At 56.5% G+C, this 66269-nt stretch overlaps 1 protein-coding gene across 1 annotated transcript; it reads left to right on the forward strand.

Annotated features, from left to right (window-relative positions):
- Window positions 1-18098: 18098 nt before the first annotated feature.
- On the forward strand, window positions 18099-57762 carry Syt13 (synaptotagmin 13). Its single transcript, XM_026399192.2, has 6 exons — window positions 18099-18281; window positions 45200-45425; window positions 47934-48068; window positions 50172-50473; window positions 54582-54711; window positions 57458-57762. Exons 1-6 carry the CDS (start codon window positions 18099-18101, stop codon window positions 57760-57762), a joined length of 1281 nt encoding a protein of 426 aa, XP_026254977.1.
- The last annotated feature ends 8507 nt before the right edge of the window (window positions 57763-66269 follow it).

Raw genomic sequence — 66269 nt, forward strand, 5'->3', positions numbered from 1 at the left:
TATGTTTTTTATTCCATCTAGAATTGGAAGTCCTAGTCACACGGTCATAAGAGAGAAAGAAATAAGTCGGCGTTGAACAGAAAGAAACACAATTATCTACACAGAAAACCCAAGAGAAACTACAAACAAATCATTGGCATCAAGAGAATAAGGCACAGTTGCCAAATGTAAGATCGATAAACCAGGATAAAACGCATTTCTATATCAGAGCATCACAGAGCCAGAAAAAGGCATTTTTAACATTCCACTTAAATACAGCAATAAAAATAAGTCAACAAAGAATTAGTCTCACAAAAGATATGCGGGATCTTTGTGGAGCACACAGTAAAACTTCGACTACGAGGCGTTGAACAGGCCACTATGATAATGGGGACATAAACTCTGTTCACGGGCGGGAAAGGTTGACCTCATAAATATGCCAATTTTCCCCAAATTAATTTCTAAATTCAATTTCGTTCCAATCAAAGTCCCCCAGATGGTTTTCCATGGAACTGGAGGAGTGGTTGTAAAAATATGTACAGAAGAGCAAAAGAGTCGAGATGGTTTTGCAGTCAGTGGAGCTCGTCTTGCAGGAAGTAGAACTTAATACCAGGCCAGCATGGTCCACATCGTGGGCGGTGGGAGTGTGGATGGACGGACAGACTGACGGAACAGAACAGAGTCCAGAAACACAGAGGAAGGCTTCTTACTCTCACTTGAGAAAGGAAACATCATTCTTTCCAAAGGTAGCATCGCAAATCAGCGTTGAGAGGGTGGAGTAGTCGATCAGTCACCAATGGACAATTGATCCTCTTTACATAAATATAGAATGAGATCCTCACCCCCAGCCAAACACAGGGACATGGCATGGATGTCTAAACATGGAAAACAGCAGTTTAAAACTCTCAGAACAAAAGATAGGAGGATTTTATTTGCAGTAAGTAGGGAAGGAGCTCTTAAACACAACGCACAGCCAGGAAACAAGTTCATAGATTTGACTAGAATAACATTAAAAATGTTTGTGTATTCAAACCACATAAATGGCCAGGTGCACACCTGTAATACCAGCAGCTCTGGAGGCTGAGGCAGGAGGATCATGGGTTCAAAGCCAGCCTCAGCAAAAGTGAGGCCCTAAGCAACTCAGTGAGACCCTGTCTCTAAATAAAGTGCAAAATAGGGCTGAGGATGGGGCTCAGTGGTGGAGTGCCCCTGAGTTCAATCCCTGGTACCAAAAAAGAAAACGTACCTTAAGCAAAATGAAGGGCTGAGCCAGTCATGGGGACAGGGAACCTTCCACACAGGTGACAGACTGAGAATCAGGGCCAGGGATAGAGACAAGGACAGAGGAGGAGGGCTGGGGTGAGATCTGCAGCAGGACCCTGGACTGGCCTGCAGGGGGCCCGGGTCCCAGATCCACACACACAAAAGCCAGATGACTCCTAGTAGAAGAGCCAAGTCACTTCTCAGGCAGCCGCAGGCGAGGGCCCTGTGGAAAGATGATCCGACTCGTTGGTCATCAGCTGAGTACAAGTCGCCCTTGTTATGAGCTTCCAGTCCCCCTCATGATTGACAAAATGTAAGTGAGGTGACCTCAGGGACGGCAAAGGGGAGGGGAAGGGTCAGGTCACCTTGCCCAAGTGTCATCTCCCCATAGCAGAAAGTGCACCGTCTCCTCCAGCGTGGCCCACAGGTGCACTCCTTGTTCGCACACCTTGCACACTCCTGTGCAAGAAATGCTCTCAGCTCAATGTCGTTTGTTACAGTAAAAGTTAGATGTGATTTCGCTGCCCAGCGGCAGGAGAGCAGGTAGCGGCTCGTGGTGGTGTGAATAACAGCACGTTAAACACCAGAGAGAAGAAATGGGAAAATCCACCAGCACAGCCCTGGGCGGGAGGCCGAGCCAGTGAAGTTGATTCATTAAACATTCACCCTCCTATAACAGGTGTATAGAAGCTTCAGATGTGAAAACAGAACATAAAAATAGGCATATGCAGTAAAAATAAGAAAATGCTTGAAAATGTGGACCACCAGGTTCTCGACGTTCCAGGGAGGGAGGGACGAGCCGGGGGGCTCTCACCTGGACTGTCCCGGGTTCGTTTCCATCTCGGGCCACGGGAACCCAGATGTTCATTGTATTATCCTCTGAACTGTTTTTTGCTATGTCAAAATATTCCATGATTTACGAATTGAGTAATTAAAATAAGACACACCGCCCAGTAGAGAATGAGCAGGGCTGTTTGAAAAGGCCAGCTGGGGCCACCATGAAGGGACCGGGAGGATGTCCCCAAATGGCCACGCCCACCTTGGACGGACCGAGGCCCCAGGAGGGAAGCCCCGAGCCTGCTCTGCCTCTGGGGCGGGTATCTGCTGGGGGTGACAGTGGCGGGCGAGGTCCCGGGGACTGTGGGAAACTTGTCCGTCACCATAGCTCAGACACTGGCCAGAGGTCCTGGAAGGTCTGCAGCTGCAGGTCACCTGTGGCTCCCGGTCATCCACTCTGTACCGAGACTCACTCTTACTGCCTGCTCCAGGAACTCGGGGAGCAAAGGTGAATGGAACGGTGCCGTTTCTGCTGTCACAGAGATGACGGGCCGCAGGGACAGGAGGGCCTCCCTGTCACCACCACAGAAATAAATGTGTGTTCCCGGTTGAGACTGGAGCCGTCAAGGAAAGTCCCAGGGGCACAGGAGGGAGAGTAGGTCACTGCCCAGGTCAAGCTGGACACCAGGAACGTTTGTCAAGGGTCACCCTCGAGCTGCAGGGGACAGTCAGGACCATGGCAGCCCAGCAAAGAGAAGGTGGGGGGGGGTCCCCGCAGGGGTCTCCTGCAGGACAGCCTGACCTGGAGGCTGGGGCTGGACACATGGGGCAAAGGGGCAGAGGGTGGGGGAGCTGGAGAGGGGCTGAGCAAGACCCTGCACCTTCTAGAACATTCCTGGACCATGAGCCTGGCAGCGTTAAGCCACTCTGAGAGGACGTATTGGCCTCTCTGCTAGGGACAATGCCGAGTGCTGGCCAGGATGCAGAGCAGCAAGAGCCTCCTGCAGCCGGTGGGACTGCAGGGCGGCACCTCGCACGGGAAGTGGCTCAGCTGTTCCCTGTAAACACACGGCTGCCACTGACCGCTGGGGGGGGAAGCTTCTGTTCACCAAACCCTCCCGTGACTGTCGCTTCATGATTGCCAAGAACTGGCTCAAAAATACAGGACAGGAAACGGACCTGTGGTGACAGGGGTTTGAAGGACGGGATGGTTACAAAGGGGCACGGGGTGAGGGGACAGTTTGGAGATGTGCTGTGTTTTGATGGTGGTGGCTACGTGACAGTGTTCATGTATCTAGACGTAGAGACGTAGGTGGATTTTACCAGATGGGAATCACGTCTCTGTTTAGGACAGAAGAACCGCAGGCCCCGGTCTGGCTGCCCCTAGAGAAGTGCTGGGGGAGACGACTGGTTCATCCAGTGACCTGAGCATCCCCGGAGCTCCCCTCCTGCAGCAGGTGCCCAGGGTGCCAAAGATATCCTCCTTGTCACCCCCAGGGAACAGGGGGGACTTGGGAACAGGACAGTGTGAGAATGAGAGGAACTGTCCTGGGTCGGGGGTGGGCAGCAGCTGAGGCCCTGGATCTCAGTCTGGTGGGGACCCCCCAAGTCCTTCTCCCTGTGGCTTCTGGCCCTGCAGGAGCTGTGGGTGCAGTGTGAGCCAGAGGCCAGGGTGCTCCCGGTGCCACCTTGGGAGCAAGCCTGCCTGAGCGGCTCCCTGTCTTGGGGACAAGGGCACTGAGACAAGGCCACGTGGAGACTGTGGAGTCAGCTCTTTGGCTGCTGTGGCTAAAAGATTGACCAGAGAGTGTAAAGGAGAAGCTGACCTGGGGCTCGGGGTGTCAGAGGGTCCGTCCACAGACAGGGGGCCCCACCCTCCAGGTGAGGCAGAACGTCCCGGTGGAGGGAAGCAGAGAGAGACTCCAGTCACCAGATAGAGTATGTGCCCCAAAGCCGCGCCCCGGCCCCACCTCCTCCAGCCACACCCACCACCAGCCCCCGCCAGGACAGTCCCTCAGGGATCATTCACTGAGGGTCAGGACCCTCACAGCCAGGCATTTCCCCTCTGAACCTTCTTGCTGTCTCACACGGGAGCTTTGGGGGACACCTCACATCCAGGCCATAACAGCCACTTGGGTGGGGCGCCAGGAGACAGGCTCAGAGCACATCACCCCCAGGCAGCGGGAGCAGCCACTTACCGTGGCCCTAGGGTCAGCCACACTGAGCTTGACAGAGACCACGGAATGTGCTCTGCACCGCCACCTGCTCGTCCGGGTGTCAAACGTCCATTGACACCTGGCCCCCCTCACCTGACAGCACAGGGTGAGAGGAGGAGATGGCCGAGAATGGGCTCCGTCCCTGCTGTTGGCACAGGGGAGGTCCTGCAGGGCCTCCAATCCGAGGGTGAGGTCCTCGCTGTTGAGGAGGCCGCGGCCTGCACAGAGCAGGCTCCAGGTGGCCGTGCAGCCCCAGCCCCTCTCGAGCTCTGGGATGGGGGGCACTCCGCAGGCCCTCTGCTGCTGGGGTGCTCGGGCTCCCTTGGTCTGGGCAGAGGCCACCGGCAGGCGCTTCCTCGCCCCTGGGGCCTTCTCAGGCCTCACTGCGGGAGAACCTGGGGTCACCGGGCGCCCCCTCATCAGCCCTACAGCTTCCCTCCTCCCTCTGCCCTCCGGTCATCTCTCTCACAGACTCCTGGCCACCCTCCCTGTGCTGCCCTTGGTCACAGGAGGGACAGGACAGAGGCAGGAGGGCGGCCCACCCTCAGCAGAGCCGGCAACACGAAGGCAAGAGGACCTGAGGCCGCCTCCACTGGACACTCTGCTGTCAGCGGGAAGGGGCTTCAGGCGTCCAGAGCCACCTCCCTCCTGGCAGAGAGTCCCTCGCCGCGTCCTCCCTCCGTGCTCACGGCTCTCGGCTGGTGCTTCATCTGCTGCTGTCTCCCGGCCCCTCCACCAGGGAAGGCACTGGCCACCCCAGGTGGGCCCTCCTCGGGCCGCTCCTCCCCTCCGCAGGCCCCGCCACAGGCCCACGGGCCTGTAGGCCACCCACGCCAGGCTGCCATGTGCCCCGGGGAGCACACACACAGGTTGTCAAGGAGAAGAGACTTCCTCCCTTTAAACCTGCCCCTCAGGACGCCGGGAGCTGCCTGGGGTTGGAGGGGCAGGAAGTGAAGACCAGAGAGAAAGGACCCTGGGCCCGCTTCAATCTCTGGACCCACAGGCCTTGGGACCAGCCTGTCCCCGCCCTGTCCCTGGGTGGGTGAGCAGCTCAGTCCTCTTGGTTTCTTAAACCAGGTGATGAGCTGGATCTGAAGATGCTCCAGACACTGCCGTGGGCTCAGAATGGGAATGAGCACCCCAGGGTGCAGCCAGGGGTGCAGCCCGCGCCAGGCCTGGTGGATGGGGGAGGCTTCACCGGGACCCGTGGCTCCTGCTCTCTCCGCGCCCAGTTCTCAGGCCACTCGCTCTCTGCACACAGCTGGGCCTCTCCTGGGCTGCTGCAGACACTGCTCAGTGGGAGAGCCAGGCCCGGGGAGGCCGGGACAGGGGAGTGGGTCAGGAAGGTGAGGGACAGAAAAGCTGCCGGCTTTGATGCTGGTTAACAGCCCCAGGGGCTCTGGGAAGTCAGCCCTGGCGGGGAGGGGGTGTTTATAGGCTGCTGCAGATGCTTGGCTGACAGTTGGGGGGCAGGCAGGAAATTGGGTTTTATGGCCACTAACCCTCAATCACAGTTAGACTCAGCTGGAGACTTCCCAGCCCACCAGAGGCCCCAGGCACTGAGCAAACATTAGGAAAGTAAGACTCCTCCATCCCCAAGCCTCCAGAGAAGGGCCCGCCCCACCCCAGCTGACCCGGTCCCCACAGCAGGAGAGGGAGGCCCGGATTAGTTTAGTTCTCTTTTGTTTTCTGAAAAAGCAAAAGTTCAGAGACTCTTTTGCTCAGGGGAAAAAAAGGAAGGAAGGTAGGAAAGAAGGGAATGGAGGAAGGAAGGAAGAAATCCATCAAAGTGATTAATAAGGTGGACCTTGTAGCCAAGCGTGTGGCACACACCTGTCATCCCAGCCTCTCGGGAGGCTGAGGCAGGAGGATCGAGAGTTCAAAGCCAGCCTCAGCAACAGTGAGGCCCTCAGCAACTCAGTGAGAGTTTTGTATTTTATTTAGAGACAGTGAAACCCTGTCTCTCTAAATAAAAGACAAAATATGGCTGGGGATGGGGCTCGGTAACCGAGTGCCCCTGAGTTCAATCCCTGGTACCAAAAAAAAAAAAAAAAAAAAAAAAATCATTGTACGATTTGTGCCTGGGATTCACTCGCTTACCTGGTCTCTGCCCCAAACCTTGAAGGAAAGAAGCGGATTCATCACCATCATCATACAGGGGAGGAAGCTGAGGTTCAAAGGGTGCAGGGACTCCCTGAGGCCCGCAGGTACCTGGTTAGGTGTGGTGTTGGGGACCGCATCGGCTCCTGAGTGGGGGGCTCAGCAACCTGGCATTTAGGAGGCCCCTGTGCCCCAAGAGGGAGACCAGGCTGGCAGGTCATCAGTAAGTGATGCTTCCAGCTGGATCAGTCAGGGTCTCCAGAGAGACAGAGCCAGTGGGATGGATGAATACAGATATGTAGACAGACAGACAGATGGACAGGCAGATGGACAGGCAGATAGACAGGCAGGAGAGGGGATTGGCAGGGAAACTGGCTCACCTGGTTGCGGAGGACCAGAGGTCCCACAGTGGCCTTCCGTGAGCTGGAAAGCCAGGGAAGCCCACAGCACGGCTCAGTCCAAGTCCAAAGGCATCGGCACCAGGCAAACAGGTGGTGGACCTCAGTCTGAGGCCCAGGTGCAGATCCTGGAGTCCAACGACTGGAGAATAGGAGTTCTGACGTCCAAGGGTAGGAGAAGAGAGAGGAAATTGGCCTTTGCTCTCCTTCCTCAAAGGCCCTAATTCCCAATATCGCCATGACGGGGATCCAGAATAGAGAACATGAATTTTGGGGACAAATTGAGTTCAGACAGACTCAACCATAGACATGCCTGGAAATGACGCTTTGCTGGCTCTCTGGACGTCTCCTGCAGTCAGGCTAACATCTGAAATGGTGAATCTCAGGAAGAAACGTGAAAAAAAATTGCAATTTTTTTTTTTTTTTGGTAAAAGAGAAAGCATAAGATGAATAAGTAGTAAAACTAAATGAAATGGAACAGTTCAGGTAACAGGCAATAGTTTCCAAAACTTCCTCAGAACACTTTGAGGAAATGAAGAGAAAAAAAATAAAAACAAAACAAATAAACAAAAAGCCATTCCCCAGGGTTTTGATCTAAGTGCACAAGTGTTAAATACACAAGTTTTTAGATCAAAAGAGCCACAGACTGACCAGCACGGTGACTGAAAGGCACATCCTGGTGTAGAATTTCCAAACATCAATGATATCAAGAAGATCTTAGAAACTTCCAGAGGGAGACAGACAGACAAAAGCAAACAAGAAAGGACACCATCAAAGGAATGAAATTGAGATGGACCCAGAAACTCTCAGCACTAGGAAAAAACAGGGCAAAGCCTTTAAAATTGAGGTCCTATTTTCCATCTAGAATCGTGAGGCCAAGTGATCAACAGGGTTTCACAGGGTCTGAGGGTAAGGGGAAAAAGTACATATTCAGGTTTTCCAGGACTTAGACTGTTTCTTTCCTACACACCTTTTCTGAGAAAGTTACTTAAGGATGTCCTTCCATAAATAAAGACATTTCATGGACTAAATCAAGAAAGAGAAAAATGTAATATGTAACTATGGGAGAGGGCCTGAGGGAAGTTCTAGGGCTTAGGCTGAAAAAAATAGTCCTGGAGAGCAATGAGTTCAGTTAGAAAGAAAGAGATAGAGGGTTCTAAGTGGGTGGGGGTATATTTGCTCCAGGGATTCACAACTGAGGATAGCTTTGCTCTCTGAGGACATTTGGCAATGCCTGGAGACAGTTGGGTGGTCCCAACTAAGAGTGGGGGTTACTATTCTGCTAACCATTCCCAGAGCATGGACATCCCCCTCTTTCAAACAACTATACACCCCAAATATGAATATGGCTAAGTTAGAATATAAGTCCCATAGAGGCAGGGCCCAGTGTTTCTTGTTCACTGCCGTGTCCCCAGACCATGCCACAGTGCTTCACCCTCCCTGTGGTCTTGCTGAATAGTGAGTGACTGACACAAGCTAATGACCATCTAGGTTCCCTGGGGTAGACATGTCTGTGGGGCTGGGGGAGCACCAGGTTTGACAGCTGACCTATTCCTGTCACCCAATCTCAGAGACAGAGTTCCAAGGCTGGTGGGGCAGGGTGGGCACTGGGTGCCAGGTCACTCTGGGGGCTGGATGGTGGCTCACTGGTTCAGTGTAGGAAGCACCAGCCACACCACCCTGAGAAAGCAACTGGAAAACTCTCGGACTTGAGCCACCCAGGAGGAGAGTCCTCTCCAGGCCTCCTGGAGGCAGGTCCCTGGGAACCCCTGGGGCTCCAGGTAGCTGGGGGACCTCAGCAGGTATTTCCTTGCAGCAATTTGAAGTCCTTCAAATTGGGCTGCAGATGAAGCTTGGGTTACCTTGCAAAGCTCGAAGTCACCCTCCTGGGGGTCCGTTGACTCCAACAATTCCCCTCTGTCCCTGTCTGTAAAATGTGGGTGACGGTCATCATCAGGAGGTCTCGGGTGCTTTGGAGCAGCTTTGGAGCTCCCGAGAGGTGCATGGTAAGGTGGGAAGGAGGGGGCTTGGCAATGCGGGGACCCGTGGTTCTCCTCCTCACTCCCCTCCCATCGCCCATCTCTTGTTTCATTTTTTCCACATACAAACCTGGGGAGGGGGAGGTGGCACAGAACCAAATGGAACATGCTTCTCGTGCAGCAGATCTCTGGTTCTCCCTTCAGCACCCACGTTTTAAAATAATGGTAATAACTCCCGACTTTCCTGCTCTGGCCACCTGTCAGCACTGAGCTAACCCTTTGTGTCCATTAATGCCCTTCATTTTCTTTATTTTGTGATGTCAGAGTGAATTGTCCAAGGCCACCCAGCAGGTTCCCCAGTGGGGCCTGGATTTGCTGGGGGTGTAGACCGTTGACACAGGTGTCTGGTTTGATTAAAACACAGAACTCTAACTACTCTCCAGCCCAACTTACCCCCAGCCCAGGCTGTGTGTGATGTATGCCAGTGCGTCCAGGGCCCTGGCCAGGCCCCTGGCCAGGCCCCTCCCACCCCAGCCCTGGGGGGTTAACAGAGCCAGGTTCCTGGAGCCTCTCTTGAGCAGGGCAGGTGGCAGGGAGCCGTGGCGTGGATTGCAAAGGAGTTATACTCGAAGGTGAGGCCAAGTCTTAAGACTTGGGGAGCGGGACAGGGACAGGGTGGCTGTTTGTCCCTTGGCAGACTTATGGAGGATCTGAAGGCTGCTCTAGGGCTGGGAGTACACTCCAGAGAACACAGACCCCTCTCCTGCCCTTCCGAGGGCCTGCATTCCAAAAGGGGAACTGGCCCTCCAACGTGACAGATAAGAAGCATTATGTGCAATATTAACTATGATTATTAAGAAATAATATTTTAAATATTAATTAGAAATATTAAATATGATAAATACTAATGGGTTGGAAAGGTAAGGCAAGGAAACGGAACAGGAAGTGGCCGGGCCAGGGGGTGAGAAGCTGGTAATTTTTTAGATAAGAGCCCAAGGAGGCCTCAGAAAGAGGCCCGGAGCCCAGGGCTCATTCCCCCCACATCCTCTAGGTGGCAGCATCTCACCACTGGAATGTGGTGGAAGTTTCCTCTTCTGGGCCCCAGATGAGTGTCCATTGTGGGTCCATCTAAAAATACCCTCAAAAGGAGAGCATCCAAACCAATGCAGGAGGAATTCCTGGGGTGTGAGTATCGTTCTGTCTTTTTATCTTGGAGCTGGATAAACAGGTGCCTTCACTGTGTAAAGCAGTGCTTAGGACCAAGTGATGTGTAGGTGAGACTCCAAGAACGAGTTCAAGATGCCACCCACACCTTCCACATTTTATTTTAACCTAAGTCACAGTTTACATGATTTTCCCACCTATGGAGGATGAGAATTCTGTGTCACCTTTCTAAAATTTAAAAAAGTACATCAGTGCAGACAAAACCTCGGGGCTGCGCCTGCCCGTGGGAAGCCCCGATCAGACATCAACACCTTTACCTCCTGCGCCCACGACACCCCGTCTGTGACTCCCTGCTTCCTGTTCCTGGCAGCGGAGGAAGAACTTAGAGACATAAAAACCTGGTTGCAGTGCAGAATCCTAGAATTTGAGGACTTTCCCCAGCCTTTCACAGATAGCTTGCTCAGACCTGTTTGAACTCGGTTCTGAAGGCCACCTGGCTGCGCGGATCTTGGCCAAGCCCTCACCTTGGTGCTCAGGAAGCCAGCTCTCCTTTGCAGTTTCATTTGTGGAATTACCCCTGTATTAAATTATATAATTCAATAATGAGACCGACTGGCATTGAGATTTGGAGACGGCGTGAGGTCTGCGTCACTGGGATGAAGCACCTGAGGTGAATTGAAAGGCAGGAAGAAAGGTTTATTTTGGCTCACGGTTTCGGAGGTTGCGGTCCCTGGTGACTGGCCCCATTGCTTCTGGGGCTGCGGTGAGGCAGCTCATCCTGGCCGAGGCACCTGGAGAAGCAAAGCCGATCACGTTTTGGTGACCAGGAAGCAGAGAGAGGGTCCCCATACACCCTCCAAGGGCACACCCCGCATGACCCGCTTCCTCCAACCAGACCCTGCCTCCTCAGGTCTCCACAATCGCCCAGTAGCTCCATCAGGTAGGGGCCAGCCTTTGTGGAACATTCCAGATGCAAAGTGTAACAGAAACAAATACCGTAAACCCTAAGTGAACATGTGACTCCATTGGAGGGGAAGTCAGTTCAACAGAGGTTGGCTTAAGTGCTGGAATCCACAAGATCAATATTTTTGTTGTTGAGCCACATCCTCAGCCCTTTCTAATCTTTTATTAGAGACCAGGGCCTCACTGAGTTGCTTTGGGCCTCACTAAGTTGCAGAGGCTGGATTTGAACTCACGATCCTCCTGCCTCAGCCTCCTGAGCTGCTGGGATGACAGGCGTGGGCCACCGTGCCTGGCCCAAGCTCACGTCTTCTGTGATGGCCCATGGGCTGGTGTATCTGTCACTGCTGGCAGTGCTTGGCCAAGTTGTCTTTGGGAGGCAGGAATAATAATCAAAGCAATTTATTCTGCAACTTAAATCCCCTCTTCTGGGTGCTTTATACAAGCTGGTGCCCCGTGTCTTCAGGGATGTGAAGATGGCCCCTGTAAACAGGCAGCTCTCGACCTAAGCCAGCCCTCCAAAACCCAGGGGCTTGTGTGACTCGTCACTCAGCACAGCTCGTCCCTCTGTGGATGGTGACCTGATTGGGTCCTGCAGGGTGGCTCTCCTCGCTCCTCCTGGCCTTAGTCTCCTGTCTATGGTGAGCTGCCCGTTGGCTGAGGGCTCGGCTTCCGGGAACTGGCCCGGAAGAGGCCAGGGGTCCCTGTAGGCTGGGGTCATGGATGACCTGCTCGGTGGATCCCTCGTGTCACACGGCACAGATGAGGCTTCTGCACATGGTGGCGCTTCCGGATGTCTGGAGACTCAGGCTTAGAACTGGCCTGCTGTCATTTCTGTCACAATTAACCAAATCAATGCACAGGCCAGCCCAGGGGAAGGGGGAATCAGTCGGCTCCCCGCCGGCAGAGTCACATTGTAGGGGGTCTGGACACAGGAAGGGGGAGAATCGCGAAGGACCCCCTCCTCTTCCCTTCTCACGACTGGGGAAGCTGAGGCTGGGGCCTGTCTAGGGGATCTGCCTGCCCAGGTCTCCCAACCACGGGCGGTAGAGCTGATGGCCGCGGCCGGGGCTCCCATGCTACCTCTCCCCCAGGCTCAGCCGCCTTCTTAAGAAATGAAAGGGTCTGGAGCAAATGGGACCCTTGAAGTTTTCAAATGAATACTACTTGGGGATCTTCACCATCGGTGGGGCGCGCTTCCCATCCTTACAACGTCCCTGAGGAGTGGGGACAGGTGCCCTGTTTTACAGATAAGGAAACCGAGGCTGAGAAACACTCAGGTTATTCCCAATGCGCCGCACAGCCCAGGACACACAGGGCCAAGGACTTAGCCCATGTCTTCTTTTTCTCTCTTCTTGTTGGGGAGGGAGTCCCACGTCGTCGTTCTCGGGCTCTGTTTTTGCAGGTGTGCTGGACCCCTCTAACCTGGGGCCCACAAACCTCTAGAAGACATCACGGGGTCCTCGGACAACTTAGGGTGACACACAAAATCATCTGTATTTTGCATTCAGGCATTTTTCTGAAAAGGAAATTTGCATTTATGAGATTCTCAAAGGAGTGTGTGACACAGTCAAGCACCACGCTTCTGGAAAAGTCCTGACCTTCCTCCCAGCCAGCAGACAAACCCTGGGAACTGCCTGTCATCTCTGTGTTCCCTGAACTTAGAAAAGGGAGCCTTTCGGCTACTTCCAGGAGGCACTGCATGGACCCCGAGGCTGCGCTCCGGAAGCAGAACGCTGTGTCTTCCGTGTGAGACGGAATGTGAAGGACCCTGGGTGGTGGACAAGGCCCACCATGGTGGCCGACGACAGGCAGAGGTCCACCTGAGGTGCTGCAGTTTGCTCTGGTGGCGGAATATTCCCAAAGTCACAGACTTGGAGCTCGGCATCGGGGGCCTCGGGGACCCCTTTCTCCTTCCTGCCTTAAGATGTGGCCCAAGAATTGCTCAGCGTCACCAATAGGTGACTGGAGCAGCTCCCTCCTGGCCCCTGGCTGCGCTGTCCTTCCTGTTGTCCTCGCCGCCAGCGGCCCACTCTCTGAGCTCCGCAAGGCCCTGTCCTGGGACCCGAATCTCCTCTTCCCCCAGGAAACTTCTCCTGCACATGCCATCTCGGGCAGGGACCTGAGCTCGGGGAATTAGCAGGGGGACCACGAAGCCATCGAGTGAGAGCCAACAGCACAGAGGCCAGAGGAGGGCGGGACGCACCCACAGGGTGCGGGTGTCTCCTGAGGCCAGCCGTACCTGCAGCCACCACCGAGCAGCACGGCCCCGGGGACCCTGGCCTTCCTCCCTGAGGCCCGCTGGGGTCTCCTCTTACTCCCCCAGACCCCAGCTGCTCTCAACTCTGCAGCAGAGGGGTCCTCGGAGCACAAATCCCATCAGTCAAGCTCCTCTGCCTAGAAGCATTCAGTGGCTTCTCTTCGAGGCCAGTAAGCCTGCTGCTGACCCTGTCCCCTATGTCCCAGGCTATGTCACACGGAGCCTCTGGGGTGTGCAGGAACCAGCTCCTCCTTGCCTGCGAGAGCCACTGGCAAACTCAGGGATTTTCCACAGCTGGACGTCAACCACGGGGGACACCCTGCACATCTGAGAAACCAACCAATGCCAAACACCAGGCTCCTTTTCTTGGAGAGTGGATGGACCAGGCCACGGCGGCCCCGTGCCCACGGCACCATGTGGTCACAGGGTCCTCGTGCATGCTCCTGCCCTGTCTGGGACGAGCTCTCCTCCTTCCGTGCTGAGCCAGCGCTGCTCTCGAGACCTTGGCACAACTGTCACTTCTCCCGGGAAGCTTCCTCTGATGTCTCTGAGTAGGTTAAATCCCTGTCACAAGTGTTCTCTTCTTCGCTTGTGTCGCACTTAGGATTCTACCTGTGGGAGGGATGATGACTCGCCGTCTTCCCTGAGGGACTGATCTCTGCGTGGCGGGAGGGACCAGCCTGGGCCCGTTCACGACCAGGGCTCTCTCAGGGGCTCAGCTCGCTGGTGGTACCCACTCACCACAGCGGCCCAGTGACTGAGCCACTTGGAGAAATACACACCACACGAAGAACCCTGGGCTCTGGCTTCTGCAACAGACCACTCTGGCTCACGCACGTCCTCCCCCTCACTCCCCAGCCGCCTGCCGTGAGGTTTGTCCTGTTTCCAGATTCTGGCCCACGGAATGGAGCACTCCATCGACTCCACTTCTACCAGGGCCTCGAAAATGTCACCACAGTGGGTTCTCCTCAGTGTGGCTGGAAGCAAAGGAGGCACAGGACTGAACCATCCTAGATTCCGAAGCCACCGATTGGAGGAGAGTGTCCTGTGCGCGACCCTACCCTCCTTGGAGGTAGACAGCAGGGAGATAGACTTTTTAAAAAATTGGTTCTTTTCAGTTATACATGAAGATCGACTTTGACATTTGCAAGTAAATGGGTGGAGACTATCATGCTCAGTGAAATAAACTAGTCCCCCAAAGCCAAAGTCGCATGTTTTTGTGGATACGTGGAAGCTAACCCATAGTAAGCAGGGTGGGGGGTGGAAAATAGATATTCAGTAGATTAGACCAAGGGGAAGGCGGGGAAGGGAAGGGGATAGAAAAAGGAAAGGCAGTGGAATGAATCTGAGATACATTTTTAATGAGGTAATTCCTGAGGGTTTGCAGGCTTATTTATTACTGCAGCAAGGCCCAACTTACTCTGACCTAAAACACCTACCCAGCTTCTTATTCTTCTACTTTTGGGGCAAGCTGCAATCTCTCTGGAGCTCAGTTTCCTTACTGGTAAAATAAAAGGCTTTCAGAAAGTGATCGCCAAACTCCTTCCAATGTTCAAATTCAATCGTTCTGTTTGCACGTCTCCCGCTCTTCTGGCACCATATGCAGACACCATAGATGTTTGCTAAACAAGAGAACCTTCTATATAGCTGGGCACGGCATAACAAGTGTGTGTGAGTCGATGAGAGTCAGCAGGTACAATGATTATCCCTTAAAATCATAACAGAGCTGGAGAATTCCTATCCCTGAGTGGTGTCTCTAGCTAAGAAGACTTCGTGGAGTATATGCCTTCCTCTGTTTGTAGTGATGCTAGTATAAATGAACCTCTTGTGCCACCAGTCACATTAAAGTGCAACACATAGACTGTGTACAGAACATAATACTTGAAGATGAAAATAAACCACGGTCACTGCTTTATGTATTATGTTTTATGATTATTTTAGAGTGCACCCTTACTTAGTAAAAAAGAGTTTGCGGTGGATCAATGTGCTGGACTACGTGGACGGCAGCCTTACCCATTTGCTGTGGCTGTGTTCCTGGATCGCATGGACAGGCCTGAGCCCTCTAGGTCTGTGTGAGAAGACTATCGTGTCCCCACAACAAAGGAGTTGCCTAATGATGAGTCCCATAGTCAAGAGATGCTTAACCGTATTTGAAATCTTTTCTCCCAGATCAAAGAACTTTAATACCTTAGAAATCCAGTGATGGCTTCAGAACATCCAGACATCCAACAAGCCCAATATTGATCAAAATAACAATGGTGACATTTCATCAGGAAGCGCGGGAGGCTCCAGGGATCCACCCCTCAGCCCTGCAGGAGCTCCCCAGCATCTTGCCCTCGTCTGCCCTTGGCAGCCTGGCAGCCCCCACATTCCCAATTATCTGCAGGCCACATCCTCAGTCTCTCACCCCCTCCCCTCAGCTGCCTCTGTCAGTAGATGTGATCTCAGTTTTCAAAGGAACCCACTGACACTTTTTCTTAGAGAGTTGTCATTAAAGGTCCCCTCCCAGAGATAGTAGCAAGAAGCATAAGTCACTCTTTGATGAGACAGAAGTGCAAGGATGCCCGGTCGGATGGCAAAGGCACCTCAGAATCTGCAGGACTCTTTTCGGGGTCCAGCCTTCCGGGCTGCAATCTGCCACAGATTCACTGCCTTCCAGAGAGGCAGGCTCCTCTTCCTGGGCTGGGGTCCTCTTATAAATGAAGGCCACTGCAGCTGCCTGCATCCTGGTAACCATAGTAACCGGGGACCACAGGCAGGTGTCTGATCTCTGCCAGACATTTTCTGATATTAAGTGCTCTTTACCCTCCCCCTTACCCCTATCCCGGATCCTGTTCAGATTTGTGGCATTAAGGGTCTCCCAGGGGGAGCAGCCCAGGCCCTGGAGACCCGGAGCTGAAAGCATTAATTAAACCACTTATTTCCCCAGAACATTTTGCATTTGCCAGGCCTGGCAGCCAAGGAAGACCTCCCAGGGAAGCTCAGATGAGAGGGAATGCTAATTCAGACACCAGGGACTGCGGCACTTCAGGGCTACAATCAGTAGCAAATGGGGCTCAGCAGGACAATATGTCCGGTATACAGCAGGCACACAATCAATACTTGTGGAAGAGCCAATTTAATAAAATGGAGCTCACACAGCAAATGGGGTTCCTTATGAGCCATAAAAGTCCTGTGTGAGATTATCGTGTGAGTCGTTCAACTGTTATTGAGTGCCTACTGCATGCACCCACGGATGGTGACAGGGAGATTCTAAAGATGTCAGCTTGTTGGATGAATCCCAACCCTCTGGGAGTAGTCATGTTGGGAAATGCATTGAGAGGAGACTGGAAGGGTTAGCAGGGACTGTGTCCCTAAGGGCTCTGGATCCCAGTTGTCTCTGGGGTATATCCCTGGAGAACCTTTAAAGCTATAGTGCCTATGACTGACAGGATCAGTGTGACATTTCAGAAACACCCTTTTGGATGTCCCAAAGGAAAAGAATTAGAGGAACCGTATTGCTTTGGCCAAACATTGTAGTGGCTCTTCGACTTTTGAACCCAGGCCTTAAACTGGCAGTTGACCCTCTTCCTTTTGGAACCTGCCCACCATGCTGTGAGACGCTTCAGCTACAGGGACAAGCCACCTGGAGGAGAACAAAAGTGCACCCCTTGAAGAAATGCATAGCCCAGCTGGGACCCCCCTACAGCCGCAGCAACTGCCAGCCACGTGAGGGAGCCAGGGATCATCACAGCCCGCAAACCACCCAGCTGAGCCCAGGCAACCCACAAAATCATGGTAAATAGAAGAATCAGTGTTCTGAACCACTGAGTCATGGGGGGTCTTTTTCTGCAGGTAACTGGCAAATAGGTAGGGCGTGGGCTGGTATGGAACCAGGCTGTGATGGCATCCACAGCTCAGCAGCAAAGGTCTGGAGGGGAGGTCACGGACTCTGGGGTCAGCAGCTTCACGGGAACTTGTGGATGGAATCCTCTCTGCCCCTTCCCATACGCACCTGGCGTCTGCCGAGTGAAACACTCCGCGTGACCAGAGAACAAAAGCCCACTATCTCTAGACAGTCCCCAAGTGCCGAGGAGTCCAATTCCCCTGCCCTCGAAGACCACTTTTATTCTCCCTCTTCCTGAATCAAGGGTGTCCCAGCTGCTGAGGCAGATCCTCTTTGTCCTCCAAGGACAAGTCCTTCTCTTGAGGGTGGCCTTGGAATCTGATTTGTGGCATTTGGGTGCAAAATGACCCTGTTTGTGGAATCTGGGTGCAAAATGACCCTGTTTCTGTCTCCTCTCAGCCTGGCCTCTCCATTGACCCATGAACAGGAGCACCCCTGCAGATGGGAGTAGGTCACAGAGGCCAACTGTGGCCCAGTCCAATGGGACTGCAGATCTCAGAGGGGCTGTGCCCACCTTCAGCAGGACACAGGACAGTCTTGAGCCAGAGCAAGTGCTAGCCCTCTGCCTGCTGCCCCACTCTTCCCTCTGGGGGAGAGGAACCTCAGCCCCTTGTTTACATGTCAGCAAAGCGCCCCCCCCCCTACACACACACCCCACTCTATGTTGTCACCTGCAGGACAGCCCCTGGGGGAGAAAGAGGATGAGCAAAAATTGAGATGTCTCTTAAAGGGAACCTTTAAAGACAAAGTCGCAGGCCTGATTCCTGCGCTCCTGCGGTGCCACCTCAGCGAGGTCCAGTCTCTCCTAGGGGCCCAACGGTCCCCAGAGACAGTCGGAGCTTCCTTCCACCTGGAAGGCCCGGGCTGCTGTTGGGTGGGGGTCCGGTCACATGTTGGCGGGAAGGGGGGGGCGGCTGATTGACGCGGCTCGGTGTCAGCCTCCTCTCTGACGTCCTCGCCGCCGTCCTCCCTCCCTCTCTCCCTCGATCCCCACCCCTCTGGCGGCGGGAGAGCTGCTGGCTCGCGGGGACCGGCAGCTGCTTAGCGGCGGGCGGCGGCAGGGACCCGGGGTGGTGCGAGGCGGCCGGACCGAGCCCCGCGCGGGGAGCAGGCACCATGGTGCTGTCGGTGCCGGTGATCGCGCTGGGCGCCACGCTGGGCACCGCCACCAGCATCCTCGCGCTGTGCGGGGTCACCTGCCTGTGCCGGCACATGCACCCCAAGAAGGGGCTGCTGCCGCGGGACCGAGAGCCGGACCCCGAGAAGGCGAGGCCGGGGGTGCTCCAGCCCGCCCAACAGGTGAGCGGCGCCTGGCCCTCCCGCGAGGCGGGGTCGCCGGGCTGCGGCGGGGACCCGGGGGCGCGGGCGGAGGTGCGGCGGCCGCGAGGCTCCCTTGGCTCCCGCACTGGGCTGGGAGGGGGCCGCGGACGTGCCCCAGGGGTCGGGGAGGCCTGGGGGGATCGGAGGGAGGTGAAGGGTAACTGGGGGTGAGGGTGCAGAGAGGCACGGAGAGGGATGGGGTGCCGCAGCGAGGGCTGAAGGGGAGGGCAGGGGAAGCCACCCGGATAGCCATGGGGACCCAGGGGAGCGCAGGGACTTGGGGGCTGCGGGGACTGCGGGGGCCAGGGCACTCGGAAGAGGACGTGGGAGGGGCCGGGAGCCGGGCTGCAGGACCGTGGGGAAGCGACAGGTCGGGGACTGGAGTGGGGTCTGCGGAGGGAGGAGGGAGCTGGGCGGCCGCGGACCTGGGGGAGAAGAAAACCCAAAGGGAGCTGCGCCCCGCTCCCCGCCCGCGCCTCCTCCTCCAGCGGGGACTGGGGGTGGGACCGGGCGACGCCAGGAGGGGCCTCCTGTCCTCAGCTCTGCCAGCCAGGGCGGTCTCGGAAGGTCCCTGGAGCAGGAGGGTGCCCCCTGGCATCTGCTCGGTGCAGAGCTCCTTGGGGCAGGAAATGGGCTGCAGTCCCAGGGTGCCCTGCTGCAGCGGGCCCGGGAGGGGTCTAGTCCCCAGCTGTGACCTCCAGGGTGTTCTCCAGGGACGGTGCCCGATGTTCCCTGGAGGACCCCAGGAGGTGCCTGGTCAGAGTGCTTGGAGGAAGGCTGGCCCTGTACTAGGGGGGTGACTTAAATGACCTCCCCAGTCCCTCTAGATTCCTTCCGGAGCTCACAGGGCTCTGGGGTGGCACTCAACCTCGGGGCTTCCATCCTTTTTCCAATCAATTATTCCAAAGCCACGGGGTCCAGGTGTGCGGGGCCTGTGCCAGTCACCATACAGTGACCTGGAAAGGAAAGTGGTTTGAGTTCTTACAACTGAAGGAAAGTGGCATTGACTCTGGCTGAACCGGAGCTGCAGGGCAGTGGGACGTCAGGCTGGAATGATCTAGAAGTGGGAGTAGCGATCCCCACTGGCAGGGGTTGGAGGAACCCTTTTCCAGAAGTGATGGAGCCCGGCTGCCTCTCAAGCTCCTCTCCTGCCCAGGGCACCTAGGGACAGCCACTGTGCTGCCTTTCAGGGGTGACTCTCTGGGCACTGTGTCCTCCCTTCCCGGAGAGGACCCCTGGAAAAGCAGTGGGTTTAAGTGACCTCCAGGACCCCTCCCGTGCTTTGTCCTATTGACAACCAGTCGCTGGCTCCAGGGCTGATCATCTGCTAAAGACAAGGCAGGAAGTCTCAGCCCTAATACGATTGTCCACACATCTCATTAGATAAGTCACAGCAAACCATGGCACAGGCTCTGTGCCAGGTACTCTTACGAGTGCTTTACATTATTAATGCATTTAACAACTCGTCAAGAAGCTATGGGATGATTCCATCAAAAGATTAGGAAATAGAGGTTCAGAGAGGGTAAGTAACTTGCCCAAGGTCACACAGAGAAGTTTTAGAGCCTAGCTCTCCAGAACTGGTCTGACTTTGGAGTCCATACCCGCAGCTGCTCCACGGTGCTCCCTCACCTGCCTGATCCAGAGTGGCTCTCTCCACAGCCCGGCTCAGGCCAGTGTCCTCTTCTTTCACAGTCTCTGCCTCCCTGGTTTATGATTATTCTTATAGGACACTGAGCTCTGTCCTCCCCTCTCTTCTGGCTTTTCACACAGATGGCTTCTTCTGACCCTTTAGGTTTCTTTTGTGTTTCAGTGTCACCTAGTCAGGGAGGAGGATGCCTACTGTCATTAAAAAAAGGCGTCTCCACGTCACCCTCTCCCATACCATTGCTTCCAGATTCTTCCACAGCACTTGTGACAGTGCAGTCGGGTCTTTGGTTCTCGCCTCCTTGCATAATACTTATTCCCAGCACAGAGTAGTGTCTGGAAACCACCTGGCATCCAAGAAAAAAACTGTCACACACAACTGTATCCCAGCAGCCAGCTGGGGGTAGCTCTGTTAGCGCCTCCCAGGTGGGTGCATCCGTCTGGTGCTGGCTCTAGAGGGACACAATGAGCCTTTATTGACACATGACACCTGCCCATCCACAGTCCCCTTAGTGGTTCCCTGGGGGACACGGGATGGGGCCACCTGGGGCTCCCTCTATAGAGTGTGGCAGGCTGAGGTCTCACAATGGCTTGGTGGCAGCTTCCTTCAGCCGCTGACCCAGATAAAGTAAATAGAGGAAAGACGCCCGCCCGTTGATTTCAAAGAAAGTCAGGCGCCTGGTGTCTGCAGGGTGGCAGGTGACGTGATCTCAGTGGCAGATGTGGACAAAGAAGACCCGGCCAGTGGTGCTCTCTGAAGATGCGCCTTAGAGAGAAAGGGCTGGGGGAGGGGAAGGCCTGGCAGAGGGGTGTGAGGTTTGGAAAGTCCCCCTCCCCCCTCCCCGAGAACTGGGCCGTCTGGGGGGACAGAGACGCCCCCGTCCTGTTGGGGAACCTCTGGGGTTTGCAGGCCGGACCTGGGAACCGGATTTCAGGCCCTGGAGGGCTACATGAAGGTGAAGGTTCCTGTGATTCTGAAGAGAACTCGGACGTCTCCCAGGGGTCTGAACCTGCTGATGGGCCTGGGGACAGTTTCCAGGGTCATGGGCTTGGATAGGAACAGCACCTTCTGTAAGAAGAAATAAAAGCCAACCTCAGTCGTCCCACCAATCCACGTGACTGTCCCCAGGGAGAGTTGTGGATGGTCCCAGACACAGGTTCTTCACCACGGGGCACACTCATCCCTAACTCGGAGTGTGGGGCCCGCCCAGGCTCCTGCCAGTCCCTGTGGGTCAACTCATTGACCAGGAAGCGCCCGGCGTCCCTTCCACCGCCCGGCGTTCCTGGGCCTGGGTCCTCTCAGAGGAAGTCCTCTGCCCTGCTACCCACTGGAGAGCCAGCGGAGCCGCCCCTGCCCGTCACCCGGGATTCAGGCCTGTCTTCAGGGAGCCTTGTCTCGGGGTCCCCTTAGCCCTTGCCTTGTTGTGACCTTAAGTGTTTTTCTCAAATGCTGGAGAGGCCCCCAGGGGACCCTGATGCTGTCCCCTCAAAGCCAAGGTGCAGTGGAAGGCTCAGTAAGGTCACTCGGCCTCAACAGCGGTCACTCCTTGGGCCTCTTGCGTCCACACCGCCTGTTTCCCACTCTCAAACGGAAAAGTCCATCCTTCCAGGGAGGCAGAGCCCAGAGGGGCTTCCTATGACGCCAGAATATCAATTCCAAGATTTGATGAAATAAGTGACAGATTTATATCAAACAAACAATGTGTGTACGGTGGGTCCCCTCTCCCCAGGCCAGGAGTGTGTCCTTCATTATTTATTTATGTGTTGGTGGGTTGGTGGTTATCCCTGACAACATCTGCTTGAAGTCAGGCATGTGGCAAGGTGTCTTTTGAACTCAGTCACCGTGTTGCTGTAGGAATGAACAGAACAGGGTGGTCCCCACGGGGGTGCCACCAGGGAGGCATTGACCGGAAATCTGGAGCTGGCCCTATTTATTGGTGGGGCTCCCCTGGGGGAGCGGGGCCGTGTCCAGCCTTTGGCTGCTGCCCTGCTTGGTGACATGTGCTGGTCACATAGTGTGGTCACTCTGTGACAACATGCCCAGCCCGGTCCGTATGACATGTGAGCTTCTCGCTACGTCATTAGACATTGATTTTTAAAATGTCATATTAAAAACTGTCATGGAGCCACGTGATGGGTGTTTATATTAATTTAATATTTTTATGGCCAGGAGGACTTTGGGGCTGTACTTGAGAGGACCCTGTCTGCGGTCTGTTATAAGCTGCCTCCCAAGTCCTGTCTGCCGTGGTCCTGTGCCAGAGAGACGGTCCCTTGGCCCTGGGGCCTCGGCACCATCCGTGGGCGGAGGCGCCCCCCCACCCGTCCCTCTCCTGGCCCTAGACCCTGGGCAGCCCCCCACCCTCACCTTCCTCACCCTGGCAGAGCCCGGCGGCGGGCACAGGTGCTGCTCACTCATCAGGGGCGGCTGGGCACTGGTGGGCACTGGTGGGCAAAGGCTGCCGCAGAGCAAAGACAGCCCTGCTCCTCCGGATGAGCAGGGCCGGAGGGGACCATGGTTGGGCCGTGGCCGTGACCCTTCAGGGAGCCCGGGAAAGCCTCCGCCCACGAGGAGCTTCCCGCAGCTTGGGGTGATGGCCTCCCAGGCACACCTGCCCTGCATGACCACAGGTGGCCCCGGAACTGTGACCCCACCCCGGGAACTGACTGGCCCCACACCGCTGTGAGGCCACCTCTGTGGGCCCCCTTCAGCCTTTACTTGTTGGTTATGGTCGGTTTTGTTTGTTTCGCGTACTTTGCTTCTTGTGGCTGGAACCCAGGCGGAGCGCGTCCTCCCGCTGCAGCTGCTCCTGTGTTTAAAGGTCCATTCTGAGCTCACTGTGAGCCCACGTCCTGACTGATGAGCCCCTTGTCCCCACAAACACCACCAACAGCAAGAGATCTGCTCCCATAGAGCCATCCTGGTGTGAATCAGGCTCTTTGCCTGTGCCGGTCCCTGGGCGGGTCACTGTGCGGGTCACTGGGCAGGTCCCTGGGCGGGTCACTGGGCGGGTCACTGGGCGCGTCACTGTTCTAAGCACTTGAACCATATCGATGCGGACCTTCCCGATAGCCCTGTGAAATTCGCGTAGGTCTGGTTTGCACTTTACAGAGGGGACAGTGAAACTCAGAAAGCTCAGGGGCTCTTTCCAGTGGGGAGCCGGAATGGGGCGAGGGCTCTGTCTCAGGCCCACCTTGGGTCACTGGCTGGAGCTCAGGAGGAAACGACACACTCAGGGTCTCCTCTGAGCCATTGCGTCTCTGGGGACCCATGGGGTCCCCAGCAGGCAGTCTCGGCCTTGCCCTGCTCTGGAGAGCTTTGCCTCCTGCGCGCCCTGTGCTCCAGGCGCTGGGTGTAGCTCAGGACCCTCCAGAGACGCAGCAGACATGTTTGGGCCGGTTGCTTAGCAACAGGAAGACAGTGTGCCTTTTTCAGCAGGAAATCAGCCTGGATGGTTTCAGGGAGAGGTGCACACCCACGGGAGACGGCAGGCTTCCAGACACCCAGGACGGCGGGGACTCTGGGTCTGTGTCCCTCAGCCCTGTCCCCGTGGGGCATCCCCTCGGTGCAGCGTAGAGGCCACTCGGGCGCGTGCCTCTCCTCCTCGTGGAGGCCGGTTGTCCACTCCAGCAGGACCTGAGTTTCCCCTAAGGCCCAGGTCACTGTCGACTCCTGGGCTGCAGGAAGGGGGATCCAGAGGCCGCCGGACGCAGCGAGGGGCAGAGCTGAGGAGAATCACACGGGGCCTAAGCAGATGGGGAGAAGAGAAGAAACCCACCGACGGGCGAGAATCGGAGCCAGGGAGGAGGGGGCGCCACGGCAGACACCGAGCCCCGAGTCAGAGCGTGGGGGGGATCGGTGGAGAGGAGCCCTTTCCCGTCCAGTTCCCAGTGACCACCTACCTGCACCCAGTGGCCCTGGGGACCCTGCTTTGAGGACGGAGGAGGTCAGTCTCATAAGGACACGTTCCGAGAGCCGAGGGCTCGTGTTTTGCGTGTCGGAGTCAACACCCCCGAGCACAGAAAGGCCCCGACAGCCAACTTGATGAGGAATAGTGTGTTAGGAGAACTCGAAAGGAAAGCAATGAAAGGGCTGTGCCCCCCTCCTCCCCCTCCCCCCTCCCCTTCCTCCTTGATCATGTTTATTGAGCACCTACTGCATACCAGATACAGTGCTGGGGATTCAATGGTACCCAACCACGCAGTGACCTAGTGTCAGCTCTCATGGAACTAAAGATGTAACGGGGGAGACCAGAGTCCAAATAAGTGACAGTGTGCCATGGGGGTAAGTGACCCGAAGAGACGGTGCTGGTGCTGGGAGGGTGCCAGGTGGAAATGACCCCATCGGGGGTCAGGGGAGGCTTTCTTGGAGACAGCAACGGCCCAGCTGAGAGCTGGAATCGGAGCACAGGTTAACCAGGGCCATAGTGGTGGGTGCTGGGAGGGCCAAAAAGAGGATCGAGCCTGGGCCAGGGTCCTGAGGCAGGAGGGTCCTGGCGCAGAGGAGGGCCTGGGGAGGGTGGTGCACATGAAGAGCGGCCAGTGTGTGATGGGGCAGGCGGGGCCTTGTGAACCTCAGACAGGCCAGCTCAGGCAGGCAGGACTCAATCCCTCACTAACGTCCCTACAAGGCCACCGAGCCTGTCCTGATGGTACGAAGGTCACAGTGACTTTCAAAGCTCCTTTTTCTTTGGCATTGCAGTAGAATCCACGTAAAATTAGCCATTTTTAAAATGTACGAACAAGAGACAGGTGGTCAGTTCACTGTTGCAAACACCACCTCCGCCCGGTCCCAGGACCTTTGCATCACCCCCAAAGCAAGCCCTACCACCAGGCATCCCCTGCCCCCTCCCCTACCCAGCCCTGGGGAACCGCCCCTGTTTCCTGTCTCTGTGGCTTTGCCTGTTCTGGATGTTTCCTAGGAAGGGACACAGGCGGTGTGTGTCCCTCTGTCCTCTGGCTTCTTGCGCTCAGCACCCTGCGGCGCGGTCCTCGCTGGGCATCGGGCTGGCGGTCACTCTTAGCCGTGTGCGTCCCCGTCGGTATCTGTGAGCACCACTGTCGGCTGCTCGAGGTCCACAGCTGGGACCGACTTACGGATCCTCCTGGAACCCTGTGTGGGACTCCTGAGGGGCAGGTCATCCAGGCCCACCCCCCCGCCCGCCCCAGCGGTCCTTTCCGCCCTTTTCCGAGCACAGCTGCCCTGGTGGGGGCTCAGGTGTCTCACTGTGGCCTCTTCTGGGCTTTTCATATATCTATAAATCCAAAGCCTTTTCCAAAGTGATCCGTGTAGGTCTGTTCTGATGTACACTCCGGATGTATTTCTTGGAAAGTCGTTATTGGAAAACTTAGCCAGTACAGGAGCCTTTAAACAAAGACGACGTAGCAGTTAGATCACAGATCGGCTGAATAATCGCTCATCTGTGGCATTCTCTATAGGAGGTGGGAACTTCTTTTTCTTTTTTCATCTTTTTTTTTTTTTTTGTATCAGGGATTGAATCCAGAGGCACTTAACCGCTGAGCCGCATCCCTGGTCCTTTTCTATATTTTATTTTGAGACAGGGTCTCACTGAGTGGCTCAGAGTCTCACTCTGAGTGGCTGAGGCTGACATTTGAACCCGAGATCCTCCTGCCTCGGCCTCCCAAGTCACTGGGATGATAGGCGTGTGCCACTGTGCCCAGCCTGTTCCAATGGGCACAATGATTGTATTTAGGGGCTCCGGTGTGATTTCTGGTCCGTGAGCACATTCTGGAGTGATCGGATGGGGGTGGCCTACGTGCCCGTCTCTGTGCCCTCCCTCTCTCTGGTGGGGCACCCACAAGCCTCTCTCAAGCTCTTTGGAGATTTGCACTGTTGTTGACTCTGGTGGCCCTCCTGTGCCGCCAGCCACCAGAACCAGCCCGACTTCAGCTTGGTCCCATGGACCAGCCTCTCCTTGTCCCCTCCTCCTCCTCCTGGGCCTCTGTGACCGAGTGGGAGTGGCACTGGGCGCTGTTTGTCCTCAGGAGTCTGGGTTGTCCACCGAGGGTGATGCCTTCCGGCTCCATCCATCCTGTCACGCAGGGCAGGCTGTCATCTGTTGGAGTGACGCTGGAGAGAGCTGGTGAACCTTTTCACACTTTTCATCCACCGTCGTGGAGAGGCCTCGGGTCGAGTCTACATTTTGCTGGGGACAGGGCTGCGGTGAATGTGGGGTGCGGATCTCAGCGTGTTCCCTCCTGTCCTGTGGCTGCACCCCCAGCACCGGGACTACCAGCTCATACGGGAGTTCCCCTTTTTATTTTTGAAGGAACTTCAAAAACATAATGGCCAAAGTGACTCAAATTCCCACAACAATGGGTAAGGGTTCTCTTTGCCACATTCTCACCGACACTTGTTATTTTTTTTTTCCCATTTTTTTTCGTCCTGGGGAATTAACCCAGGGGGTGCGTCGCCACTGACCACATCCCCAGCCCTTTCTATTTATTTATTTTAGTTTGAGACAGAGTCTCACCAAGTTGCCGAGGCTGGCCTCGAATTTGCGGTCCTCTGGCCTCAGCCTCCCAAGCCGCTGGGATTACAGACATGCGTCACAAGGTCTGGCCCTTTTCTCTTTCTGATCGTGGCCATCCAGCTGGAGTGAGATGAGGCCTCGCTGGGGTTTGATGTGCGTCTGCTCTGGTGGCCGGTGATGCTGAGCACGTCCTCACCTCCTGTTGGCTGTTTGTCTGTCTTCTCACTATCTAGGAGTTCTGCCCATTTTCAAATAGGATCATTGGGGTTTTGCTATTGAGTGCACACTCTCATTTTAGAAAGATTCCCCGGTCACCGGGAGTATCTAGCAGACTTTTACTCTTGACCACGTCATCAATGGAGTCCAGGTGGGCACACCTGGTGGCTCCTGAGTCCCACAGGGGAAGTGGAGTGCACAGCAGTGCTGCCCCTCTCTCAGCACACTGCACCTGCCCTGTCCTTCAGATACGTTGCCTGTTATGTCCCTGTCACCTTCCCCGTGCCTCCCCTCACAGCTCTGGGCCCTCATGGGTCCCAGTATGCTCCACCCAGCAGGTGGAGGCTCCCGGTCCCACTGAGTCCCACTGAGGTGGAGTGCGCACCTTGCAACCCCCTGCCTTTCTAACTGATGCCGCCCGCTGGGCCGGGCGGGGGTGGGGGTGGGGTCGGAGCATTCTCCCTGGGGCTGGTGCCATGCTCACCCCGTCTTCTAGGCCAGGAGCACCTCTAGGTGCTAACTCACTAGGTAAAATGTGCTTTCATGGCTTTATATGATAGGGAAGCCACCGTGTTGCAATGATATCGTGAGACATTGATCGGGACTTTGGGTGGCCTTGGAATGTGTCATAGTTTTTCCCGTTAAAATAATGCACCAGCACTGCCTGCCTTCTGGAACCCACGGCCAGCGGGCTTCCAGGAAACGGCAGAGCCGACCAGGGGATCTTGCATTTTAAAAGCCGGGAGAAGGACCCTCGGGGAATTCTGAGCACCTGAGTCTTGTCCACCTGGCAGAGACCTTAGGACGCGGTGACCCGTTTCCCTGACTCCTCCACCCTCACCACCTTTCCTTCCTCGAGGTGACAAGAAGCCAGGGGGAGGAGTGCATGCCAGAGAGGCCTGGTGACAGACGGGAAGGCGGAGGAGGAGGGGACTGTGGGACTGGGGCCCACAGACATGGCGCAGACACGGAGCAGCAGGAGCGGGCGCTGTGTCCCCTGGAGAAGCTCCGAGCCCACCAGGGAATGGAGGGGGTGCAGGCAGCGTCCCTGTCCTTGGCTCCTCCCCCCAGGTCCCTGTTCTCTTGGTGGACATTGGAGAGAGTTTCCCAGATGGTCAGCTGCCCAGCCGATGGGAGGACATGGGGGACCTGCTGCCGAGGTGGCGTCAGGGGGAGCGGTGACGGTGAGGCAGCTGCTCGGCCTGCTGCTTCGATGGAGGGGTGCTCGGGAGGAAGTGGGGCCGGGGAAGGACTCACGGCAACAGCCACAGGCCCCACCGCCCTGGGCAGCCCTGGGCACTGCCGCCTTCGGAAGGCTCCTCCTCTCCGTGGGCACTGCCCAGCTCCCTGCCGCCCACCTTCCTCCCCACCACGGTGTCTTCATGCAGAAGAAAGGGCCAGGCCACCAGGGAAGGTGTGGTGGCTTCAAGAGAAACACAGCAGGACCCACCGCCCCGATGTCCACTCTCTCAAGGGGCGTCACCTAACGAGCTGGTCACAGGCAACAGGAGGGATCCTAGGAGCAGCCAGTGACTGTCACCCTCTGTGCAACAGCCACAGTGCAGAACCTCCTACACTTGCCCCCACCATAAGACCATCCACCACGAGGCCCTCACCACAGCTGGTGCTATTTGAACTTTCAGCCTCTTTTCTTTATATGTTACCCAGCCTCAGACATCTCATTACAGTGATGGAAATGGACGAATATGCTTCCCAATACAGAAAATTATCTCTCAGAATGAAAATATTCATTTTATGATGAAGATGCTGAGCTATCTCATAGGAAGCAAGTGAGACACAAAATCCTGAACTTGAATTCAGACTCCTCCATGACCTTGGCCATGCTGAATCTCACTTTTCCCATAAATGAACTGGAGATGGATAGTAATAAGGTTCTCTGAGGCAAGGTTTAGGATGGAATGAGATGACTCTCATGAAGGCACAAGAAGCCTCGGCCCTGGCCGCTCCTCAAAGCACAGTTTAGGTGTCTCAGAATCATGGCTTGTCTCCATGCAGGGGGAGAGACTATATTAAAAGTGTCCCAGATGTGAAAGATGAAATGCTCCTGCTAGTGTGGGGAGGGGAGCAGGAACCTCCACTTCTAGGACATTCCTTCATCACATAGGGATTTCTGATCATCTACTGTGTGCAAGGCCCTGACTAAGCAAGCATTGGACACCACAGTCACAAGGTGAACCACATCCCTGACGCTGTGTAGTTCACGTTCCAGGGGGAGAGATGCTCGTCTTGCAGACACATCGGTGGAAGTGGACAGCTGTGGAGAGTGTGGTGAGGGAGTTCAGGGACTCCCAAGCAGTGGTTGTTGATCAGTGCTCTGACCTGCAACTGTCTTGGAGACCCCTTCACTAAAAACATTTGGGGCATACATGCCTCATATGTGCATATTTAATTCCTTGTGAAGCACGTGTATATTGATATATGTGCCCTATTATTACTAATACATCATGCACATAATAAAGCACATGTAAAATAGACCTTTTTTAAAAAAATAAGTTATAGGCCAGATGCAAGTGATGCACACCTGTAATCCCAGCTACTCCAGAGGCAAATTTGAGGCCAGTCGCAGCAACTTAGCAAGACCCTGACTAGAAATCAAAGGGGGCTAGGATGCAGCTCAGGGTAGAGCACCTCTGGTTCCAGAGTCAGCTCCAAAAATCACTTAAAAATACAAAAACAAGTAATTTCACAAAAAATGCTGTTACCTCCCTCCCATATTCCCAGTGGACTACCCCGCAAGCCTCTGGCACCGTGAGTGGCATTTAGTAGGTAAAGGCCTTGGGATGAGGGCCAAGATATCCCAGGGACGGGGAAGAAGCAGGGTGGTTAGAAAGGACAGAGGGAGGCCGGCCGTGGAGACAGCACAGGGCAGACTGGTGGGAAGGGAGGGACAGGTCAGGCCAGCCAGGCCCACTCAGGACCTTGGGGCCACCATCGGTGTGTAGCTCTTCGTCCCAGGAGCCGTGGGAACTATGGAAAGGTCTCTCTCTGGAGGTCTGACGGGTCAGCTTCGGCGGTGCACTGACCCCCGGTGGCTGGGTGCAGAGCAGGCTGGCTGGGGGGCCTGGAAGTGAGAACCGGGGAGCGCCCTGGGTCAGACGGTGACAGCCTGCCAGGGAGGTGACCTGCTCTGGAGAGATGGCCCCAGGAAGAGGGGAGGAGGGCTGACCCTGAGCAGCTGCCCTCCTGCTGGGTGGTGGCGGCACTGGGTGGGTCAGGGAGCCCCGGGACAGCCGAGGCCAGAGCTCCCTGAGGTGCAGGGGACGGGGGTCTCCGGGGTCCCTGTGCCCGCGGTGCTGGGGTGCTGGAACTCACTGTGTCGCTGGCTGGAGATGACCCGGGGTCTTATGCACCCTGGGAGCACTGGGAAGAGAGGTGAGCGGGAAGGAGGATGCCCAGGGACAGTGTCTTTGGTCACTGACGTCGAAGGACAGCAGTGAGCGGCTAAGGGACATAGGACAAGAGAGAACTCAGGGACGGGAAAGTCAAAAATGTCAGAAAACACTCTCTCCAAGGGCAGGGCCATCACAACAGAGACCACTGCTGGGGGGTCCAGCACCAGAGACCCCTCCTCTGTGGGACGCGGACCGTGAAGGCCATCCGTGACCTTGGAGACCAAAGGGACCTGATGGGGCCTCTGGGAATGGGCCGTGGAGTGGGCGGCGAGTCCAGGTGATTCTGTGGCTGTCAGGGGCGGGAGGGGGGCGGCTCCCGTCTGCAGCCGGAGCTGAAGAGCCTCCATTCTGTGGGCTGCCTTTTTTTCTGCGGACGAAATCTGAGGGCAGAGAAAGAGAAATGCAAAATGTGGGCTCGAGGGAGGATTTTGGCAAACAGAAGGACGGCCAGGCAGGCAGGGAGCCTCCTTGAGCTTGACGCCTCTGCCCTGGTGGGTGACTGAGCGCAAAGCAGGCCTCAGAGTGTCCCGATGGATCGCGGCTGGAGTCCTGCAGATGGTGTTAGGGAAGGATGGGGGCCAGGCGCTCCTGACACTCCGAAGGGGTGGGATCCAACCAGGAAGCTGGAAAGGGAAGTAGTCGAGGGTCCTAGGGGTCTTAGTGGTGAGGGGCGTGGTCTGGTTGCAAGGGGCGTGGCCTGGTGGCGGGGGGCGTGGCCAGCTGGCTGGAAGGGGGCCGGCTGTGGAGGAGGGTGCGATGCTCCTAGCTCCGTGGTGCCCTGAGAGCAATGTGCCCCCCAGGTCAGAAATGCAGAACCTTCCTTCAGCTCCCTCCCAAAGCAGGCAGGGCCTGGGGGAGGGCAGGGTTGGAGTGAAGCTTGACTTCCTGACAGTTAACACTAAGAGGAGGCCACCACAGGCCATGACGAGTCAGCAGGTGCCATGCGGTGCTCTTGGATCCCTTTTTGTGGGTGCGGTGTTGCTGGGGGTTGAACCCAGGCCCTGGGCGTGTGAGGCAGCACTCTACCAACTGAGCTATCCACATCCCCTTAGCAAAGCACCGCGTGTCCTCTGAAGAGGGAGCCCCTGGGGTCCTGGGCCCCTGAAATCCGTAGGAGGATTTCCCAACCGGCAGCTGGTGACAGGCTGTCCTGGTGGCACAGGGTCTGGAGAAGTGGCTTGAGACCCCTGCCAGGCATCGAGGCCACATCCCAGACTCCAGCCATGTCCCTGGGCTGGGGTCCTCACGTCTGTGCAGGAAGAAGAAGGGTGGCTCTGGCTGCAGCTGCCATCGTGGGAAACCCAGCTCTGGGACCCCAGCGGCCTCCGTGGGGAGGCTGTGCTAACTGCCACCGTGAATGAAAGGCAGTTGGACTGATAAACAGTATCCGTGATTAGTATCCGTGATGATGCTGGCATTAAAGGACGAGGTACAGTGATCCGACTTTACGCTCCTCCCGACCAGGGAGGTGGGAGGCACCTGGGCTCTGGGCTGCAGCTCTGATGGCCCTTCTTCCACATGTGCCCCCGGCTAGTGACACCACCTCTCCACACCTCCGTCTGGAGTGTGTGCGAGGTCATGTGGTCATCACTGACTGTTGTGGGAGTTAAATGAGATCAGACACCAAGCATCGTGCCCAGAGCACAGTAAGTGCTGGGCCTACCCTTGTGTTTCCAAAGCCACGCTGAATCCTCCCGCCTCAGCCTCCGCCTCCCCCTGCTCCCCGACACCAGCCCTGTTGTCTGGCCCCCGGTAAGTCCTGGCCCCGGAAGGCCCCCTCCTCAGCTGCACTGACAGACTCCCTTACCCTTTGGCATCAGGCAGAGCTGCCCCCAGGGAACCCCGAGGAGACCTGCCTTATGACATCAGGAGAGTGGTGGGCATTTACCCCCTCTCCCTTCCTGCCAGGTTGCTGGGGGACCGCAGTGTCCCTCACCTGAAGGGCTTAGTTCCTGCCTCCTTTACCCAGCCACCTTGTCCTGGTTCTGGTGACTTGCCTGCTTCTTCAGGCCTAGGGAAGTGCCCAGCTATTCCTGGCCCGGGACACCCACCGACCCTTGCTGGCCTCCTTAGCCCTCCACGCGGTGGCATATGTCTGTCATCCCAGCGGCTCAGGAGGCTGAGGCAGGAGGATGGTGGGTTCAAAGCCAGCCTCAGTTACTTAGCAAGCCTCTAGGCAACTCAAGAGAGACCCTGTCTCAAAATAAAATATAAAAAAAAGAGGCCTGGGGATGTGGTTCCATGGGTAAGCGCCCCTGGGTGCAATCCCCGGCATGAAATAAATAAATAATCCATCTGCTCCCTGAAGCCCGCCTCCTTGCTCGGAGAGAAAGTGCCGTGGGTCCCCACCCCTGCTCTTATCAATAGTGTGTTCAGTCCCTTCTGAGGATCCTCACCAGCCCAGCCATCCAGGAGAAGAAAGGGACGGAGACAGTGCGTCCACAAACACTGTCACTCAATTGGAAAGGATCAGGAGCGCCGTGACAAGACCCTCTATCTGCAGGTTTGATCTTTAGAAGCCACTTTTATTTCCCATTTGATCCAGCATCTGCAGGGCACTGGGCACATTTCACAGGTAAGTTTCCCCAGATGGACACCCGGGCTGGGAAGTCTGGGGCTGCTGATCTCAGGAGCTGGCGATGAGCAAGGAGATGCCCCCCACTGGGTGGTGAGGGAGCCCCTGCTCTGGATGCGACTGACCTGCTGTCCTTTGAATCTCATTTTCGTGACAGCATTTTGCAGACTGCCCAGAGCTGGCCCGTGTGAGGTGCAGGGGAATCTGGGGGGTTTGCATCTCACTTAAAGGGAAGAGCAGCCCATCTGACGGCACCGATCTGCCTTGAATCTGCCACAGTGGTGGCTGGGAGGGGAGGGGCAGAAGCAGCCTCGTCACTGTCTGTCCCTAAAGCCTCTTCCTTGTCGACTAGATGTTCAAGTCATGCAAGGAACCCATCTGCTGCAAACCCCGCTGTGGCTGCAGATGTCTGGTGACGCTTGGCCCTCTTCTCCTTGGAAAGGGAAGCCGAGAAGCCCATACGGAAGTGCTGTGTCCTTGGTCTGCTCTCAAGTCCCTCCCAGGGTGGCCTGGGTCACCCCTATCCGTCACCTGTTCCTTGGAGAAGTCCCGAGCACCACCACCTTCTGGTTTCACCCAGATTCTTGGCAGTCATTCCCAGCCTGGTCCCTTGCTCCCTCCCCCTGCACTGGCTGCTGACAGTCCCCCAGTTTGAGATGCCTCTGTGTCCCCCGTCAGTCACCTTGAATCCTGGGCAGAAATCCCTCCTTCGGGAACCTCCTCTGATCACACCGATGGTGAAAAGCTCCTCCTGAGGTCTTCTGTAGCACACAGTCCAGACCTTGGTCTCTTTGGACAGCTTTGGGGCTGTGGCCCAGTGGTAGAGCGTATATCTAGTATTTATGAGGCTCTGGGTTGGGTCCCCAGCACTGCAAAAACAAAACAAACACACACAAAAAAGACTACTCTTAGTACTTACTTATCTTTTTCTAAGTCTGCATCAGGAACAACCAATAGCTTCCATCTTGCATGTCACTTCTTATCCACTGACAATGACTTTCTGGAGCCATGAGTTGAGCACACTGTGTCTGAACTCAGCAGGAAAGTATGCTTTCATGGATTAGCTATGTCTGCCATGTGCACAGGAGAGCTGTAGTAGATCATGGAATATCTGGACCCCCACATGAGCACTGTGCTTCCCGAGGGCAGGGACTTACTCATGTATCTTCCATGGGATAGAAGCTGGGTCAATACGCAGGTAGTAGGCAGCGGGCGTGAGCTGGTTTCCGTCTGACGGATTGCAATCTGATGTTTTACTACAGCTCCCCTGACTGTGCTCATGGCAGACATGACTAATCAATCAAAGTATTCTTTCCTGCTGAGCTCAGACACAGTGTTCTCAGCTCATGGCTCCAGAAAGTCATGAATTTGGGTTTAAAGTTGAAATGTAAGAAAAATTCAGTAATAGTCCATGTCCTATTCTGAAGCCATGCTTTACAACCTGGGTTTTTTTTTTTTTTTTTTTTTTTTGGTCATGGGTATTGGACCCAGGGGTGCTTAATCACTGAGCCATACCCACCAACGCTTTTTATTTTTTTTACTTTGAGATAAGGTCTCACTAAGTTGCTTAGGACCTCACTAAGGTTGCTGAGGCTGGCTTTGAATTTGCAATCCTCCTGCTTCAGCCTCTCAAGCTGCTGGGATTACAGGTGTGCCGTCACCACGCCCAGCACAGCTCGGCTATTTTTGAAGCCTTCATGGTAGAAACTGATGTACTTTCCCAGTGTCTGCGCTAAGTGGATGGCCGTCTTAGGCTAGTGATTCTCTGCACTTTCCTACACTGAATCGCCGTTGATGGACAAATATTACATGCTTGAAGGGGTTCTGTGCCGCAGTCCGGCTGCAGCAAAATAACCGGGGGGTGACGAATAACTTGTGTACGTTGATACAGCAGGAATGGGAGCCGTTTATTGTAGGGCAACAGAGCTATTTATACATTTTGCACAGCTTATCTTAATTAGCATAAACTAGATACATCAGTCAACCAATAAGGAATCTCCACACTTAATGGCTCACTTTTGTTACTTCTCAAACCACTCCCTCTGGCATTTTGCCAGGCACCATCCAAACTTGTTTACGAACTCTAACATTCCCCTGGCAAAATACCAGGTGTTATTTTTGACTTATTTACAGACCTTAACAGTTCTGAACAATTCACCTCCTCTCTCTCCCATTAAGAAAAGCTTCTGATAATGAAAATGTGTAAAAGAAGTATGGTTACAAGCATAACCTTGAACATACTCGAGTCAATTTTTAAACGATTAAAAATGACCACGTTTCAGTCCTTTAACTATCGTTTGCCATAAACAGGCACAATAACAGGCTTTAATCCATGACCCGAGGACTAGAGAGTCAAAAATCCCCATCGCTGCTCCGGTCCAAGATCCCAAGTTCAATGTCAAGGAACCTGACATCTCACCACTTTTTTCAGCTTTTAATATCAAAACGATTTTCTTTGGAAAACAAATATTAAAAACATGGCTGCCATGTTGATGAAAACGCTGTTGGGCAGACCCAGAGGCCCAGGGGTCCCATGTCACAGATGTCAGCCAGGCTCCTCCCCACATCCTCCAGACAGTTGGGGAGGAGGATTTGAGTCCCTAGGAAAGCAATATGGTGAGTGGGGGAGGGGTCCTGGTGGGGATTTCAGAAGCCAAAGTCTGGCAATGAGACCCTCACGCAGGAGGGAAGCGAGTAGCCACCAGCCCAGCTGTGGCCGCTGATGAGGAGCTGGAGGCTGGGGGAGGGGGCTGTGTTTGAGGCCCACAGCAGTAACCGGGGGATTCTCAGAATATCCCAGTTTGTGATGAGGGTCTCCAGTGGCCTTGACATTGTCTTGCGCAGGTCACAGGTGAAACATGTTCTGCACAAAGACTGTCAAACCCAGATCCGGACAGAATAATACCCAAGCGGATGCCCAATCATGCAGGCAGTTCCGTCAACCCCCTGCTGATGGCTGGGGAAGGCAGGCAGGTGGGGAGGAGCGCAGCTGGGCCCAGCTCTGTGGCTGCTCAGCCTAATGACGTGGCACCAGCTGGAAAATCAGAAGCAGTGATTTGGACGTTTCTAGGTAGAGTGGTCAGTAACCAGGGCCACGGGCCCAGGGACCCACGCCTGGTAGTGCGGTGGTCAGCACTGGCTCAGGGTGGTCTTGGATTCCAAGCTCAGCTGGGTCATGGTGGTGGTGTGGCTTTAGGCAATTTCCACTTCTCTCTCTGAGCCTCAGTTTCTTCCTGTGTAGAGAAAATGATGACATTGTTTTATTGATTGCTGATAGGATATGGAGAACAGAGAAGTATGGTGCACTTACCTACAGGGTAGGGTGAAGGTTAAATGCGGTGACCTTGGTGTTGTGCTCTCTGTGTCCTGTGCGTGGGGAGGGTCCAGCCTTTTGGGCATCGTGACTCGGCAATTCGAATCGATGCGGGCCCCACCTGTGAGAAGGCCTCCAGCTCGAGTCTCACTCTTGGGTCTTCAGTCCCTCGAAGTCTTGGCCTGCTGGTCTACCCCAGCCTCGCCACCTGCAGACTGCAGCCAGGCTCCAGGGCGCCCGGCACAGAGTCAGGGTCCCTGTGGCTCTGCCCGTCTCCCCTCCCTTGCCACCTGCCCTCTCTCTCCCAGGCAAGGCTGGCTTGGATCTTGCTGACCTGCCTGGCTTTCCCTGGTCTCCATTACAGCTGTCATATTACAGGGTCCCCCTCCTGCCTCTCTCCCCACCCACCTGGGCTGGGCAGGTGGAGGTGGGCCCTTCTCCCTCTTGCCCAGTGGTTCCTCCTTCCATCTGCCTGACCCCTGAGAAGGAGAACTGACCACTGCTTCATTGGGTTCTTGCTCCAGGTCAGGCAGAGAAGCCGACGGCCAAATTGTTAAAGAGCTCAGGCTCCACGGGCACCCGCCCGGGTTCCAATCCCGCTCTCTGGGTCTTATTAACCTTGTGACTTCAGACTTAACTCCTCTGAGCGTCAGTTCCTCTCAAGTGAAGTCGGGATGACAGTGACGCCTGCCTCGTGACGTTGTGAGTTTTGAATGAAACTCGTGTACACCAGTGACGGACACGTGGCTAATGCCAGATGTGATCTATATTGTCTTTTTTTTTTTTTCCCAATGGAAGCTTGGGGAGCCTTACCTGACACTCAGCTTCTCTTCCTCTCCTTCCCTCGCCCTCGGCCCTGATCTTAACAGTATTCATTCCTACCCCGAATGGCTGCTTGGCTCTCCTGGTAGATCATTGAACGGTGCTGTTTCTCCCTGGTGCCAGCGTCTGGAGCCTTAACCAAGGCTAAGTGAGCGGCTGAATGGTGACTGACAGCCGAGAGAGGGGCAGGTGTCACTCCTGGTGGTGTGCGGTCCTGCGTTGGGAGAGGGGCACTGACCCAGCCGACAGCCGGGCTGACCCACCCAGAGTCTCCCCGTCTGTCACGCTGGGTGCCAGCCAAGGGGAGGGTGCACCGCAGAAGTTTTATTGTAAATTTAAAAATAACTGGGAATGGAGGAGAGAGTAGGAAGAGGAGAGCCCTAAGCCAAGGACTCAGGAGCGGACTCAGGGGAGGGGTGGGGCCTGGACTTGGGATTCAGGGAAGGGCAGCTGGTGCGGGAGGGTTGCCATGGAAACACTGCTTCCTGTCTGGACCCAAAGACAAGCCGCTTCTTGCAGCTTGAAGTCAACCCTGCCCCCCTCTGACCCCACTCTGGGATTCGCCCATAAGTGGCCGGCAGTGGAGGGTCCTGGCATTGACCGCTCCTAAGATAAACGTCGGTGGGAAGCCAGAGTCCTCACCTGAGAGGCCGGGCGGTGCCCGTGAGCAGCCACCCCCTCACCAGGGCACCTTTACCCTTCCCCACCCAGGGGGGCCTCAGGTGAGGGTCCACCACATCATGGTCCCCAGGGGGCTCCCCACACAGGCAGGTCCCAGGCTCCACCAGACCCCCGCTGAGTCACACCTGGGGGGCTGAGAATCTGACTCATGCCTCCCCAGGCGAGGCCAGTCCAAGGTGGGACCAGCTCTGATGGACGGGGCAGCAGGCCCCGACACACCTCAGCTCCCGTCCTTAGGAGGGTGTGGGAGTGTGAGTGTGTGCATGCGTGTGTGTGTGTGCACATCCACAAGCACTTGAGTCAAGGGGATGTGCTGCCCGTCAGTCCCTGGGAGATTCCCAGTTTTCCAGACAACCTCGGCCCCTGGATGCTGTGAGACCTTTGAGAAGCGAGAATCCAGAGACCAGTGGATCCCGAATGCGGATCTGCAGATTTGGGCTGACTGTACGCAGGAGCTGTCTGGGAAACTTCCTGAACAGCCGGATTTCTATGCCTGGCCTAAGAAGCCTCCTTCCACGGGTTAGGGAGAGGGGCGTGCGTGTGTGTGTGTGTGTGTGTGCCTATCTCTCCAGATTCTTCCTGGGTACTACACACACCCCACAGTTACAGCCAAACCAGTTTTGACAGGACTTGTCCCCCAGGAGTGACCCACACATCTTCCCGGTCAGTTCTCCCCAGAAGCCATGGCCGCGCTGGTACCTGTCACCGCCGGTCACTTTCCCGGGTTCTGAACACCATCAGGGTTCCTCACCTGAGCATGGTGGACCTTCCGGGTTGGTGAGCCTTTGTTGTGGGGATTTGGGGAACGACTGTTCCTGTGTTGAAATCCTAATGCCCAGTGTGACAGTGTGTGATGGTGTGAGACGGTGTGTGGTGGTGTGTGGTGGTGTGTGGTGGTGTGTGGTGGTGTGAGATGGTGTGAGATGGTGTGTGGCGGTGTGTGATGGTGTGTAGTGGTGTGAGATGGTGTGTGACGGTGTGTGGTGGTGTGTGGTGGTGTGTGGTGGTGTGAGATGGTGTGTGGTGGTGTGTGGTGGTGTGAGATGGTGTGTGGTGGTGTGTGGTGGTGTGAGGTCGTGTGTGGCGGTGTGTGGTCATGTGTGGCGGTGTGTGGTGGTATGTGACGGTGTGCGGTGGTATGAGATGGTGTGTGATGGTGTGTGGCGGTGTGTGGTGGTGTGTGGCGGTGTGTGATGGTATGAGATGGTGTGAGATGGTGTGTGACGGTGTGTGACGGTGTGTGGTGGTGTGTGGTGGTGTGTGGTGGTGTGTGGTGGTGTGAGATGGTGTGAGATGGTGTGTGGCGGTGTGTGATGGTGTGTAGTGGTGTGAGATGGTGTGTGACGGTGTGTGGTGGTGTGTGGTGGTGTGTGGTGGTGTGAGATGGTGTGTGGTGGTGTGTGGTGGTGTGAGGTCGTGTGTGGCGGTGTGTGGTCATGTGTGGCGGTGTGTGGTGGTATGTGGCGGTGTGTGGTGGTATGAGATGGTGTGTGATGGTGTGTGGCGGTGTGTGGTGGTGTGTGGCGGTGTGTGATGGTATGAGATGGTGTGAGATGGTGTGTGACGGTGTGTGACGGTGTGTGGTGGTGTGTGGTGGTGTGTAGTGGTGTGTGATGGTGTGTAGTGGTGTGTGGTGGTGTGTGATGGTGTGTAGTGGTGTGAGATGGTGTGTGGTGGTGTGTGGTGGTGTGAGGTCATGTGTGGCGGTGTGTGGTCATGTGTGGCGGTGTGTGGTGGTATGTGACGGTGTGCGGTGGTGTGTGACGGTGTGTGGCGGTGTGTGGTGGTATGAGATGGTGTGTGATGGTGTGTGGCGGTGTGTGGCGGTGTGAGACGGTGTGTGGTGGTATGTGACGGTGTGTGGTGGTGTGTGGTGGTGTGAGACGGTGTGTGGCGGTGTGAGATGGTGTGAGACGGTGTGTGGTAGTATGTGATGGTGTGTGGTGGTGTGTGATGCTGTGTGACAGTGTGAGACAGTGTGTGACGGTGTGTGGGTGTGTGACGGGGTGTGACGGGGGCTCTGGGATGTGGTCAGGTCACGAGGGTGGAGCCCCCCGAGTGGGACTAGCAGCCTGATAAGAAGAGGCACAAGCAATGCTCTCTGTCCCCCACTGGGTGGGGACACGGTGAGAGGACAGCCGTCTGCGAACCAGGAAGTGGGCTTCACCAGACCCTGGGCCTGCTGACCCTTGACCGTGACCTCCAGCCTCCAGAACTGTGAGAATTGGGCGCTGCTGTATAGGCCACCAGCCTGAGGTCATCTGTCACAGCAGCCTGAGGTCATCTGTCACAGCAGCCTGAGGTCATCTGTCACAGCAGCCTGAGGTGTGTCGGGGGCTTTTCTGTCCATTGCAGGACGTTTAACATCCCTGACCCCCAACTGTGACAGCCCCTGGCCCTCACTGTGACAATAACCAATAGCATCACACCCCCCATGACAACCAAAGTGTCTCCAGACACTGCCGATGCCCCTGGCCGAGGTGTGACTGGTGAGTCACCTGAACTCCACCGCGTCCTACTGGGGAGGACGACTCCGTCATAAGAACACGCCACAATGTCCTTTTCCATCCTTCTGCTGACGGGCACCTGGGCTGCCTTCCGTTAGGGACAAGGGTGATGAAGTTGCTGTTGGTGGTCACATCCACGTCCTTCTGTGGACTCGTGTGTCATTTCTCTTGGATCAATAAGTACCACGCAGCGGAACCGCCGTCCTGGGCCGATGTGGGTCTGACTCTTGGAAACTTGTTTGCTGCGGCCACTTCCTCTGGACCAGCCGGGGGGCGCTCTGGAGGGCCTGGTCTGGGCAGTTCCAGGGTGAGTCCATTCCCGTGGGTGGGGAGGTCCGTTTTGGAATGTTATTGAATGATTCTGACGAGCCACTTTATCAGCTGCTATTGCCGTGGAACAGATCAGATTTAGTGGCTTAACACACTGATATCATCTCCTGGTGCTGAGGGTCGGGAGCCCGTCACCGCTGGGCAGAGTCCCGGGCGTGGGGACTCACAGGCTGCAGCGAGATGCCATGGTGGCTGCGGTCCTCCCAGGCTGCCCTGGGGAAAGCTCACGTCTGAGCTCCCTCGTGTGCTCGACGACAAGACCCAGGTCCTCCCTCGTACCCCCCTCGGTCCCTGGCCACGTGGTGCTGTCTCCAGGGCAGCCTGGGCCTCGTGGCCTGGGTCAGCAGAAGGAACAGGTGACAGGGACGAGGGAGGAGGGACCCTACTGGGCAGGCTGGCCTCCGACATGACGTGGGCCACGTGTGCACACCTGATGTTGGAGCAAGGTCCAGCCACGCTCTGGGGCAGCTTGAGGGATTCCCACGGCAGCCCCACCAAGCCCCACGGCTCGGGAGTGAGAACGCTGGGTCGAGACAGAGTGTCCCCACCCTCCGGTGACACGGGAACCGATCTCGTTGGGTTCTATCTTGAGACACACACTCCGTGTCTCCATGTATTTCATCAAAACCAGCAAAAAAGAGTTTATCAAGTGGTCCAATGAGTAGCCCAGGCAACAGGGGCCAACCAATATCTCCAGCAGTGGACTTTGCTCTGCCAGCCTCTGTGCCACACCCGCTCAACCTGGGTTGTCATATCTCACCCTCAATCCAGCCCCCGAGATGGATGGTGTTGTCAGTATCACTCAGTTTTACAGATGAAGAAACCAGGCCCAGAGAGGTTAATCAATCAGACACTAGATCACACAGCATGGAACTCCCAGAGCCTGAACTCCAAGCAAGACATCTGCTTTTACACCTTCAGTGCCTGACCAGCAGGTACTTCAAACTCAAATTCTTACACCAGTTTAGTGGTCTGCATAATTTCCAGTATTAGAGCCCAGAGTGACATCCCTTTCCCCAGGTCCAGTGTCCCCTCCGAGGGGGCTCAGCTGTGCTCCAGACCCAAGCAGAGCAGCAGTGGCCTGTGGTCAGCACCATGTGAATACCCCATCTGTCCTCTCTGCCGTCCCCTACCTGGTCAAGTACCAGGGTCCAGGCCACGCCCTTTCCGGGCCACGTCTGCTTCCCCACCTGCACTTCCTGGGTGCTGCTCTGCGACTTTGAGAGGTTGTCCCAGCCCCAAACCCCAAATTAATAAACAGTGTTTAGGCAAGAAATCCATCATGTCACCAACGAGGTGGCCCAGAGTCTCTGGCAGGGCCAAGAGTCGGTCACAGATCATTAACCACCTGATTGATCTCTGCTTTCCCGACACCAGTCCTGGGGGCCGCCTCCGCCTGGCGCTCTCCCCGGGGAACCTCCGTAAATATCTGCTCATTAGCTGCAGCTCGGCTCACCTGCCCGCCCAGGGCCATCTGTCTCACCTGGATGGCAGAGGCACAGCCTGAGGCTTCCGGGCTGTTCTTCCTGAGGATGGAGGTGGAGGGGCCCGGGGAGGTGGGGCAGCTGCAGGAGGGAGGGGAGAGCCACCAGCCGCAGGGTGACAGCTGGGTCCCCAGGAGTCACCTTCTGGAGACCCTGGGGAGCCTTTCAGGGGAAGGAGAGGGATGCGCACCTGACTCCTGCCCCCAGGGGTCGACGCCTCACAGGGAGTTTTTGTATCAGAAGTTTTTTATTTTTATTTATTTATTTTTTTTATTATAGTAAGACACACATCACAGTCTGCCATCTGCCATCCTGGCCCAGGTGTGCAGCTCGGCGGTGCCAGATCCAGATAATGCTGCGCAGACACACCCACCACCCATCTCCATGGAGCTTTCGTGTTATAAAACCGAAGCTCTGTGCCCATTAAAAATTAAACTCTGAACCCAGCCCTGGCAACCACCCTGCCATTTCCGGCTCTGCGATGTTGACCACTCCACGCATCTCCCAGAGGTGGGAGCCTGTGACTGGCTTCTTACAGTTAGCGGTAGCTCCCCCAGGCGCATCCATGTGGCCACAGGTGTCAGAATCCCCGCCCTTTTTAGGGCTGAGTGATATTCCAGTGTATATGCCACAGACTCCCGACCCAGTCACCTGTGGATGGACACCTGGATAGCTTGCACCTTTCAATTTTTGTGAGTGATGTCGCTAGGAACATGGGTGTCCAGGTATCTCCGATGTCCCTGTTTCCTGGGTACATACCAAGGAGTGAATGATCCTACGGTAACTCTATTTTTAATTTTTAAAGAAGTAGTCACACTGTTTCCCGTAGCAGCTGCACCTCTTGGATTCCCACCAGAGGCATACAGGACTCTGATTTCTCCGCATCTTCGCCAACACTGGTCACCTTCTCTTTTGCTAGGATAGCCATCCCGATCCTATGGAGTGGCACCGATTATGCCACTGTCATATGCAGCTTTGCCCTGCATTTCCCTGGTGACCAGTGAGCGTCTTTTCACGGGCTCAGTGGGCACTTGTACTTCCTCTTTGGAGAAACGTCCATTAAGTCTGGACTCATTTTGAGTCTCTCTTTGGTCGTGACTCTTCGCACACCGGGATTGCCTTTGGGTGGACGGTGTCCCTGGTGCCTCCCACCTTAGTAGCCACAGAGAAGCCCCAGGACGAGAAGCATGACCTGGAGGGGCATGGGTGGGCCTGACGGGGCACTGTGCTGTGCCACCTGAAACTGCTCCGTGCAGAGCTGGCCACCGTGGGAGGAGCCAGTGGCCAGAGGCCTCAGAGACAGGAAAGGCTGGGGGACCCCAGGGAGGCCTGGGAGGGGGCCTGCACCACGGGAGGACGCGCTTCGCCCGGCTGCTGTGGGTGCGCTGGCTCAAGGCCAGTCCTCGCCGGAAGCCTTCCCTGTCTTTCTGCCTCCGTTTCCAGGTCCTCTTCCCTGGGCTCAGGACAGGCAGACTCTGAATCCCTGGTCCGAAGCCCGCCTGCCCTCCTTCACCCAGGGCCAGGCCTCCACAGGCTCTTTCTCTGGGCCCTACTCCCCGCCCCCTTCCCTCCAGATGTCCTTCCCCCAGCTACCACCCTCTCCCTGCTCTCCCTCCGCTACCAAACCTCTGCTTCTTGGATACTGCAGCTATTTAAGGTGCATTTGAGGATGCGGTGGAATCAGGGCTTTGAAAAGCAACAAATAAGACTCCAAGAGAAGGAGCGAGAGAGGTAATCAGCTGGTGCTTTTGATCCTTGAACAGATTCATGTCACTGTGAGCGGCCCTGCTCCCCGCCTGGGCAGGGGCTGGGTACCACCTCAGCTGAGGGCAGCCATTGCCACAGGAGAAGATAAACAGCGAGTGAGGAGGCCTTTGCCTGGAGACAGAGAGCCTCCGGAGAGGATGGAGGACACCCAGGCTAGTTTACGCAGGGTCATGGTCTCCATGATACTTGTCAGAATACAATGCATCTTTGGGGGCCTGGTGCACACTGGGAATCCCAGAGGCTCAGGAGGCTGAGGCAGGAGGAACACAGGTTTGAATCCAGCCTCAGCAACTTAGTGAGGCCCTAAGCAACACAGCAAGACCCTGTCTCTAGATAAATCAGAAAAAGGGCGAGGATGTGGCCCAGAGTTAAGAGCCCTGGGTTCACTCGCTGGTGGAAAAGCACAGCATCCATCTAGAATGTACCTGGGCTACAAGGCACAGACCAGCTCAACCAACAAAAAGGACGCTGCTCACGTGACTTGAAGGGCAGAGGAGGCCCCATTGCTGGGCCTGCAGATGCAAGGCTCCACGAGGTCCCGCTGGGACCCTCTCTCTGTGGTCACCCACATATGCCCCGCTGGCCCGCTGCTGTACTGTGGTCCTGAGTGGCCAGAAAGACTTTTACTTCTGTCGCTTCTGATGGGCTCCCCGACTCACTTGTACGTGGGGCCATGCGGGACGGGCAGTACTTCATGCATCTTTCAGACTAAAGAAGTGGCTCAGAACGAGGAGTGAGATAAGCTGAAAAATCACCAGTCACTGAAGGGACAGCCCAGAAAGGCAAAATGACCTGCCCAGACTGACCCAGCTCCCGTGGAGAGGCCAGGAGCCAGGCAAGGCATGGTCCCTATGCTCCGGGAATTCACATGCTGATGCGAGAGACTGACCGACCGCTGCCCGTGACCAACACAGAGTGGACAGGGCGCAAAGCTGTGGACCAAAGGGCGGGTGTGGTGCTGGTGGGGCGCCAGCGAGGTGGAGGGGGGTGGTTGAGAACGGAGGGCGTGGTTTACACCGGAGGGGCGTGGTTTCGGCTGAAGGGCGTGGCTTGGACTGGAGGGGCGTGGCTTAGATCCCAGGACCAGGCTTCAGGTAGGAGATGGAGCCTGTGGAAGTGCAGGTAGCCAGTCTGGGGAACAAGACGGGGGACGGAAGCCTGACCAGGGGGAGATCCATCCTGTTTGAAGAGCAGGGAGCTCGGTGGCTGGAGTGAGCCAAGGTCGAGGTGAGGGCCGGTCCAGGCAAGCTCTTGCAGGTCCCAGGGAGGAGCCGGGTTTGTTCTGGGTGGTGGGAGCCTGCACATTCCTGAACTACGGGGTGGGAAGGGGAGGAACGGAAGAATAAGATAGAGATGGAGGGAGAGAGTGGGGGGCCAGGGCACAGGCGAGAGGAGCAGAGGGAGGACTCCAGAGAGCACCAGGGGCACAGCTGGGGAAGGGGCGGATGATGGGGGCCCACATCTCAGTGGACCCTGGCGTGACCCGCGGCCTGTGGGCTCTGGTGGTTTGATTTTGCAGGCTGTGCTCTTGGGAGTAGAGGGATTCCAAATCTCTCCCTGGCTCCTGTAAAGGGTCGGGTCACCACTCCTTTCTTCCATGGGTGGACACCAGGCCGGTTCCCCTGCTGGCTAACCACGGTGATTTGTGCTGCAGTTCAACGTTAAAAAATCCACGGAGCCGGTCCAGCCTCGCCCTCTTCTGAAGTTCCCAGACATCTATGGCCCCAGGCCTGCGGTGACAGCTCCGGAGGTCATCAACTACGCAGACTACACACTGGGGACCACAGAGGAGCCTGCTGCGCCTGCCAGCCCCCCTGCCCCCAGTGACAGTCGCCTCAAGAGGCAGGTCACGGAGGAGCTGTTCATCCTTCCTCAGAACGGTAGGGATCCCCAGCCCAGCTCTGTGGGCAGCGGGCAGTGGAGTCTGTCACCGGCTCCGTGGATGCCAGGCCTGGCCTGCCTGTCCAAAAGCCCCAGTGTCACCGCACTTGACAGTGGGCCCAGGGTCTCTGAGCTGGCCTTTGATTCCTGCTGAATGCCACTGTGCTATTTCCCCACAGCCTCCAGCTCTGCACTGGGAAACAGAGTGTCCCTTTCCAGTCACATGTGGGCAACTCTGGAGAGGGGATAAAGAATCACAGTTAAAACCACTGGCTTCAAAGTCATGGCTTGAATCCTCTGTCCTTTTCTATACTTGCTGTGTGGAATTGATCTTGCTGCTAACCTCTCTGGGCCTCAGTTTCCTCCTCTATGAAAATGAGATGATATTATTTTCTTCCTGTTAGGCTGTGGTCAAGTGTGAATATGATAATGCCTATCAGACGCTTTAATCAGGGCCTCTGCACAAAGACAGAATCGAAACACCGTTTCCGTTCCTCTTTCTGTTCTCCTTTTCATTTGTCAACATCAAGAACACAACATCTGAAGGTGGCTATGGCTGTCACGGGCCCTGGGGTGACATATGAAGCAGAGGCCAGTCCCCATCCCAAGGGAGAGCGGAAGCTTTTTAGGGAGGAGAAGCTAAAACCAGGGGATGGCTTCGCACATGGCCTAAGTTTTGCTCTGTGAGGTCTGTGCGGGAGGTGGCGGAAGTGGAAGCAGCCTAGAGCCTTGGACACTGACCCCACCCTGATTCAACTGGACCCACACTGGCCAGTGGACAGGTGCCCCTTCCTGGCCCGCCCAGAAGCACAGTGAGGAACCAGCCTGGCGTTTCAGGATTGGATCCCCGCAACTCCTGCAGTGTGGACAGGCTATCCTGGCTGGCCTAAGCCTCCAGGGGCTAAAAGCAGACCTGCTGCAGCCTTGAGACCTCAAGGTGGGGGCCGGAGAGATTTGCAGGAAGACTCTTGGGTGATCGGTGTGGTCATAGCCCCCTCTCCTGGGAGCCCCCGATTGCTCAAGGCTTGGACGAAGCCAGGACTGGACACTCTGCCCAGGAGAGAGGGAGAGCCAAGCCGGGCCTTGCTTTGCAGAATGCAGGATTCATTCATTCATTCGGCCTCCTCTTGGCTGCCCCCGCAGACACAGCTTAGTTATGTTGCACAGAAACCTACTGAGGCTCGGCTGATTGGGCAGACAGTGACCAGAGGTGAAGGAGCGTAGCGGGGCCACCAGATCTTTCAGCCACTGCCCATGATGTGCTGAGCGTATTGGCTCCACCAGCCAGGCCACCCATCCCCCACTGTAGAGCGCAAAGACTCACTTCTCCTTGAAGCCGAGTCCGCATCTCTAGGAGGTGCTGGCCCTGTGGTCCCTCCTGGTAGGGAGGGACAGTAGTAGAGTCACCTGCAGTTACTGCATCTGAACAGGACCCTGTCACCCTTGGTGGAGGCTGGTTCTGATGCCGAGGGCTGAGGCCACCTGAGAGCTGAGAGCCCTGGGTACTGCTCCTAAGGTGGATACCACTGTGAATGTCCCTGTGATGGCAGCCACGGGGGCCCTACCTACACCTGTGTCTCGCTGTACATGTTGGTTACACCTGGTCAGCGGCTCATCTTAGAAGCACTAGGGAAATTTCTTAGTACTTGCAGGAAACTAATAATGAGCCAATTGGGAGATCAGCAGACCTCTGCGGTTCTACCCTCTGAGTGAGTTCTGAGAACCAGAACTTAAACTCTGGTTTACTTAAAACAGAGTCTCCCAGAGCTACTGGGTCCTTTTAATTTTTGTATTCTGTCTGACTCATGAGAATCTTCCCATGTTAGGCTCCTGTTTAAGTGAGGGGCACGGAGAGCAATAGTTGTGGGTTTAGGATCCTCTAAATTAAAGATACGTTTCCCTCTTCACTCATCAAACGTTTATTGGACATGCATCAAAGTCAAATCCACCACCTTTACCCTGGCCCTGACGTCTGTCTCCATCTGTGAGCTCCTGGGGAGAAGGCACGGGGCTCTGTGGGAGGGGCGGAGCCAGCTGGGGGGCAGAGCCAGGTAGGCCAGGGCTGCTCAGCCTCCCACGCCGCCACCAGGCACACAGGCTGTGCCACTTATCTTTACCGGAAGCTCACCATGGACCAGGCGGTGGGCTAAGAACGTCTCCTGCTTTATTCCATTGAATGTGCGTAGTAACTCTAGGAAAGAGAAACCCTGACTGTCCCCATTATAAAGATGAGGAAACCGAGGTTCAGAGAAGTCCAGCACCTTGTCCAAGGTCACCTGGTTGTTCTGAAACAGCTCCTGTCTGACAGCAAAACCCACATCTCGGTTGCTGAACTATGACAGTCCCCTGAAACGCAAAGCCCAGGTCCGACCACCGGGGTGGCCTTGGTGCATTGAACTTTAGGAAGCGTGGGGCTGGGGTCTGTGGCTGGGGTGGCAGAGATGAGAAAGGAGTGGTGAGGGAAGGGTGCCGGTGTGGGGGCAGTGACGGCCCTGACTGTCCTGCAGGCGTGGTGGAGGACGTGTGCGTCATGGAGACCTGGAACCCAGAGAAGGCGGCCAGCTGGAACCAGGCCCCCAAGCTGCACTACTGCCTGGACTACGACCCGCGCAAGGCCGAGCTGCTGGTGACCCGCCTGGAAGGTACCCAGGGAGGGGTCCTGGGGAGCCCACGGGGGAGGAGGAGACCCAGGGCGGGCACAGCCTCACCCGGGGTGCGGCACTCGCCACTTCTGCTCAGGCCCCGCTGGTTGGAACCCAGTCACGGGCCCAGCTCATGGCAGAGGAGCCCAGGACGCGGCCAGCCGCTGCCCAGGCCGGGGACGTGAGCTGGGGAATCGCCGTGTCTGCCCTAGGTGCCTTGGCAGGGCCCAGGGCTCGCGCTGGATGCAGAGGGTCTTTGGCGGGGGGGGAAGTTCTGCACTTCAGGACCCAGCAGTGTCCCTGAGGGGCCACATGGGCTTGGTGACCTTCCCCTGAGTGTTTCCTTTGCCATCAGCAAACTCTACTAAGACTTTGCCAAGAAACCAGGGCTGTCAGATAAATGGGGCCTCTGTGATGGATTTCCTCTTTTCTGTTTATCTTTCTATCACTGAGACTCAGCATCAAAGGAAGGAAGATTTACTTTGGCTCTCGGTTTCAGAAGTGTCAGCTTGGCTCGCTGGGCCCTGTTGCCGGGGCCTGTGGCCAGGCAGAGCACCATAGCAGGGACCACGTGGTGGCGATACGCTGTGACCATGGCAGGAAGGCAGCAAAGAGAGAGGAAGAGGCTGGGGTCTCAGTAGCCCCGTGAAGGGCACCCTCCCACGGCCTAGCTTCCTTCCCCTAGGCCCTCCTCCGAAAGGTCCCACCACCTCCCAGGAGCACCGTCAGCTGGGGACCAACCTCCAACATCTGGTCTTTGGAGGACTTTTTAGTCTAAGCCATAACAGGTTGTTTTGTTTCTCCTGCTGGAGATCAAAGCCAAGGCCTCCCAGGTACTCAGAGAGCCCTGAGCTATACCCCCAGCCCCTAGTTCCCTTTTTGTGAGCGAGTGTTTTTCCTCTTTGGTGTCTTTTGGATTCTCAGCACTTTCGTATACTTTAAGACATCTGGTCTTCATGACAGTCCCGTTTCACAGGTTGGGAAACTGAGGTCGAGCAACTCCTATGACTTGTTCAGGAAAGTTCCGAGTAGCCAGTGGCAGAGGCAGGCCTAACCCTCCCTGCAAGCCCGGGATGAAGCTCTGTTAGGCTACGTCACCTTCGTTCTTCATGTTCTTATCCTGTGAAATCCACTTCCACTTTCCAATCTCTCATTAAAGAACCAGTTATCAGAGTACCACCAGGGGGAATTGGGGGGTAAATCCACACGATTATGCACTGAAAACATCGCTGAGTGATTCCCGGGAAGGCTGTAATTTGGATCTCAAGGGTTTTTCCCAAAGGCTGATGTGGTAGAGGCTTGTTCCCCAAGGCAGTGCTGAGGGAAGTGTGGAGCATTTAGGAGGCGGGGCCTAGAGGGAGGCTTTTAGGTTATTGGGGGTAGGTTCTCAAAGGAAACTGTGGGACCCTGATACTTCCTCTTGGTCTTGTTAGCTCCCTGGCTGTGAGGTGACTCAGTTTCCTCAGCCACACGCTTCTGCCATAATGTGCTTCCTCCCCACAGGCCTAAAAGCAATGGAGTTGTGGATGGGAACCTCTCAAACTGTGAGCCAGAATAAACCCTTTTTCTTGATAAGTTGACTACCTCAGGCATTTGTTATAGTAACCGAAAGCTGACATGATCACGTTGTGCAACGCATTAGAAACACCAAGGTTCAAAACATAAAACATTCATGAGGCAGCAGCCAAGTGATTCACACCACAAGCGCTTCTGTGGTAAATATTTAAAGTACAGAACAAATGAATCACAGTATCAGCAGTAGCACTAATAAAGTCAGCCCTGGCGCCTTGGGGAAGTCTCAGAATCTTGAGACCAGAAGGGCCCCAGGAAGTACTGACTCTTGTCACTCTTGTCACTGTTGTCCCAGGAAGGCTAGCGTGTGCTGCCGTGGGCCTCCCCAGATGGCCTCCCCAGATGGCCTCCTTTTCTAAATATCTTGCTTCTGGGCAGGGCTGCAGTTTCCAGGGTGGTCAGCTCCGAGGTCTTTCGGACACCCAAGGTCACGGCCACTAATCTGGATTCCACAGCCCTCATTAGGGCCCCGCTGCCCCCTGCCCCGTCCCTGGTAAGTCCCAGGCCCAGGTTGCTTTGTCTTGCCTGCAGCTGTGACCAGTGACCACGACGGCGGCTGTGACTGCTACGTCCAAGGCAGTGTGGCCCACAGGACCGGCTCCGTGGAGGCCCAGACGGCGCTGAGGAAGCGGCAGCTGCTCACCACCTGGGAGGAGGGCCTGGTGCTGCCCCTGGCAGAGGAGGAGCTGCCCACAGCCACGCTGACGCTGACCCTCAGGACCTGCGACCGCTTCTCCCGCCACAGTGTGGCCGGGGAGCTCCGCCTGGGCCTGGACGGGGTGTCTGTGCCTCTGGGGGCCGCCCAGTGGGGCGAGCTGAAGACCTCGGCTAAGGTAGGGCCGCCTCGCAGTCGGACGGTGGCGCCGGTCCGTGGAGCCGGGAGGGCTGAGGGCTGAGCGCTGGGCTGAGCTGATGGAGCCAGCGGCAGAGACCTTCCCAGGTCGGGTCTTGAACAGGGCAGCCTGGGGCAGCCCGATGCCCAGGGCCCGCTGCTGCCGGGGCTTCTCATTTGCCAGATAAAGACGCCCCTGACGTCAAGGAGAGAAAGCGCAGTGTCATCCCCATGGAAATCCAGTGACGTTTCTTGAGCACCTACTATATGCTGGGCACCATGGGGAAAGGAACACAAAGGGAGGTGGGCAGACTGGCACAGACCCCTGACGATGACAAGGACCAGGATCTCTGACGTGTGTTGAATCCTGGGACATCTGGGAGGAGGCTAACCCCGGTGTCTGATGGAGAGTTCTGGAAGGGCTGTGTGAAGTGGTGTTCACGCTGTGCTGGGAGGCCAGCGCCCTGCAGAGGGACTCCTGGGAGAGGAGACCATCTTCCCCACAGGCCCAGGCAGCAGGGGTCAGGGCCGGGCAGGGCTGGGGAGCAGTGGAGGGAACTTAGGGCCTGCGTCAAGGTCCCCACCAGGGGTCTGCTGCACTGTGTAGAGGCTGTGAGGCCCGCGAGCCCCAGAGGTCACTATCCGGGCTCCCTCGCGGGCTTGCTGTTGCAGTGCTGGACCTGGTCATCTGGCTGCTAGGTCTGAGCACCACAGGGTCAGTGCAAGGCCCAGACTAGACCTGAGGTCCCCCTCTGACCTCCCAGACCAACCAACCGAGGGAGACAAGCCATCCCCCCTGCAGACCAGGGAACTGCCCGGGTCACCCAGCCAGGACCCAGCACAGCCTCGAGCTCGGCCTTTCCAGCTGTCAATCAATCCTGCAACGTCACCAGCCACGCGGGCACCCCACAAGCATGAGGTGTGACCCGCAGGCGCCTTCCCTGACAGACACCTGACCACGGGAGAGAGAGCGGGTCCAATGCCGCCTCCCCCCCTCCCCCCCTGAGGACCCTCCTCTTTGCCCCACTTCCTTTCCTCCCAGGCTGAGGAAGCTGACCGAAGGATCACAGCCGCTGGCTCTCAGATGGAGCGGGCTGCTTCGCTGGCTCTCAGATGGAGCGGGCTGCTTCAAGGCACTCTCTCTAATTAGCATGTGACTGGGGACTTGTGTGGATCACAGACGGGGCCTCGGGAGGAGATGTGACACAGGGCCCCTGCTGAGCTCCAGGCTTTGTTGGGGCCCCACAGGGCTGAAAGTGGCCGTCTGGGAGAGTCTCGGGCCTGTCCTTTCTTCTCCCCTGACCCCTGGAAGAGCAGTAGCTCTCATTCATTCCACAAACCCCTGCCCTGCTCCCACAGGGCACCCTGCCCCATGCCAGGGCCCGGGGACCAGGCCATACCACAGAGGAGCCTGCTGATGCATCTGGATAATCATCACTGCTGATAATTAGAATATTCTAGAATATTCTAGAATAGTCCTCTTCGGGTGTGTGAAGCAGAGCCCCAGGCCAGGCTGGCCAGCGCCCACCCTTGCAGGTGCAGGGTGCGGGCTGATGAACCCCGAGGTGGAAGCCAGGGGTGGTTCCCACCCACTTTTACTTTTCTGGGCCAGAGTGGTCAACGGAGGTGCCAGCCGCGCTCCAGGTCTGGCCGGAAGACAGGGGCCCAGAGCGGTAGGTGCGTCATTGAGGACCTCAGCGAGTCCCACTCCAAGGGCGCCCTTGAGTGATTCATCGAGAGCCTGAGAGGAAGAGGAGGTGGAGGGACCAGGAGAGGAAGAGAGGGTCATTGTTGTCCCCAGGGACTCGGGGCAGGCTCTGCTGGAGCCTCCGGCTGCAGTGCAGACGGCGGGCAGGGCCAGCTTCCTATACACCGGAAAGTAGTGCAGCGTCCCCTGGTCTTGGGGACGAGTGGACGGAGCACAGTCACCCGGGGCTACAGCCAGGCCACCCTGGACCCTGTAGGTGATCTTCAGTTGGGAGATCTGTCCCCAGCCCACCCTGGGAGCGCTCTGCTGCCCCTGGCCAGGAGCCCGACACAGTCCCCGGGCCTCGCAGGGGCAGCCTGTCCATGCAGGAGGCCAGCACCGCGGGTTTAGGACAGGGGCTTCCCTTGCTGACCAGGCCTCCTCCGAGTCCTCGGGCTGCTTCTAGCCAGAGCCAGGCCCGCGAGCCTCCTCGAGCACCAGGCTCCTGGGCCTGAGGCGGAACAAGGTCAGCTCCTTTCAGGGTGGTGCAGGGTGGATGGGGCCTCTTCCCTTTGACTCTTCTTGTGACATTTATGTGCCAAGTGCTGGGATGCGTGGTGACCTTAGGGCCCAGAGCCACGGGGAGGGTTTCACAAATGTCACTGGTTGAGATTCAGGTCTTTGCGAAGGTTCCCAAGTCACTTTGTCACACGACTGATCACGGTGGGGTCCTGCTGAGTGGAAAGTGTGACCCAAGGCAGGGGGTCTGAGAGTGCAGGTGGAGAGCTCCCCCAAGCCCAGCTGCCTCCTGTTCACCCCAAATGAGGCTCCCCAGTTCACCTGAGCAAGTACTGACGGCTCTTCCACGAGAATTAATGACCACAGCCGCAGCAGACAGTCCCTTGTGCATGGTGTGTTCCAGGCGCTGCTATAGGCCCTCGAATACGAGGGGGTTAAATCTTCAAAACCTGGCTGGGGTGCTGCACATGGGGTCCCAGCGACTCGGGAGGCTGAGGCAGGAGGATCTCAAGTTCCAGGGCAGCCTCATTAGTTTAGTAAGACTCGATTTCAAAACTTAAAAAGAAAAAGGTTGGAGATGTAGCTCGGTGGTAAAGTGCCCCTGGGTTCAATCCCCAGCACAGAAAGAAGAAAACAAAATCTTCCTGACACCATCAGGTAGAAATAATCCTACTTCCATTTTTCTGATGAGGAAATGAAGGCCCAGCAACTGGCCTCAGGCCACCCAGGGAGGAAGTGGGGGGACTGGAACTCAGGCCCAGGCTGGCTCTGGGGTTGTCCTCCCAGCCTCACAGAGCTTCGCTCTGGGCTGTTAAGAAGGGTAGTCTGGACAGAGGTCGTTGGAGTCGTCATTTGTGACCTTTAGTGAGGACTTGCCACACCCTGTTCTCCCTTCATCCCAGGTCCTCCTCCTCCCAGCACTGGGCCCCGCCCCAGGTCACCCCTCATCACCTCCTGCCTCCCTCCCGTATGAGATGCAGGCCCCTGGAGGCTGACTGTGTTTTAATCATGGCTTTGAGAACATAGTGGACGCTTTATGCAGGCTTGCTAAGCGGACCCCGCCCCTCCGTTTCTGGCAAGGAAACCCACATTTGGAGAAGCCTCCTGCGGGTGGGTGAGGAGTGGAGCTGCTCTTGGTCACGAGTCACAGCGTGGTGTCACCTGGTGACGGGCAGCCCCTGGTTGCGGAGGTCACAGTGAGCAGAGGAGGCTGATTCCCACCCCCTGAGCCCGTGTCCGGGGGAGATGGCAGATGTCCCCACGTGTGCGAGGGTGAGGGACAAGCCCAGGTGCTCTGACACTGCTAACCCGGCCGGTGCCTCCCTGAGCTGCCCCGAAGCTGCAGGGGAGGGGACAGGTGAGAGTCGCGCCACCTGGGGTGCGCCTGGCCTCCCGTTCCCTCCCAGAACCCTCACCCCCTCCTCTGCCTGGCGGCTGCCCGGGAACCTTGGGGAAAGGCCACCTGCTTTCTGCTCAAATGGAGCCTTGGTGCCCGGCTGGCCCTGCCACCCCACCCTCTCCTCCCTGCCAGCTCCCGGGCTGGCATTGTCACCACAGCCCACCTCCTGGCAGGGGCCCTTCTCTGCTGAAATTCCCAGCAAGCCCTCGAAGGCCTTTCCCCGAGACTTGGGAAGCTGCTTTTGTGGACCCGCGGGTTCCCCTGCTTCCTGGGAGCACCCGGGTCCCCTCCGAAGTGCGTCACTGGCCCGTGGTCCCCGGCGTATTTCCCACACCCTGAGCCTGGGGTCGCACTGACCTCTGTCGGTTTCCCTGAGGGTCTCCCGGGCTGCAGGGTCGGCTGCCGTCATCTTTTCAAATGAAGAGACGGAAGACCAAGCCCCTGCTGCCCACCAGCCCCACTGTCACCGAGTGACCCCTTCCCGCACGCCCCCCTGTGTCGCAGGAGCCGTCCGCCGGAGCTGGAGAGGTCCTCCTGTCCATCAGCTACCTCCCGGCCGCCAACCGCCTCCTGGTGGTGCTGATCAAAGCCAAGAACCTGCACTCCAGCCAGGCCCGGGAGCTGCTGGGGAAGGGTAAGGCTGGGGGAGGCCGGGGCTGCCGCGGGGTGGGGGTGGGGACACCAGGGAAAGGGGGTCAGAGCGCAGGAAGGCAGGACAGGAGCACAGTTCTCAATCTGTTACCGTCTAGGGGTGCTGGGTACAGTGTCTTCGCTCAGCAAAGAATTGAACAAGACGCAGAAGCTGGGCGCCATGGCCCACGCCTATAATCCCAGCAGCTCAGGAGGCTGAGGCAGGAGGATCGCGAGTTCAAAGCCAGCCTCTGCAGATGAGTGAGGCGCTCAGCCACTCAGTGAGACCTGTCTCTAAATAAAGTACACAACAGGGCTGGGGATGTGACCCAGTGGTCAAGGGCCCCTGAGTTCCATCCCTGGTACCTGCCCCTCCCCCAATAAAAAGAACAGGACCCAGAGATGACGAGCAAGAGCAGGGTTATGGCAAAAGCGACACAGACAGACTTCTCCAAAGAGAAGGGGCCCTGGAGCCAGGAGTCTGGTTGGGGAGCTTTGACCTGTTCTTCTTATGGTCTCTGGAGTGTCCTCCAGGCCAGCCTCCACCCCTGTCCATGTGCTCCTCACTGTTGTTGATTGGCGCCCCCCACCCCTGTCCATGTGTCTGTCTCCATTTTTCTTTGGGATCCCACTTAGAGGCATGAGTGCGGAAGTGTCTGTCTGATGGGGTCCCCGCTTGTGTCCAGGAGCACTTTTGTCCATCAGGGAGGTGACCTCATCAGAAGACCTTCTCCGTGCTCCTTTGTTCTGGCCCTGCCCCCGGGCCTCCTCCCTCGCCATCTTGCCCCGGCTGCCTGCGCCCTCCTACATGTCCCTCCAAGTCGTCCTCAGATGGGGCCTCCACCTAAAGGGATAACTAATTTTGAAGGCCACACTTCTTGGAGTCCACATCCATTCATTCCTGGGCCTGGTAGGAGCTACCCGGGGCTCCCGACCTTGGCGATCCACCAGGATCAGCCTCTACCCTGGGAGCAGAGCTCCTGGGCTGTCGGGAACTCAGGCCTGGCTGGACACACCTCTGGGGCAGGCGGTGCTGTGGGGAAGGCCAGGTCCTCTGTCTCCGCCAGCCACACTGCACTCTACACCCTCCCCAGTCTCTGTTCTCAGCCTTGGCCAGCTGTCCCCCCCACACCCGCTGAGTGTGGGCGACGGCAGAAGGTGTGTGGGTGAGGCTGAGGCCCGAGGCTTAGGGCATCTGTGCCCCACATATCCACAGAGGCCCCTTCCCAACATTTTGGAAGCCTTATTTTTTTCCCTTCTAGTTACCCCAGCACAGGTCCCAAGTCTTGGGGACCAAAGTGCTGATCCCAAGTCTTGGGGACCTATCAGAGCAGGAGAGCAGCCCAGGTTAGCAGGGCGTTCCTGAACTGGGATCCAAGTGCTCATAGCAAGATAGAAATAAGTCTCTATTTATAGAAGGATACAAAGATAGAATTGCCACTGTGTTCTGAATCTTTGAGCAAAAGATTTTGGGTGAATAAAATCAGAAGGGTTGAGCTTGCTGGAAGATTCTGGAGCCCAAGGTCAGAGTTCAGTGCTTTGTCCTTGTCCCCTCCAGTTAGTTCTTTCTCTCTCTCTCTCTCTCTCTCTCTCTCTCTCTCTCTCTCTCATAGCTCTGTAAGAACAATTATAGCTCAGCACTTTGTCTCTGAAATCTCTCTGCTGAAATAACAAACTAACCACCCGGGGGTGATAATTACAGCAATAAATACACAGTAACAATTATCCTCACATTAGCTTCCGGAACCTTGACTAATGAAATAAGGAGAGCTGTCTAGAGACCTATGGGTGGGTTCCTGGGGGACAGCGCTACTGGACAGAGCCTCGGGTGGGGGTCAGGCCATCTGCCTTCACCTTCCACAGGAAGTGGGAGTCCTCAAAGGAAGACTGGCAGAAAATACAGGTGAGCACCCCACCAAGCAGCAGGAGCACCCCCCCAGGCAGCAGGAGCACCCCACCAGGCAGCGGGAGCACCCCACCAGGCAGCGGGAGACCCGCTGTCTCAATAATGAACAGGACGGCTTGGGGGGACCCTCAAGGGGACAGGGACCTGGGGATGGCATTGCTTCTCTGGTCTGAGTTTAGAATCTAGCTGAGCCATTGTTCTGGACTTGCTTGGATCTAAAGATACAAAGTTACATGGACGGGCTCAGAGCAAGTGACTTCATGTCCATCTCCTGGTGGCACCTTACCAGGCCCCCATAGGAACCATCCAATGACCAGCATCCTAAGTTATGGTATAGGTAAGCACCTGGATCCAAAGACCCAAACTACCAAGTGCTCCAAAATCTGAAACTTTCAGCACAAGTGGAAAATTCTACACCATGGAATTTGGTGCCTGCACAAAATTATTTTAAAAATTGCATAAAATGCCCTTCAGGCTGTGTGTATGAGGTGCCTATGAAACTGAAACAAATTTCATGCTTAGACTTGGGTCTCATGCCCAAGATGTCTAGATGTGTCTATGCAAATATGACAAAATCGGAAAAGCCTCCCGGCTCTGAAGCATTGGTGGGCCCGAGTGTTTTGGATAAGGAATCTTCAACCGCTATCGGCCATTTCCCAGGCTTCAGAGAAAGTTCTAGAGAGGCAGACAGGTTTGCTGGATCCCCACGTCGAGACCAGGGCCCGCCATGTGGGAGGCACTTAATAGATGTTGGAGGAACACGTGGCCCAGGGGGCGAGTGGGGAGGGCCCCGGGAGCTCACTTGGCCTCTCTCTGTCTCTCTTTCCTCCCTGCCCCTCCTCAGATGTCTCTGTCAAGGTGACCTTGAAGCACCAGGCTCAGAAGCTGAAGAAGAAGCAGACAAAACGGGCCAAGCACAAGATCAACCCCGTGTGGAACGAGATGATCATGTTCGAGCTGCCCGACGACCTGCTGAGGGCGTCCAGCGTGGAGCTGGAGGTGCTGAGCCAGGCCGAGGCGGGCCAGAGCTGGGCCCTGGGCCACTGCAGCCTGGGCCTGCACGCCTCTGGCTCGGAGCGCAGCCACTGGGAGGAGATGCTCAAAAACCCCCGCAGGCAGATTGCCATGTGGCACCAACTGCATCTGTAGGGCCCCCAGCCCGGCCTCCCGGGGCACAGCCCGGTCCTGCAGCCCCACGGTCCTCGGTCCTCGCCAACTCCCCTTGTGCCCGCCCTCCTTTGCGCTCAGAAGGCAGAACGGATGTGTTTGCAAAGCCCAGGACCCTTCCCCTCTCACCACACTCCCGGTTTTATAAAAAAAAAAAAAAATCACAAAGCCAGCCGGGCAGTGTGTGGAAACGGGACGTGAGGGCCACATGAGCAGGCACTTCTGCTCACCTGTGTCCTGGAGAGTCCCGCCCCAGGGGCACCTCGCAGGCAGGTGTTGCAGGTGAGGTGGGCCAGGGGCGGGGAAGCTTTAGCTGAGGAATTCTGGGTGCAAAGAAGATGGTGACTTTTTAAAAATCAGCATCTTAAAAAATAATATCAAGAAAACTGTCCCGTATCCACCCATCCATCAGGTCATCGGGGTGAGTGACAGCTTGGCCAGCTCCCGCCCCAGGCAGGGACCAGCGGTTCTCAGACACTGGAACATGAAGAATCACCAGCAGATCCCCGGCTGCCTGGGGGCGTCCCAGGTCAGTGTCCCTGGCCACGGCCCAGGCGCCTTCACCTTCAACCAGCACCGGTGATTCCGACGCGGAGCGGGAGGACTGTGCTGGAGAGATCCTTCTACAACATTCCAGACAGCTCCAGCCAGCCCTTGACGGGCCAGGGGCACCCAGTTCAAGGCCGGACTCCTCATCTTAGAGTGAACTTAGATATCCTCTGTTTTTAATTTATTTTAATCCTTAATTTAAAAATCTGTGCTTTTCCGATTCTGCTCTTGGGCGGCGTTGTGTGTAGTTGCTTTTTTAATTGAAGAACTTTATTGTTTTATCTTCAGATCGGCTTATGTGATACTTGGGGAACCCTTCCCCCACAAAGTATTCGTAGGATCCCCTGCGGGTCCCCTGGACGGCATGTTGACTGAGTGTGAGTTGCCATGTCCACCAGCATCACCAAAGTGACCCTGTGAGACAGACCCGCCCCCTGCTCAGCCTTCCAGCCACTCCGGGAAGAAGTTCGTTAGGAATGTGGTCTTTTGCACCTGGCTATACAAAAGTAGGGTTGGAAGACAATTTTAAAAAGGACACAAGCTCTTTTGCAGTTGTGCCTCCCTCCCTCCTTCTGTTTTGGGGACTTCCCCCTGGTCACCCCCAGCAGATGTCCCATTGTTGATCCAGTCTAAACGATGCACCTGCTGAGTGGCTATAGCTCTCATGGGGAACCGGACTCCTGGGTGCTCTGTGGTCATCACTGACCTCAGAACCTCAGCGTGGCGTCTGGAAAATAGGACCAGTGTCGTGGGAGCTGTCTGCATGGGATGTGACAGACGAGCCGGTGTCCAAAAGCTGTTGGCTAAAAACAGATCTAGCCATGATCTTGAGGCTAGATCACTGTCGTTCACTTGGAGTTGGCAGTGGAAACCCCCAGAAGGTGCCAGAACCACGCAGCTGTTTCCACCACCAGGGATTCTGCCTCTTCTAGACGAACTCCAGACTCTGGACTTTAGGGCTACCCCAGTTCCCTGACCTACAGGAGGGTTTCTAGACGGAATCAGGGTCTCCTCCCTCCACGAGGCCGGTCATTCTCAACTCTCCCTGAGAGTCTGAGCAGGAACCTGAAACCTTTGGTCATGATTTTCTCTTTCTGTACAGAAACAGAAACGCATTTGAAATAGCTTCTGTTTTTCTGGAAAATTGGAAAAGCCCCTAATCCTTCTTCCATGGGCAAGTCTTTCAGAGAGTGGGGAACCTGGCCCTGGCCAAGTGTTTGGAGGTGAGGCAGCATCCGTGTTTCCCCAAGGTGTGTTTCTGAGGCCCAGCGTCCACCCCACCCCGGTCTCCTTGGCTTGGAATGGCAAACAGAGTCCAGTATGTTCCCCAAGTCAGTGAGCGCTGAGCCCACTCTGTTCTTGGTAACACCTGCTACTCCAGTCTACAAAAGTCTGGGTTTGGACTTAAAATCGGGAAACCTGTTTTTTTTCCCTATACACCTGCCTTGGACCCCCATCAGGACATGGGAGGGGGTGCTGGACAGGACCCCTGGCCCCTGGGTGTCCATCCCACCCACAGTCTTCCATGCATTTCTTTGGGCCCCAAAGGTTTAGTTTTCCAGAATTCAAACGAAGGGTTGCCCCTGACGGGGCGTGGCATTCCACCACAGGACATCCCGGTGTCGGCCACCACCCCCCTCAGCAGGGATGCGCAGAAGGAAGGCCAACTCTGGGGGTTTCGTCTGGGCATTCATGGGCACCCACCACGTGCCCAGGATAGAGCTGTGGTGTTTGTTGAATGAATTCATGAAGGAAGAATGGGTGGATGGGAGGAGCTGGAAAGAGACCCTGTGATTGGCAGAACAGTGAGCAAACCCGGCGGAACTGTCATTGGGAAGGACACCGGTCATCTCAGTGGACCTGCCCATTCAGGACATTGATACTGCTGTCCAACTAAGGACGAGCCGTAGCCCTCCACAGAAATGTAAGGAACAAAAGAAGGCCACGGCACGGCAGGCGTGAAGCCGAGTTGGAGATCCAGCGAGACCCTTTCACCTGAACTGGTACCCACAGGGGGACCTGGTCCTTCCACAGAGGTGGCCTGGGGATTCAGGCCATCCAGACGGTCTCGTTGAGGACCTGCTCGCCAAGGTCTTGCCTCGAGTCACTCCAGCCTGAGGCAGGACCTGCTGCACGTTGGGTGACAAATCGTCCTGCCGGAGCGAGGCGGAGAGAGTGAGGGGGGTTCTCCGGGGTCAGTTCCTTGGGGATGTGAAGGAGTCTGGGCGGGAAGGCGGCCGCAGCCTAAGCCACACTGGGGTGGGGACCGCCACAGGAGACCTCGTCCGCGTGCTGTTGATTCTGCCTTCGGTGTCTCCTGTCGCCAGATGCTGTTGTGTGTGTGTGTGTGTGTGTGTGTGTGTGTGTGTGTGTGTGTTGCCGTCATGAATCAAAGCACAAAAAGACGCATGAGACATTGTGGCCCCATGTCTGGTGTCGCACTTTGGAGCAAAAACCTTGCAGTGATAAATAAAGACTCTCCAACAGGGTGAGCCGCTTCGTGTACCTCTTTTCTCCCCCCTTTGACTCAATATTTTAGAAGCATAAAAAAAAGGTGTTCAGTGAGTCCTCTTAGACCACTGCCAAGTTTAATGACGCTTAACTACAGCCAAAGCCCCCTCGGGTGCCTTTATCAAGAGACCTGGATCCTGAGCTTGGCTTCCTGATCCCACGCATTCCTTTATAATTTCCACTACATACACCTGTACATCCCAAGCACCGTAGAGTACTTGGTTTTCATGGTTTTTAAAAATTACATCACACAATTTTTGCTCACCACTGAAATTCTGAGCTTCATCTCTGCAGGCAAGTGCTATTCTAGTCATTTCCTTTTCACTGCTATATAATATTCATCGTGCGGACATGCCACACCCATTCTTCTGTTGATGGACATTTAGACACTTCCCCTTTATTCATTCATTTCCTTTTTTCTTTCTTTCCTTCCCTCCCTTTTCTCTTTCTCTTTCCCTCTTTTTTCCTCCTCTTCATTCTTCCTTTTCTTCCTCCTCCCTTCCATCTTTCTCTTTCTCTTATAGGAAATGTTGCTATGAGCAGTCCCATGGTTTCTCCTGTGCACTCACACAAGTCTCTTTAAGTTATGCACCTAGGAGTGAGTGGAATTGCTACAACATAGAGTACTCGTGTGTGTGTGTGTGTGTGTGTGTGTGTGTGTGTGTGTCCTTTAACATCCCCCAAAGAAATACTCCATCATCAGGGCCCGTGGAGCATCCAGGGTTACCCCTGAGCTCCAGGTCGTAGGCACACAAAGGGGACTCCTGGATCCTGCCACCCTGGACCCTCCAGGTGGTTTCTGCAGCTCTGGTCTCTAGAGCAAGAGGCCCTGGCCCTGAGTGAGGGGCGGACCTGAACTTTAAAGTCAGTGGGAAATGGCCAGGGACCTGCAGTTAGAGCCGGAGTCTCTCCGGTGGGCGGGAGGGTTCCTGGCGCTGAGCTGCCGAGCTGGCTCCAGGTGCACCTCACTCCTCCTGTTTATGTTGTAGACAAACCTGACCAGACCTTAGAACCAGGATCCGCACTTCATAATGAAGCAGGTAAGTGGGTTTATCCCGTGTACTGAAATGTCACATAAACTGTGTCCCAGGTAGTTATAAACAGGCCACCTGGGCCCCAGACTATTAGTGAGGAGTCTGGGTTTATGTGAACAAAAACGGGCAGAGGGAGGGCGAGCTACTCAATGGCACTCAGAGGGCATCGTCCCCTGACGCCCCCAAGACACCACGCCTGGTCCCTGCGCACCACTCACACCCCGTGAGGAGCCAAGACACTGCACCCGGCCCGACTCGCCCTGGCCACCATCACGCCCTGGGAAATCGCCTGGATGTGGGCCATCAGTGAGCGGTCAGCAAGGCCCCTTCTGGCTCTGACCTTTGTGATTCTGCCACCCAGACGGACGAAAACTACCTTCCCCACCGACCTCGGCCTCCAGCTCACGCAGAAAACACCAAACCCGAGTCCTGTGTCCCTGCCCTCTCACCCACACCTGCTCATGCCCCCCCTCGGGTCCCTCCTGGGCCACCCGCTCCTCCGGACAATCGGCAACACACCGAGGCTCCAACGCAGCCTCTTCTCAGCGGCTTCTTTGCTGAGGGCCCTGGTGACTTCCCACCAAGAGTCTCTATATTTAGAGTCAGGCAGAAGCTCCTGCGCTTTGGGAGCTCCTGAGCGTCTGTTCTGTCCCATTCCCGGGCAGACACCTATACAGGTGGCCGGGACAGGGCCTTAGTGTTGGACCACTGCCCCCAGCTCCCCTTCCTGCTGCCCCCAGGTGAGCCTGCATGGACGGTCCCTGGCGGGGACCTGGGCAGATTTCCCAAGCCAGAGACGAGGGCGGCTGCCTGAGAGGAGGATGGCAGGAAGCTGGTCCTGACAGCGGAGGCTGGACCTCGCCTGGTAGTGACCACCATGGGACTACAGCCTGGTGGTGGCTTGTCCCTGCTGGGGCGATGGACAGGCTATGCCAGTCTCCAGGGCACTCATGCAAGTTTCTCTGACGTCGTCACCCCAGAGTGAGTGGGGTGGAATGAGCTGGAGTACGACGTGTGTGCGCACGTGCCTGTCCAGTGTCCTGGCTGAGTACCCGGTCAAAGGGGCGACCCGCCATCAGGGATGCGAGGGCTGGGTAAGGCCACCTGGGCTCTGACGTCACCCCTGAGAGGTCAAACGACATGGAGACCTGTGGCTCCTCCTTCTTTGGCATCCCCCAAAGAAATCCTCCATCGGGGGCGGGACGGTGGGGGGCTGAGAGTCTGATGAGAAGTCTCCCCTGGACCCCAGGGCGGAGGGGAGCCCCTGGAGGGGGAGGCAGACAGGACGCTGGGGACTGGATTCCTTCTTCAAAAGATCATTCCAGAAACTGTGCGTGGAGCCCTCGGGTCTCCAGGCAGCCGGCCGGTCTCCTGAGCCCCCTCTCCAGGGTGAACTCAGCTGTCCCTAGAGCTTGGAGGGAGCTGGGAGACGAGGCTGGGTGGGAGGGGACAGACCCTGCCCTCCCCAGGGCCGCATGACCGAGGGCAGGGTCTGTCCTCTTCCCTTGGCTCCCGTGACGGACTCGGACACTCTCCAGAAACGGCTGCAAAGGTGGAGGGGCCCTGGGCAGCCCGGGGAGGGCAGCAGCCCCGGTCCAAGGGGCTGGTGAGTGGACAGGCGGGCCCCTTTGCTCCTTGGTCCCCAGTCCTCTTTGGGGAAGAGGAGAACTGGAACATTCCATGGGGACCATGAAGCGGCTTTCACAAGAGGGTCTAAATGACCCCCAGGATGGGGGACCCTCGGGGCTGAGAGGAAAAGAGCAGACCCTGAGAAGGACGGAGGAGAGGGGGGGAGAGGCCTCTGCAGGAGGCGGGGGGAGGCCCGAGCAGGAGGCCTGGGGTCTCCAGAGCTGTCTTCACTGAGTTGACGCCACCCTCTTCCTGAAAGAATCTGATGGGGGCTGCAGATACAGCTCAGCTGGTAGAGTGCTTGCCTTTCACACACAAGGCCCTGGGTTCTAACCCCCAGCACCACAAAAAAAGAAAAAAAGAATCTGGGTGGAACTCTACCCATCACCCACCCATACCACACCACCCATCACCCCCCATACCATACCACACCACCCATCACCCACCCCATACCACACCACCCATCACCCACCCCCCACACCACACCACCCATCACCCACCCCCACACCACAACACCCATCACCCACCCATACCACACCACACCACCCATCACCCCCCCATACCACACCACCCATCACCCCCCCATACCACGCCACCCATCACCCCCCATACCACACCACCCATCACCCACCCCCCCACACCACACCACCCATCACCCACCCCCACACCACAACACCCATCACCCCCCCATACCACACCACCCATCACCCACCCCCACACCACAACACCCATCACCCCCCATACCACACCACCCATCACCCACCCCCCACACCACACCACCCATCACCCACCCCCACACCACAACACCCATCACCCACCCATACCACACCACACCACCCATCACCCCCCCATACCATACCACCCATCACCCACCCCCATACCACACCACCCATCACCCACCCCCACACCACAACACCCATCACCCCCCATACCACACCACCCATCACCCACCCCCACACCACAACACCCATCACCCCCCATACCACACCACCCATCACCCACCCCCCACACCACACCACCCATCACCCACCCCCACACCACAACACCCATCACCCACCCATACCACACCACACCACCCATCACCCCCCCATACCACACCACCCATCACCCCCCCATACCACGCCACCCATCACCCCCCATACCACACCACCCATCACCCACCCCCCCACACCACACCACCCATCACCCACCCCCACACCACAACACCCATCACCCACCCATACCACACCACACCACCCATCACCCCCCCATACCACACCACCCATCACCCACCCATACCACACCACCCATCACCCCCCCATACCACACCACCCATCACCCACCCATACCACACCACAACACCCATCACCCACCCATACCACACCACCCATCACCCACCCATACCACACCACAACACCCATCACCCACCCATACCACACCACAACACCCATCACCCACCCATACCACACCACCCATCACCCACCCCATACCACACCACCCATCACCCACCCCATACCACACCACAACACCCATCACCCACCCCCACACCACACCACCCATCACCCACCCATACCACACCACCCATCACCCACCCCCACACCACAACACCCATCACCCACCCCCCCATACCACACCACCCATCACCCACCCACACCACACCACCCATCACCCCCCACACCACACCACCCATCACCCACCCCCACACCACAACACCCATCACCCCCCCATACCACACCACAACACCCATCACCCACTTCCATACCACAACACCCCATCACCCACCCATACCACACCACCCATCACCCACCCCCATACCACACCACCCATCACCCACCTCCACACCACAACACCCCATCAACCACCCATACCACAACACCCATCACCCACTTCCATACCACAACACCCCATCACCCCCCCATACCACACCACCCATCACCCACTTCCATACCACAACACCCATCACCCCCCCATACCACAACACCCATCACCCACTTCCATACCACACCACCCATCACCCACCCATACCACAACACCCATCACCACCCCCCATACCACACCACAACACCCATCACCCCCCCATACCACAACACCCATCACCCACTTCCATACCACACCACCCATCACCCACCCATACCACAACACCCATCACCACCCCCCATACCACACCACAACACCCATCACCCCCCCATACCACACCACCCATCACCCACCCCCATACCACACCACCCATCGCCCACCCCCATACCACACCACCCATCACCCACCCCCACACCACAACACCCCATCACCCACCCCCACACCACAACACCCCATCACCCACCCATACCACAACACCCATCACCCACTTCCATACCACACCACCCATCACCCACCCATACCACAACACCCATCACCACCCCCCATACCACACCACAACACCCATCACCCCCCATACCACACCACCCATCGCCCACCCCCATACCACACCACCCATCGCCCACCCCCATACCACACCACCCATCGCCCACCCCCATACCACACCACCGTGGAGGCAGATGCAGAGCAGAGACCCTCCCCCAAACCAGGCCTGCAAGTGGAGAATCACACAAGGCATCAGAGGGCAAAACGGGTCTCACTGAACCGCAATGGGGCCGTGCACGTCCTTGGAGAGTCTTGTGGGATGAGTGCGTGAGGTGCATTTATGTATTTCAAATGGTTTTGGTCCCAGTTCCTTAGGCCTCATTGGTGAGGGAGGCCTGCAGGTTTCCTCATGGATGTGAGCTCCAATGGGGGAGAGCGACTTAGGGT

The sequence above is a fragment of the Urocitellus parryii genome, chromosome 4, assembly GCF_045843805.1.
Source record: "Urocitellus parryii isolate mUroPar1 chromosome 4, mUroPar1.hap1, whole genome shotgun sequence".
NCBI lineage: Eukaryota > Metazoa > Chordata > Mammalia > Rodentia > Sciuridae > Urocitellus > Urocitellus parryii.

Bases quoted from the DNA above. Each gene is read 5' to 3' on its own strand.
- Syt13 (XM_026399192.2), top strand. From the start codon at position 18,099: ATGGTGCTGTCGGTGCCGGTGATCGCGCTGGGCGCCACGCTGGGCACC. The intron at 18,282-45,199 runs GTGAGCGGCGCC...TTTGTGCTGCAG, and splicing joins TGCTCCAGCCCGCCCAACAG to TTCAACGTTAAAAAATCCAC. The intron at 50,474-54,581 runs GTAGGGCCGCCT...CCTGTGTCGCAG, and splicing joins AGCTGAAGACCTCGGCTAAG to GAGCCGTCCGCCGGAGCTGG.